This window comes from Mesocricetus auratus, unplaced genomic scaffold (genome assembly GCF_017639785.1).
Source record: "Mesocricetus auratus isolate SY011 unplaced genomic scaffold, BCM_Maur_2.0 Super-Scaffold_100027, whole genome shotgun sequence".
NCBI lineage: Eukaryota > Metazoa > Chordata > Mammalia > Rodentia > Cricetidae > Mesocricetus > Mesocricetus auratus.
This window is the reverse complement of record NW_024429208.1, coordinates 293,972-350,411: the sequence shown is the minus strand read 5'-3', so window position 1 is coordinate 350,411 and position 56,440 is coordinate 293,972. Positions and strand designations below refer to the sequence as shown.

Sequence of the window (56,440 nt, the reverse complement as noted above, 5' to 3'; positions counted from 1 at the left end):
GATCTTCTGGAAGTGATTCAGCCTATCTGGCTATACCCCTAAATGAGAGACCTACAATAAAATTGTTAATTAATGGAAAAGAATTTGAAGGGATAATGGATTCGGGAGCAGACAAAAGCATTATTTCACTCCATTGGTGGCCGAAGTCTTGGCCCACTGTTGTTTCATCTCATTCTCTACAAGGTCTTGGATACCAGTCCTCTCCTGCCATCAGTGCCTCAGCCTTAACCTGGCGGGATGCTGAAGGCAAACAGGGATGTTTTACCCCCTATGTGTTGCCACTCCCTGTAAATTTATGGGGACGAGATGTGTTACAAGCCATGGGCATGACCCTAACTAATGAATACTCCCCCCAGGCATCAGCCATTATGGCAAAGATGGGGTATACAAATGGTAGAGGCTTGGGTAGGCAAGAACAAGGCAGAATAAAACCCATTACGCAACATGGAAATCGGGGTAGAAAAGGACTGGGTTTTATTTAGGGGCCGTTGAGGCTTCACGACCCATACCATGGAAAACAGAGGAGCCGTTATGGGTCTCTCAATGGCCTCTATCCTCTGAAAAATTAGAGGCTGTCACAAGATTAGTGCAAGAACAGGAACGGCTGGGGCATCTAGAGCCTTCTACCTCCCCATGGAATACACCAATTTTTGTTATTAAAAAGAAATCTGGGAAGTGGAGATTACTCCACGACCTGCGGGCCATTAACAATCAGATGCATCTTTTTGGCCCTGTTCAAAGAGGCCTTCCTTTGCTTTCTGCACTTCCTCAAGATTGGAAGCTTATTATTATAGATATTAAGGATTGTTTCTTCTCTATTCCACTTTACCCACGGGATAGACCAAGGTTTGCCTTCACTATCCCTTCTCTTAATCATATGGAACCAGACAAGAGATTTCAGTGGAAGGTACTGCCGCAAGGCATGGCCAATAGCCCAACAATATGTCAGCTATATGTGCAGGAGGCTTTGGAGCCAATTAGGAAGCAATTTACATCTTTAATCGTTATCCATTATATGGACGATATTCTTATTTGTCACAAAGAGTTAGATGTTTTACAAAAGGCTTTTCCCATGCTGGTGGCTGAATTAAAACAGTGGGGATTAGAGATTGCCTCAGAAAAGGTTCAAATTGCAGATACAGGGCTCTTTTTGGGCTCAAAGATTACTCCCAAAAATATAGTTCCTCAGAAAATAGAAATTCGCAAAGACCACTTACAAACATTAAATGATTTTCAGAAACTTCTGGGAGATATAAATTGGTTGAGGCCCTTTTTAAAAATTCCATCTGCTGATCTAAAACCCCTCTTCGATCTCCTGGAGGGTGAGCCTCATATCTCCTCACCCAGAAAATTTACCCCTGCCGCCCACCGAGCCTTACAGATGGTGGAAGAGGCCTTACAGGAAGCACAATTACAACGAATTGAGGAGTCACTACCTTTTAATCTGTGTGTTTTTAAGACAGCTCAATTGCCAACTGCAGTCCTGTGGCAACATGGACCATTACTTTGGATTCATCCAAATGCTTCCCCTGCTAAGATTATTGACTGGTACCCTGATGCTGTTGCACAGCTGCGCTTCGCGGAATAAAAGCAGCTGTTACACATTTTGGCAGGGATCCTGATTCCTTGATTGTGCCTTATACTGCTGCACAAGTTCAGACCTTGGCAGCCACATCTAGTGATTGGGCAGTTTTAGTTACTTCCTTTTCAGGACAAATTGATAATCATTTTCCAAAGCATCCAATTTTACAGTTTGCCCTAAACCAGGCTATAGTGTTTCCACAAGTGACAGCTAAAGACCCACTCCCAGATGGGACTGTGGTGTACACTGATGGATCAAAAACTGGTATGGGAGCTTATGTGGTCAAGGATAGGGTTATATCTAAACAATATAATGAAACTTCACCTCAAGTTGTAGAATGTCTGATAGTACTGGAGGTTCTTGAGGCTTTTCCAGGACCCCTCAATATTGTATCAGATTCCTCTTATGTGGTTAATGCAGTTAATCTCCTTGAGATAGCTGGAATAATAAGATCCTCCAGCAGAGTTGCTAACATCTTTCAGAAGATACAAGCTGCCTTGTTAAATAGGAGATTTCCTGTTTTCATTACCCATGTCCGAGCACATTCTGGACTCCCAGGTCCCATGTCCTTAGGGAATGACTTAGCGGACAAGGCTACAAAGCTGGTGGCCGCTGCCTTGTCTACCCATGCACAAGCAGCAAAAGAATTCCATAAGCGCTTTCATGTGACGGCTGAGACCTTGCGCCGTCGTTTTGCTCTATCCAGGAAAGAGGCTAGGGAAATTGTTACTCAATGCCAGAATTGCTGCGAATTCTTACCTACTCCCCACATGGGAATAAACCCACGTGGCATTAGACCATTGCAGATGTGGCAGATGGATGTTACTCATATTCCCTCTTTTGGAAGGCTTCAATATGTTCATGTTTCTGTTGACACCTGTTCTGGCGTAATGTTTGCCACACCCCTAACAGGGGAAAAGGCCTCATATGTGATTCAACATTGCCTTGAGGCCTGGAGTGCTTGGGGAAAACCCAGAATTTTAAAAACAGACAATGGACCAGCATATACCTCTCAAAAATTCCGACAGTTTTGTCGGCAAATGGATGTTACCCATCTAACTGGCCTACCTTATAACCCTCAAGGACAGGGCATTGTGGAACGTGCCCATCGTACACTCAAATCATATCTGATTAAACAAAAGGGGAGTATTGAGGATGTTCTACCCTCGGTACCAAGAGTTGCTGTATCCATGGCACTTTTTACCCTTAATTTCTTGAACTGTGATGCCCAAGGCCACACTGCGGCTGATCGCCACAGTTTAGAGCCTGATAGGCCAAAAGAAATGGTAAAATGGAAAGATGTCTTGACTGATCTCTGGAAAGGCCCGGATCCTATTCTTATAAGATCCAGGGGAGCTGTGTGTGTTTTTCCACAGGAGGAAGAAAACCCCCTATGGATCCCTGAAAGACTCACTCGAAGAGCTCCTTCACAACTCCAGAATAAGAAGGATGGAGGCCAAGTGGGTGATGAAGACTCTCCTACTCGGGATGATGGTTCCTAGTATGATGGGAGAGTTACGGTGGGCCATCATGTCTACCTTCCCCCTACCGATGCCAGTGATGCAGAATGCCCAGGTGTTCCCTAGATTTTTCACAAATAATAGAGAGTTGGGGCTTGCCTTTTTGCCTTTAGATCCTCAGATACAGAGTTTTCAGGATGAGAGAACCTTGTCATTAGTAGGAAGCTTGTGCTTTACTGTGATTTCTTCATTAAAGGATAATTTTATTCATATGGATCCAGAAAGATCTAATGCTAATCCTTTTGAATTAATGGAAGCTGTACTGATCTTTCTCCTATGATAGTGAGAAGGGACAGATTACTTTTGATTGGAAAGGGGCATTAGGCAACAGTCTGAGTGAGGGACAGAGCTCTGGATCATCTGATTGGTCCTCCTCCAATGTTAAGTATACCCCTTTTAAGAGAACTAATTATTCAGCTGCCCTTTATTTGGGTTGTGAGTAATGATACCTTAGGTAAGAATCAGAAAGAAATAAATTGTTCTGCTTAGAATTGTTTTTATGCATTATGCTGGGATGCTATTAAGCACCCTTTTGCTTTGGTAATGCGCATGCCTCGATTTATTCCAGCTCCTGTTGAGGCGCCAAGTAATTTGAGTTTGTTTAGGGAAAAGCGAGATTTTTGGGATCTCTGCTATTATTGTGGGCCTGATAGCCACCGCCGCGGTTACTGCTTCGGTTACCGCCTCGGCCCTTGCACTTTCTGCCACTGTGCAGACAACTCAAACCATTAATGAACTATAGGCCACTGTGACCATGGTCCTAGATAAACAGGCCACTGCCAATTCTCAGATACAAGGAGGCCTGATGTTGGTAAACCAACAGATTAATTTGGTTCAGGAACAATTGGATATATTGTGGCAGATGGCCAAATTGGGATGTGAACAAAGTTGCCTGGCCTTTGTGTCACTTAGTACAATATGAGAATTTTACAAGAGCAGCTAACCTGTCAAAAGCTCTGTCTCAACATTTATTACAGAATTGGACTTTTGAGTTTGAGCAGACACTCCGTGAGTTGAGAATGGCGATCCTGCAAGTGAATTCGACGCATCTGGATCTTTCTCTGATGGAAGACCTCTCCCCTGGATTTCATCTGCATTTTCTTATTTTAAGGAATGGGTGGGGGTAGGATCATTTAGCCTAGTTCTCTGCTGTGGAATAGTGTTGATGCTTTGGATGGTGTGTACGCTCAGAGCCCAAACAAAAGGAGAAAGTGGTGGTGGCACAAGCACTTGCTGCCTTAGAACACGGAGCATCCCCTGACATTTGGTTAACCATGTTAAAGCAATAGGTCGCTGGCCTCCCAGCTCTTGCACCCCACGAGGCTAGTCTCATTGCACGGGATAGAGTGGGTAGGCTTCAGCAGCCCAAGGAGTTGCAAGGCTAAGCACTGCACAGGAGAGGTCTGCGGTATAACGACTTTCTCCTGGGAGATAAGTCATCTTGCATGAAGGTTCTATGTCATGATCTCCTTCCCCCAGAAAAAAGACATCGGACTGGTCAGGACTTCCTCTGGGGATAAGACCCTGGAGAGGAGCTTTGTACATGTTCCGAATTTGCACATGGGGATTTGACCTCTATCTCCACTCCAAAGTTGTGGGTGTCCTATTGCTTCAAAAATAAATGAATAGGGGGAGATGTGAGGAGCCGCCCTCGCTATCGCTATTGCCGTTAGAAGATGGCGCTGACATCCACTGTCGGTTGGAGTTAACTGTCGCTGTCAGTTAGAGTTAACTGTCGCTGTCAGTTGGAGTTAACCGTTTAAACTGTGCCTCTCCCGTGACGTCATCTGGGGTGATGTGCAAACCACCAATCCCGGCTCTACACATCTCACTCGGAGCTCCTAGGCTTATATAAGGGGCTGGGTTTCTTAGCTTGGGGTCTCCCTCTAAGAAGCTGATCATCTATCTCTCAAGATGCATTAAAGCTTTACTGCAGAAGGATCCGAGTGTTCTGCGTCGTTCTTGCTGGCGAGACGGTAGCGCGGGACAGGTGCATATACAGACAGGCAGGCACACAAAGAAACACATGAAATAAAAATAAACAAGTCTTTTTTTAAAAATGAAAGATAGGCCAGGTATAGTAGTGCAGGCCTGTGATCTCAACATCTGGAGAGCTGAGATGGGCTTGTTATAGTTTGAGGCCAGTGTAGGCGACGTGAGACCTGGCCTCCACACAAACAAAAACCAGAAAACAAAACAGGGACATTTAAAAAGTAAAATCGCCCTTTTTATCCTGTAAATAATTCATGTTGGATAATGCAATTATTAATAATGCCAATTGCAATTGGGTTCCTTGGCCTGGAGTCATACTAACGTGCCCACAGATTAATTCACTGTCAGGAATGGTACAGTAAATATGGCAAATGAATTTTAAAAGCATGAAACTTTCATGATGTCATGGACCCCATGAAAGCATAAAAGTGACTTTGTGGGTTCCACAGAACATGCTTTAAGAACTGCTGTTCTGATCCCGGCAATTGTGGTGCATGCCTTTAGTCCCAGCACTAGGTAGTCAGAGGCAGGTAGATCTCTGTGAGTTCATTCAAGGGCAGCCTGGTCTACAGAGCAAGTTCCAGGACAGCCAAGACTACACAGAGAAACCCTGTTTTGAAAAACAAAACAAAAAAGAAAAAAATAGGGTGAAGAAGTGGAAGCAGAAATCCAGTTGGAAGGGGGAATTTACTACAGGTTCTTTCTTTCCTCTGAATCTTGAGAGAGGTGGCATTGGGCTTCTAAAGGGAAAGGTTTGCCTCCTTCTCAGGAAGGGCTTTGGGTCTGTGGTCAGTCCCAGTCCAGGATCATTAGCATGAGACACCTAGAGCTAGATGAAACTTCCTGTCATGTGTCGTTTTTTTTTTTTTTAAGTACTAAATCCAGATACGTTTCCATAAAGGCAATAAAATAGGAAGCTTGAGGTTTGCTCTAAGGATATGGAAATAAAAACACTGGTGACACATGAAATAAAAGCACTTCCTTTAATGGTGACATTAAACTTACATAACAAAATCCCCTCTAAATAATCACTGGTGAGAGTCAGAGACTCCAAGAGCCTGGGCCTATGAGTGTTCCTGACAATGTGGAGTGGACTGTGATAGTTGGACAATTTCATAGGTTGCTCAGAGAGTCCAGCAGCTTGAAGGGAATCAGAACTGTCAGGTATTCACAATTTCTATGACCCAAGAGTAGAGAAAAGCACACCTATGTCGATAAACCTCCAGTTGTGAATCTTCTGTTTTCAGTTCTCAGATGTAACTAAAGATTATTGACCCGTTGGTGTGTGTGTGTGTGTGTGTGTGTGTGTGTGTGTGTGTGTGTGTGTGTGTGTGGTTTAGTCTTACTGGAGGGAAAAGGGAACCCCTGGAGGGTTTTGATCTTTAGGGAGTGACCCTTTTAATGCCTCCCAAAGCATCAATGCTGTTTCTGTCTGTAAGATTCCATCTATAAGGCAAGACTTGTTTTTTAAACAGCAGAGACTTATAAATTTTAATTAGATTTATTCACTTATTTTATATGTGAATGTTTTGCCTGCATGTATGCATAGGACCCTCTGGACCAGGAGTTACAGATAGTCATGAACCACCATGTGGGTGCTAGGAATTGAACCAGGGTCCTTTGTAAGAGAAGTCAGTGCTCTTAACCTCTGAGCCACCTCTCCAGCACCAAAATTCATTTATTTAACAATCCCTTTCCTGCTGGGAGGTGGTGGTGCATACCTTTAATGCCAGCACGCAGGCAGCAGACGCCGGTGGATCTTTGAATTTGATGCCTGTCTGGTCTACAGACTGAGTTCCAGGACAGCCAGGGTTACAAGAGAAACCCTGTTTTGGAAAACCTAGATAGATAGATAGATAGATAGATAGATAGATAGATAGATAGATAATTCTTTTCCAAGCCAATCATGGCAGTGCACGTCTTTAATCCCATCACTCAGGAGGCAGTGACGGATCTCCAAGAGATAGAGGCCAATCTGGTCTACATAGTGAGCTCAGGACAGCCAGAGCCTGTCTCAACACCCCACCCCCAAATTATTTTCACTTCTTGTTCTCCTACACACTATTTCCAAAGAATTGTGTGCTTACTTTATTAGGTCTCCAAGAAACCCAAGGCAAATCTCACTCAGTACCTGTGGCTCCTCCCAGCACCGCCACCCCACCCAAACTCCTTCACCCTAGGGCTCAGCTTCTCTTTCCTATATAGCTCAGCCATTTTTTCTATATACCCTTGGTTTCCTGGATCACCCTTTGCCTCTTGATGTGTACCTGCTCTCCTGCCTCCTAGACTGGTTCAGTCTATTAGCCCGGTTTAGTCTGAAACCTTCCAGATGCATCTGGCTAAACTCTCCCTCATATCGACAAAGAAAAAAACAAAACAAAACAAAACCCTTCTGTGCAACCATTCCAAGTAGCAGTCGTGTCCTCATTTTCATCCATACTTCTCTGTATTTACAGACGGAACAGTTTGGCCAACTAGGCTTTTCTAGACCTGCTGCTTTATACCAGGAAGTGAATTCCTGACCACAATGGAAATGAGAAAAAATAATTTATACTCAGGTTCCTCAGGGTCTAATACAAACACGTCTGAAGAGCTTGATAAACTTTTAAACAAAATCTGTGAGGTAAACACACAAACCGCAGATTTCTAACACAGGTGTCACAGTTCACATCTGTAATTCTGAAACTGTGGAGATCAGGCCAGAGGTATTGGCACAGGTTCCAGGCTTGGGCTACACAGCAAGACCCTATTCCAAAGCAACAGCACATAGAAGGCACACAGTGGAGCCAGCCCCAAAGGGAGCCCCAAGTGCTGGCGGAAGCAGAAGAGACAAGCTACAGAGGCTGTCGGATGCCACCAGGAGCCCCGTGCACTGGGCACAGAGCAGCAGTAGTTGGTGTTTGCCCTGCTGGGTTTTAGGTAAACCAAAACCCCAACCTTCCCCTGCTGTATTTCCATTCCTCTTTTCTTTTGGAATAGAAACATTTACTTTAGGCTAATGGAGGGGTATCTAAGCCCCCCTCCGTTTTTTTTAAACAGGGATCACAGTCAAAAGTGTGTCTTGAGTGTAGAGGGGATTTTGGATTTAGACCTCTAAGTGATCGAACTGGAGTTACAGACGTTGTGAGCTACCATGTGAGTGCTGGGAATTGAACCCTAGTCCTCTGGTAGGGCAGCCATTGCTCTTAATGACTAAGCCATCTTTCCACTCCCATGATTAATCTTCTTTATCAACCCCTCTGGGCATATCTGTGAGGGAGCTTTTTTTTTCTTTTATCATTTTTTATTTTAATTTTAAATAGCTTGTTTTACATGTCAATCCCAGTTCCCTCTTCTTCCCCTCCTCCCGCACTCCCCTTCCCCCCCAGCCTCCCACCCTATTGCCAATTCCTTCCACATAGGGGATATCTAGAGTCTGTCATTTCACTCTGGGTAGGGTCCAGGCACTCCCCTAAGAGTCCAGGCTGAGAGAGCATCCCTCTTTGTACTATGGGCACACAATGACTGTTTGTATTCCAGGGATAGACACTGATCCACTGCTCAGGGCCCCATAGGTTGCCCAGGCCTTCTCGCTGACACTCACATTTGGGGGGTCCAGATCAGTCCCATGCTGGCCTCCCCGCTGTTGGTCTGGGGTCCAAGAGCTCTCCCCTGTTCAGATCAGCTGTCTCTGCTGGTTTTGCCAGCCCATTCTTTGCCAATTTGCTCATCACTCCTCTCTCTCTGTCACTGGGTTTCTTGGGTTCAGTTCAGTGCTTAATTGTGTGTTTGCCTCTGCTTCCATTAATCACTGGATGAAGGCTCCCGGATGGTTATAGACATCAAGTTCATTATCAGGAAAGGGCATTCGAGGTGGTCTCTCCACTATTGCTTAGCTTGCCAATTGGTGTTATCCCTTTAGATCACTAGAGGTCACTCTGGTGCCTGATCTGTCTTCTAACCTATGATTCCCTCTTCCCCCTGTTCTACCCCCACCCACTCAACTTTCTGTTCCCCCATGACCTACTCTCTTTTCCTCTTCTCCCCATCTCTTCTTCTGTGAGGGAATTTTTAAAGACAGGAACACTCACCCTGAATGTGAATGTCACTATCATCCAGGCTTAATTCTCAGACTGAATGAAAAATAGGAAAAGGAGAAAGCAGCTAAACTCTGCCATTCCTTCTTTCTTTACTTCCTAATCCACCCAGATAGGAACAAGTTCCCACCAGGACCATTGCAAACTGCTGCTGTAGCCATGCCTTCCCTGCCACAATGAACTGTACCCTTCAACCACGAGCCAAAATGAACCTTTCCTCCCTTTTGTCATCTCTCGTAACATATTTGGCCACAGAGATGAGAAAAGGAATTTTATAGTAAGCACTGTTAATAATTATGGGCAACAGAAGGCCTCATCCATTATTTACAGGGATACAAATGGTACCACGACCATGGGAGATATTCAGTACCCAGGGCAAGTCACAGGTGTGTTGTAGAAACCTGACATAGTGCAGGCAACACCTCATCTCTCTGCACTTCTCTCTGCGTGGTCTCAGCCAAACTCAAGTCAAATGACATTCTTCAATTTGCTGGCCCAGTCCTCAAAAGTGTCAAGGTTATTGAAACCAAGGAAAGCCAGAAATGTTCACAGCCAGAGGAGCCTTAAGGATCAGTTGAGACTGAATGCATGGTGCCTTGGACAGCATCCTAGAAAAGACAAAGGACATTATTAGTAATAACCTGAGTGTAAATTAAATAGGTAGAGCTGCATGTGTCAATATAGTTTCATGAGTTATAGACATATGATGATGTGAGATTTATTCTCTCGTGTGTGTGTGTGTGTGTGTGTGTGTGTGTGTGTGTGTGTGAGTATGTGTGTGTGTGTGTTTGCTTGTGTGAGTTCATGGGGAGGACATACTTGCAGTGGCCTGGAGGTCAGAAGGAGATGACCGTGAGCCACCATGTGGGTGTTGTACTGAAACTGGACCCCCTGAAAGAGCAGACAGTGCTTTTAATTATGGATTTGTATCTCCAGCCTTGTAGAATGTTTTAGACAGAGAAACTGGAGGCCCTGTGCCTCACCTTAGAGGTTTCCTTGGAAATCTAAGAGCATTCTAAATTTTATTTTATTTTAAGATGTGTGTGTGTGTGTGTGTGAGTGTAACAGAGGAGCCTGTGGTACAGGTTTATTGCGAGCCATCTGCTGTGAGTGCTAAGAATTGAATTCAGGTCCTTTGCAAGAACTGTAATGCTAAATTTTAAAGGTCATGTTTAGAAAATAGTCTTCAGGGACTGAGAGTGTTGTTCAGTGATGGATTGCTTGCTTAATCTGTGCCCTGGGTTCAATGTGTTGAATCCCCAGTTCTGCACTTATGTGCAGAACCCTAAACCAACCCTTAGGAAGGGAATGGAAAGTGGAAGTAATGTTTATTTACATCAAGGGGTTGGAGAGGGGAATACTAAGAGATATGACAAGATTCTTTCTAACAGCTCTACTGTCTTCCAACTACTGTGTAATCCCCTAAACCCTGTCCCAGCCTTCAGTAGGCCATTTCTGGCTGATTCCTAGACAACCCTGTCCTCTCTCTGCTTGCACAGTATAGCGGGTAGAGCAGAAGCGCCCTCGCGTGGCCATGATATTGAGGACAGACGACCCTAGATCTTTGGAAGATAGAGCAGCAGCGCCCTCGTGTGGCCATGATATTTAGGACAGACGACCCTAGCACTTAACCCTCCTGCGGATTTAACTTCCCCAGTGTCACCAAAGCTTTCAGCAGACAGGGTTCAGTACTCAAAGCTGTGTCAGGTTCAGGGTCTGTGTGCTTCCCAAATCCACGAAAACACAGATGCGTCTTCTCCATTGAGTGCTGGAGGACTCTGACTCACGACAGAAGTCTACAGGTTGACTACACAGCTAGTTCGGAGCTCCCATTGAGCTGGGACTTCCCTTCTTCTGGAAACCAGCCCAGAACTTTGCACAAATAAGATGTAGGAGGAGCCAGAACCACCCGGGGCTTTGTCTTGGGAAGACAGGGAGGCCCCAGATGTCAAAATAGAGGGGTTGAGACCTGGAGAGTGGCCAAAAGGAATGAATGGTGGGTGGAAACTACAGAGAAAAGGACACAGGAAGTCTAGACGGGGACATCAATGCTTCATGGGTGGGTTCAGTTGCAGACAGACTTAGGGGCGTCTAGCTAGAGTGCCACTTTTCACATGGATAGGACCCATTGAAATGTCAGGTTATGAGAGGGGGAGAGAGGGCAAGAGATATCAAAGCATGTTAAATGCAATTTGTTTTCATTGTATTTTGTGTGTATATTTTGCATGGATGTACACTTGGGCACCACTTGCCACGTTTGGTTCTCTTAGGCCGGAGGGCGTCTGATCCCTTGGAACTGGAGTTATGGAAAGCTGTGAGCCTCCACATAAGCGCTAAGAACTGAACCCTGGACCTCCAAGAGCAGTCAGTGAGCCTAAGTGCTAAACCATCTCCCCAGCCCTTGGAATTTTTATATTTTAACAAATATGGAAACTATTAGTATTAGGCTTTTCTTAATATTGCCAGTCTTTGTTTGCTTGGTGGGTGGCGGTGGGTTTTGGTTCTTTGTTTTTTAGACAAGATGTCCCTTTGTAGCCCAAGCCTCAAACTTGAGATCTTACATCTCACAAACTAAGAAAATGTCCCGTCTCTGCGCTGCATCCTCAGGTGTTGACACTCAGGCTGGTCTTTTTTTTTTTAGATGCATATTAACTTGCCTGGACTGCACCCCATTATGTCAGCCTTGGGTGAGCAATGCAGGGGCTGACATTCATGCTCCATTTTCCCTGTACTCAGTTGCTACATTTTAGGATGGGGTATTTAAATACGCTTGTTCTGCATCCATATGAATTAGCGGTCAACAAAGATTTAGTTAGTTTCCATTCAGGCTTTTGTGCCCACCCTTTCTATGGCCATCTGGTTTCTATAATTTCTCCAAAATTTCCAAGCATACAAACAGCTAAGAATTCTGGAGGTCGGTGATTTATGCCACTAAGGGATCTTTGCTTGTTTTGTTTATTTTAAACAGGGTTCTTCTCTATAATCTAGGCTGGTTGCAAGTGTGCTGCAATCCTGTCTCTAGTGCTGAAATTATAACTACTTGATAGCATCTGGCACCTGCACCTGACTGTTCATCAAGACCTTTTCTGCTTCAATGGGTGTTGATTGGCAGGGGAGGGGGGGAGCAAAGGTGCAGATTTGCAAATTCCACCAGGACAGGTTCTGTCTTTTAAGGATAGACCTCCCGCATGGTCCAGTTTTTCTACACTCATGAATACTTACTTAGGCAGCCAGCCTGGAGTTTGGATAGAGTTGGTGTTCAGATTTTTGTTTGTGGTACTGTGGAGGGAACCCAGGGCTTTCTGTACGTTAGGCAGACATTGTACACTGAATGCATCAGCAGTAATATTCAGATTTTGGATCCCAGTCCTTCCGTGCTTGCCTTGTGATCTAAATGCTGTCAACACTAGAGCCGCTTGGGCTGCAGTGATTTGCTTAGGGGGTTGGTAAACACACGTAGGCACTCTCTTAAGTTTCTATTGCTGTGATCAAACACCATGGCCAGAAAGCAAGTTGGGGAAGAAAGGGTTTATTTGGCTTACACTTCCATATCACTGCTCATCACTGAAGAACGTTAAGACAGGAACTCAAACAGGACAGTAACCTGGGGGCAGGAGCTGATGCAGAGGCCATGGAGGGTGCTGCTGACTGATTTGCTCCTCATGTCTTGCTCAGCCTGGTTTCCTATAGAACCCAGGACCACCAGCCCAGGGATGGCACCACCCACTATGGGTTAGGCCCTCCCCCATCAATCACTAATTAAGAAAATGCCTTACTGGGGTTCAGAGGTTGAGAGCACTGGTTGCTCTTCCAAAGGTGCTGAGTTTAATTCCCAGCAACCGTGTGGTGGCTCACAACCATCTATAATGAGATATGTTGTCCTTGTCTGGTGTGCAGCCATACATGCAGGCAGAACACTGTATACATAATAAATACATCTTTAAAAAAGGTGCCTTATGGGTCTGCCTACAACCTGACCTTATGGAGGCATTTGCTTAATTGAGGCCCCCTCCTCTCAGGTGACTCTAGATTGTGTCAAGTTGAAATACTCCAGCCTCAATTATCTGAACCAAACTGTCTCTGGAAAACCTAGTGTAGAGGAACTGAGACTGAAGAGAGAGGCAGACAAATCTGGGGTTGTGTAGAGTGCAGTGTACAAAGATTTATAGACAGACACATCACTTAGATATCAGCAAAAACGGAAGGCTTCTGCTACTCCAAGGCAGGAGACGGGATGTCAAGCTAGGTAAAGGTAGGCTACAGTGGGCTAGAATGTACCTGGGCTTTCTCAAAGGTTCTTAGCGCATCACACATCAGGTAGGAACAGTCGAGGTGCCTGTAGAGTGACCAGCATAAAATGCTGATCTGTTTTAAGGGCTAGAATGTTTTAAGGGTGTTGGAATGTGTCCCAGAGCTACCTGGTGGGGAAGATGGTGTTTCAGTCATATCTGCTAGCTCCCTATCCCCACCTCAAGAACTAAGGACCAGAAGCCAGGTCCAGTGGCACAGGCATAATCACTCAAGTAAGAGGACCTTGAATTCAAGGCCAGCATGGGCTCCTTAGCAAGTTCCTGGACAGCCTGCACTGGGCTGGATAGCAAGACCCTGCCTCAAAATAAAGAAATAGTTGATTTAAAATGGAAGACCAAACTAAATCAGTTAACTATGATGCCCAGTTTTGTATGAAAAGTAATTTGAATCCAGGGTGAGGAACAGTCATTTCTCCATTTTTTGGTGGGAAACATGTTTGTTGACCTCACTGCCTGCCTAGTTCATGTGATCTGAAGAGGGTAGTAATATATACAAGTGCTTCTGCACTTTCCAGTTACCTTCCCCACTCACTCTCATGCTTTGATATAGACGTGGGCTAAGTGTTGTGATTTCAATTGAGCTGATTAAAAGAAAAAACAAGATTACAAAGAGAGACAGAAGCAAGTTTGCTGTGTAAAGGGCTAGGAAGACTTGACCCTGGTGTGATCTCTACGTCTTTTTTTTTTAATTATCATCATTTTTATTCACATTGGTCTCTCTGATTATATGTCACATATGGACAGGTACCAGATGAGAGTGTGGGATCCCCTGGTTATAGGTGATTGTGAGCTGTCTGTGCTGGGACCCGAACTTGGGTATTCCGGACTCTCCCTTAACTACTGAGCCATCTATCCCTCCCAGGATGTGTCTTTTAAGCCTCGTTGTGTAGTTTCTTAGTTTTTACTTTAATCTATGAAGCTGATCCATGACTCATTCTGTTTGGAGCGAAGTGCTCCAGTTTTCCTTTGGTCTCGCCAGGAGAGAGCTAAAGCTTTTAGTAGTTGTGTCTTTTATGTGTTGTTGTTGTTGTTTTAACTGTGTAGTCCAGGCTGGCCTGGAACTCACTTCCATCTGCCTAGTACTGAAATTAACAAAATTGAGTCACGCATCCAGGAGCCCCCTCCCTGTCCCCCCACACCACCACCCCAGAAGTAAATACTTAACTCTGGGAAATGAGATTTCCTAGCTCAGGTGTAACCAGTGGTGATAGACCGTAGGCGGGGCGAGAAGGCATGGGCTTCTTAAGATCTAAATTTCTGACCTTGGCAGGCAGCCACCCCAGGTGGGTTACCTGCAGAGCGGAAGTGGAGGGAGTCAAGGTGTAGTCACTGCATTATGAATTCCCGACTTGGGGCAGAAGCACCTTCCCGAATTCATGCTTCCGTGCTCCCGTCGGGGCCTGAACACTCTGGGTCCTTCAAGGAACTTCGATCCTCGAAGAGGCAGAGAACGGAGTTTCAGGGTTGAGTGTGCACAGTCCAGGGCAACTGCTCGGAGGACGAACGCTTGGGAAAGTTGTATGCCAGCCAAGGGACTGTTAGGGCTGCAGAGCCGCGGGCACCCACTGTGAGAGCTTGAGCGCCCCGAGTGGAGCCATGAGGGGACCGACACCTGGCTGGGAGAACCCTCCCCACCCGGCAACGCACTGGAAAAGCTGAACCCCCTGTCCGGGGGCATCCAGCAAAGCCCACGATGTGGGGGCATGTTTCCTCAAGGTGTGTGTGTGTGTGTGTGTGTGTGTGTGTGTGTGTGTGTGTGTAAGAGGTGTGGGTCTCAGATTTAGACGCCTCGATTTAGAGAAAAGGAGACGGACAGGCAGGGTGTCTTGCACCAAGGCTGCCTGATCTTCCTGCCTTGGCCTTTTGGGAGCAGGCATTACAAATGTGTGCCACTGGGGCTAGATTTGCGAACCCACAAAAGAGGTTTAGTTGGAGGAGTGGACTCGGGATTGAGAGATGCCTGCACGTTCCCTCCAGAAATTTACCCCATGGAAGGATGGGGCCAGGCCAGGGCACAGGAGAATCCACTTGAGACCTCCTGCCAATTAACAGCCAAGTGTATTTTTCAGTCTCTTTCCCCTCTCAAAGCTCCTGGACCAGGAAAGTACAGAAGGAGATCAAAGAGGGAGGAGATGGTTGAAGTGAGCAATACTTGTTAGTCTTCTTAAACTGCCTAAATCTGTATGTACCAAGGACTGCACCCTGCTATCTGTGTGTGTGTGTGTGTGTGTGTGTGTGTGTGTGTGTTTTGAGACTTATTTCACAGTCCAGGCTGTGCCAGAACTCGTGGAGATCCTGTCTCAGTCTTCCTAGTGCTTGGATAATAAGGCTGGGTCACCACACTCACATCTACCTGTCATTGTGAAGACTTGATGATAGCAGGGGTCTTCCTGAAAACTTAAGGGCAGGTCCCTGAAAACACTAGTATAGAGCTGTTTGGAATGTGGATGGCTAAAAAATGGGAGAGTGATGCTCGACCCATACATCTCAAACAACAGGCTCAAATCGTTTTAAAAGAAAGGGAGAGGGCAATAAAAGGTAAGAAGACAGAGAAGGAAGAGCATCAACTCCAGATCCTAGGACTGCAGCTTCTCTGGCAGCTTCTTGGGGGCCCAGTTAGCAACTCCTCAAATGCCTTGTCCCTTGATGTATTTTCAATCACCAAAGAAGTGAGTGGAAAAGAAAGGGCATCATGTTTTTATGCCTTTATGATTTCATTAGCATGTAGAGAGAGGAGAAACAGGTGAGTGGCTGTCCACAGGAAGAGGCCCCCCCTTTTTAAAACCAGAGCATAACATTTTCAGGGTGAACAGGGAACTTAAATGCTGTTGGAATATTACCACTGTACTTTGCAAGGGTCTGTTTGTAGAAGTGATACCTGACTCATGATGCCAAGACTTAAGATGGTTCAAAATGATGGGAAAGTCTTACACTTTATTTAACTGTTCCGAGACTAGCACTATGTGGTACACGTGATACTTTGGTGTTCTCTTCATGTTGGATAGTGGTCACAGTCTGACTGACAGCTACATAGTAGGAGGGGAAACAAAACACTCTCCAGTGTGCTATGTTACTAAGCTATGAGGTTCTGTAGGCTAGTTGCATTATTTGCACGTCTGACCTAATTATATTTTTAGCTTAAGAGGTCATCAGGGGATAGCTCGATGATTATAAATAATGTATCAATATATTAAAAATCTAAGTCATAGAGCTTGGGGTATACATAAGGCTCAGTGGTACAGAACTTGCTTAGCATGCACAAGTCCCTGGGTCTGAGCCCCAGGGTACCACACACATAGTCAGGTCACAAAAAAATCTGTTTTATTCTTTGGTCCTGGAAGAGATATTTGCTTCCATGTTTCCAATGAAATCAAGTCAGGGAGGATGAAGAGACAGACTCAAAGAGGTTGTGACAAATTCAGGTATATGCTTTTCAGTGACACTGAATCTAGATTAAAAGCCTAGCTCTCCCATGGATCAGGTGTCCTTGAGTGAATGACTCAACATCTCTACACTTGAGGTTTGTGAAGATGGAACCATTAACTGTTACTCAAGGGGCACTGCTGAGAAGGTTCCATCACAGTGCAGGAAGCTAGTGTTGATGAAGCACTTGCTTCTTATCCTTTTGCTGACATTATATGTTTTTCCCTCACCTCAGATTTCTGGAAATGGGCACCAACCAATAGTGGCTAGAAGCAGTCTGGAATAGATGTCAAACACCCAGCACCAGCCTGGGATTACCAAACAATGGAAGCTAAGAAACAGGTAACAGGAGCCCTGAACTCTTCTCTACAGCCTGGGCTTTGAGGGAACTAACACTACCAATTGTGAAAGAGGAGAATTTGGACAGCTGAACATTCAAGGAAGACAGTCTTCTAGAGTAGATGCTTTTGATATAGGAGGCTGTATCAAATGCTGGGGCCCTTGTCGGACCTCTCTATTTTCCCAGTTTCTGGGAGATAGTCACAAGGAGTTCCACTACTTTTGGGGGCCAGATCAAAAGTGACTAAAACCAGAAAGAGACATAACTAAAGATACGCTGCTGCATGGAAGTAGTATGCTAGCCACTCTACAGAAGCCCAGAGGAAAGATTATGGTGGAGGAGCTGGGCAGATGGCTCAGTGGGTAAAGTTACTAGTACAAACATGAGGACTCAACTTGAGATCTTCAGTCCCCACATAAAGCAAAACAAAATGATACAAAAAAGTACTAGGTGCCACAGGATAACCCCAGAGGCTTTCTGGCCAGATACTCTTCTTGAATTGTTGAGTTTCAGGTTCAATGAGAGATTTCTCAAAAAAAAAAACTAAGTTAGAGAAAGTCACACATGAGTATAACACAGAGGTTACCAGTGAAATCCAACAGAAGGACAGAGAAGCTCAGGTAGAGAAATGGTAGGCCTTAGACTATCTGAGGTCTTTTCCCCACTCTCCTGCCTGTGGATGTAGTAGAACTTCACATTGTCCCAGGCCAAACAATAGGGGGGAAAATGCATGATTTACTCTATCTCCCATACCACCCTAGTATCCTTCACAGATTTTGTAAGAGTAGCAATTTCTTTTCCTTCACTTCTCTTTTAATCATACGCAGTGATTTCCTTTTTCTGTACCCCCCCTTTCCTTTCTGTAAATCACAGGTCCTGACTCTGTGCCCTTCTTCATAGTTCTTCTTTCCTTTCATGGTATCATCTTTCTCTAGGGTCTGAGTTCTCTAAATCTTGAGAAAGTATTATAGTCCAGGTGGGAATGTTACACACTGCCATGCTTATGAGGCCAAATAAGAGTCCTTCATTTAAACCGGTGACTAGGAACAGGCTAGCACCGTGGAAAAACTGTTGGCAGGGGTCCTGCAGTTACAAAGGCAAAAACCACATTGTCAGGTTTAGGTTAGGGGAACCTGGTAATATTTGCTTTGGTTATACACTTCAGCAGATATTTTGGTTATGCATTTGTGCTGTGGTCAGGGTCATAGAAATCCCTAAATGTGTTGCCAAGGCTGATGTGATTGTTTAGAGGGTCACTAAGCAGACACAAAGTCAGGACAAGATGGTGCTACCTCAGTCACTTCAAGTCTTTGTATTTTAATTGTTAAGTCTGCCCAGTCACTCCAGAGTCAAGTCACTTGTGAGGATACAGCACTGACTTTTCACACAGGAAGAATGGAAATATTTGAGTTGTGAGCAGAAGGCCCTTTACCAGGATGTGCAATCAGAACTCTTTGGGAAATGGGCGTGTGTGAGTAAGTGGCCATGACTCCCTCAGCACTCTTCCTGTCCTATAGCCTTAGAATATATGGAATATATGGTTAGTTTTTTTTTTTTACTCCCATAGATCAAAGTTGGTTCCTAGTTCTATACTGGAAGATCTGAGTCGAAAAGTTCAGGGGTAAAAACAAAAGGATTGGAAGTGGAGGTAGGAATACTAGGTCAAGGTTGATTCTCAGCTACATAGGAACTTTAAGGCCAGCCTGGACTACAAGGGAAAACAATACAAACAATCTACATAGGCCCAGAGAGGTGGCTCAGGGACTGAGAGAGAACTTGTTCTTGCAGAGGAACTGAGTTCAGTCAGTTTCCAACCCCCACACGGTGACACACAAACATTTGTAACTCTAGTTTCAGGGGGTCTTAAACTATTTTTTTGACTTCTGTGGGCACAAGACATACACACAAAACAAAATAAACAAATAAACCTGAAAACAAAAAAACCCTGTAGAAAGACTAAGATAATGTTTTGTGTGTGTTCATGTACGTGTAGGTATATTTATGTGTTCACATGGAAGCCAGGTCAACTTTGGGCCTTGTTCCTCAGGATACCATCCACCCTGTTCTTTTTGTTTTGGGTATATTCTCACTAATCTGGAACTCACTGATTCAGTTAGGATGACTGGTCAGTGAGACCTAAGGATCTCTGCTTCCAGGCACAGGTGTTATATCCATTTATATGCTACTACACCTGGCCTTTTTATGTGTTCTGGGGATCAAACTCAAGAACTCATGATTGCATGGCACACAATTATCTACTGAGCTTCTTCCCCAAGCCCAAGACAATTTTATCACTATCAGCATATTGTGAAAAAAATTGTAATCCCAACATTTCTGGGGCTGATACAGGAGGATTATAAAGTTAAGCCCCACCCTTGGTTATAGAGATTGAGGCCAGTTTGGACTACATAATGAAACTATCTCAAAAAAAAGCACCTGCGTATATATCCAACCAATATTTACTTAGTCTTGTGTGCAATGCATTATACTAGAAGTTGCCTTTTTAAATATTCTTTTTCCCTGCAACCACATGTCTTAGATTAATGCTCCCTAAAAAACAACAAAACCCGGCATTTTGGGGTTTATGTATATGAATGTTTTGCTTCCATGTTTGTATGTACACTATGTGGGTGCCTGGTATGGGCTTATGGACGGTTGTAAGCCACCATGTGGTTACTAGGAACAGAATTCAGATCCTCCACGGACTAACAAGTGCACTAAACTGCTGAGTCAACTCTCCAGGTCTAGACTGACTTTCTGAAAGCAATCACATACGAGGATGCCTGTTGTCTGCATGGTACATAAAGGGCTTAGCATGGAACCAACTTGTTTCATTTCCACACTGCAGATAGTCATGGTAGTGCATCTCACCACTTGGAAGGGTGGAGAGTTCAGAGCCAGCTTGCATTGTATAGTGTGACCTTGTTGCCAAAGTCAACAAATCTATACCTCCCACCCACCCAAAAATATAACTCCACTCACAGCCAAAATATCTTCTGCCTAAACCAAATCAGAATATCATGCCAAAAGGAAAAGGACAGAGGAGATCAGGTTTCCATCTCCCAAAGGCAACAGGTAAGAATGGCAAAGGAAGCTGGCTGTGGTAGCTCACATCTGTAATTCCAACACCTCAGCTTCATAGTGTACTTGAGGCCCCATCATCTCACAAAACCAAGGGCCAGCAAAATAGTTCAGTGGTTAAAATTGCCTGTCACCAAGTCTCACAACTGGAATGTGACATGTACTTGGAAGGAAAGAACCAATCCTACAAGCTGTCCTCCACTTGCCTCCATTAGCATGTTGTAGCATGTATATACATGCACACATGCATACAAAATAACAAAAGTGTAATTTTATAATAGAAAAAATGCAAAGGAGAGAGGAAGGTAAAAGGGCCCGGGACAATTGTAGAATGTTGAGCTATAGTAGAGGATCCAGGCTCAGCATATCATCTCAATATTTTTACACCTTTCCATCCCGATTAGATATGAGACTAGAAGAAACCTTGAGATCAAAGGTTTAAGTCCGGGCTGGAGAGATGGCTCAGCGGTTAAGAGCACTGACTGCTCTTCCAGAGGTCCTGAGTTCAATTCCCAGCAACCATATGGTAATGAGATCTGGTGCCCCCTTCTGGTCTGCAGACATACATGCAGACAGAATGCTGTATACATAATAAATAAAAATCTTCTTTAAAAAAGGTTTAAATCCACTGACTTCATAATGAATAGCCAAGACTTTCAAAACAAGGAATCTAGTTTCTAGGAATTGAGAGATTACATGTGGGTTACTTATGTCCCAGTTACCTTTTGGTTAACAAATTCTTCCCAAGCAGCAATCCAAAGTGGAGAAGGATAAGCTTGTTCCTGAGATAATAAGGAATGGAGAAGAATGCTAATTTAGGTTGATTACACCAGGGTCAGAGACCATGAGAGTTACAGTATGTGACAACTAGTGTTTAGATGTCAACCACCAGAGGAGTGACTCTAATGCAGGTTAATCCTGTCCAGCAAGGCCTGCAGGACCATCAACTCTGGAAACTGCTGCTCACTTTTGCCTGGTGTCTCCCCAATATCTGCATTGTAGTGTGTAATCTCATGTGATGTATATATGTAATCTCATGATTGCATCTCAGTCTTAGGCACATATATCTGTGGATACTCAGGAAGATGACTTTTCATTTAGCAGTATAATTTTGATATATAGAAAACATACTAGGAAATGTTTCATAACTAGAGCTATTTGTTCCATGAGGACTGTAGACACTTAAAAGCCAGCTTTGTTCCCTTTGCTCAGACTAATGGCACACAATTAGCTCACTTTTACCTCAGAGCAAGTTTAGATTAAAGGTTTTTTTGTAAACAGATCATAAATTTAAAACTTTACAGCTACGCACAAGGTCAGAGCTGTAGGTGTCTAACCAAGGTTACTACACAAAACACCCTAAGAAAAGGATGCCAATTCTTTGCTTGCCAAGTCTGCTGGCAATAGGCCTATATCTCAGAGTTTGTCACTGGGCACTGTGCCCCACGCTGTCTGGTCACAGTCTTACTCTTGTAACCTTGGAACCATGTGTTGCCATGGTAAATGGCTCAGTTACTTATCACTTACCCTAGAAATGTGCTTTTGACCAATTCAAGAGGTAATTCTTGTAATTTTTTCATCTCTTTAAGCCTCCTGTCAGAAGACAGTTTTTGGGCTAGAGGAGAAGAAGCTAGGAGGAATTAAAATTAGGACAGGAGAATTAGCATAGAAGCACAAGAATGAAGAGACCTGTTTGGAACAGCACCTTGTGAGAGAGTTCATTAGCCCTTGGGTACCCTAAGTTCCTTTTACTTTCTGTAGCATCCAAACTGAACCCTGAAGAGGGCCTTGGGGCTGGACTCCAAAGGCCCTTGTCACTCCAGGTCAGAGACAGTCATGCTATGCTGCTTCTTCTCCCAGTTCAGTTATTAATAACTAATAACATCACTTTTCACCCCAAGTTTACATGATAGGATATAGTCTTCCCTTGGGTTAGCTCACTGGTAAAGTACTGGCATGCATGGTTTGCCTCCCCAACACTGGGGTGAGTTCTCTATTCAGAAGTGGTTTTGTTTCAGTGATTTTTAAAGCTATGACCACACATAGGTCCAATTTAAGTGTGTTTTTGTTTTGTTTTGTTTTTACAGAGCTGGGGATTGAACCCAAGACTTTATGTATACTAGGCAGACTTTACGTATACTAAGCTACATCCTTAGCCCCTGAGTTCTATTTATTATACTAGACACAGTAATAAATTAAACTAAAACACTAGTGAAAATAGAATAGTTGAGTATATATTAAAAAGTTATGTGAATATGGTCCTATAGTAGGGAATTCTCCCTTTAATAATTTTGGACTATGGCTGACACATGTGAAATCAGGGATGAGGGGAGATTACTCTTCAGTATGTGGTCTTGTCATCTGTGGGAATATGAGCAATATTGAGAATGAGAAGATGGATTCAAAAATGTAAGCTAGCATTTAGATATTTGAGGTCATAGAAGATTACTGTGAAATTTTTATTAGCTTTTATTATTTTTATTTACTGGTTTTTTCCTACTTCTAGCCTATAAGATCCAAGGATGACTGGTTGAGTTTTAAAGGTTGGGAAAATGGAAAAGTGACTTGTACTGAGTGGAAAACCTTGTGTTGGTGATGTTGTCATGTGGAACTGTGTGTTTTCCTGCCTCTACCACAGGAAGCAAGAGGAAATTTCAAGAACCTAGCTCCGACCTGGGAGATGAGGAGAGCGATGATGAGGAGAAGGCCTCTCTTCCTTGCACAGGGATGTTCCAAAGCGGATCATTCTATTTCTGCCTGGCCCGTGTCAACTGTTAGAAAACGTTCATCAACATCTTTCATCACCAGTTTCCTGTGAAGGCCCAGCAGACTACTAGCCACAAAGCCCTGGGCTCCAAGCCCCGGTATTGTAGAGAGAGGTTTTTCACTTGCGAGATCTGTGGTAAGAGTTACTGTGGTAGTTCTGCACTGAGCCGTCACTGACATACTCATTCATGTTTATAGTAGGCCCAGTTCATGCTCAGAGTGTGGAAACCGCTTCTGGGGTCAGACTGAGGTGAAACGCCACAAGAGCGTACACCAAGACAAGAAGCCAATGGCTGGCAACCAGGAGCATAATGTGGAGGTTCCACTCACAGCACCTGGATCCCAAGCTCCCATCTTCAAGTGTGTGAAAGTGATCCAGGTACCAGTGGCCAGAGATAAGGCAAGTCATGGCAGAGCCTCATTCCTGAATGGCAGTTCCAACTCTTTTCCAGTGAAAGGCTCATGAGGAAACACTACTTGCTCCTATTGTTTCAAGCATTTTACCACCAAGACTGGTTTATTTACCCACCTCAAATCCCACATACAAAATCAGCCCAGTTAAGAACCCTCCCAATCATCCATGGTGGCAGGCTACCACCCAAACACTCACACAGAGCACAGCATCTGCTGTTGCCCTGCCTGTGACATCTGCTTTAGGGGAAAGGAAAGCCTGCTGAATCACTTGTGTTGTAAAGATGGGTCACGCAGTCCCGTTAATTACTGGAGAACCCTGGGTCATGTGTTTGACTTTTTTGATCCCTTGAAGTTGAGAAGTGTTTCAAAAGTAAAGGGGTCATCAGGGGAACAAAATATGAAAAAAAAAATGAAAGCCCAGAAGACAAGATGAAACATGCATGATGCAGCGAGAACTACTGAAACATAAATAAAAGACCTGTTGGGGCTGGCGAGACAGCTGAGAGGGCAAAGGAGCTTGACACTCAGCCTGACCTTCTGAGTTTGAACCCTGAGACCCCTGTAACCTCACACATGCCCCGCCACATATCTCCCCACCGCACAAAATAAATATAATTTTTAAAACTACAAGAAGGGGTCATCTCAATCTTTGCGTCTGGATTTTCTGAAGACTGGTCTCAGGCTTCAGGAGGTTTGAGTGGGAGAGATGAGTGGATGATGAAAGACACAACAAGGAAAGCAAAAACAGTGTACACAGAGAAACTTGTATTATTAATTAGCACCTCGCTTGTTCACGTCCGGTAGACCATCAAGTAGTAACTGTTGAATAAAACACTGGGTATTCTGAGGCCAATAAAGATGGGAGAAAATAAGAGGCAGGGATATAAAGGATGCAAAGGGTGGGAAAAGACAGGATATCCAGTTCTCAACCCTTGCTGCCCAAGCAGGATGGTGTTCTGATCAGGGTCCTTTAGACCCCATCTTCAGGTTTGGGTTCAGGCTCCATAGTCACACTATGGCTTGTGCAGATTCCTCAATATCGTGGGCCCTGCTGTCACTGCCCCCCCTACTATCTACATTGCTGTTCTTCCTAGTCAAGGCTGTGGTCTTGGAAGAAACATCTATTTGTACAGTGGATGTTCTGTAGTTTTCATGTAGAGGTGCTGGATATACTGTTTGACAGAGTCACTCCTGTATTACTCTGATACACAGGTATCTTCCGATAGACCGCCCAGCCTTAGCCACGGGGTGCTTCCTGGAGGAAGACTGGGACAGGAGTAAAAAGATGTGGGGGGGCAAAAATTGGGGGAAGGGGAGAGCTGAGGGAAGGAAAACAGTTGAAGGGAAATCAAATTCTGTTTGGAATCCAGAGTGTTTCTGTAGATGTAGATTGGAAAGTGCCTATAGCAAAGAAGCCAATGAGAGACGTCCCCCAACAACCTTTCTCTTGGCCTGTGAGGCTCTCCTCCACGCCAGGAAGTTGCACCATCACTCAAAAGGGGTTTCCTAGAAGAAAGAAAAGTAAGTTGAAAAATCTGCCAGTGGTTTCTTTCATGAAGTCATTGAACCTAGGAGATGGACAATTCCCAGGGATCATGTTATCTCTGCCTCTCCCACCCCCTTGGTTGGTATTGAAGGTGAAGTTCAGGATAACAATCAAAGGAGAATGCAGAAGTGGGATTCTGGCCAAGGGGCACTGGAGGATATTAAGTCACCAGGTAAGAGTGGCTCAGCAGCCTCTCTGGCACTGAAAACTTATTCCCTTTCCAGCTTCCCTCACAGGAGTCTTTCTAGTCCTTCCTGGGATAATGGTCCCTCAGTAACCATCTTCTCTGTGCTGTTTTTTTTTTTTTGGTTGTTGTTGTTCAGTTTAGAAGAAAGGAAAAAGATTGGGTATGGTGGCATAGCCTATGACCCTAGCACTTGGAGACAGAGGCAAGAGGATTGTCATAAGTTCCAGACCAGGCTGGTCTACGCAGTGAGTTCCAGAGGTGCAGACTGAGAGTGGTCTCAAGAATGGAGAGGGGTGCTGGGGAGAACTTACTTAGCTCTTCGAGAAACTGTCCTGCAAACAAAGAGAGATGAGTAGGTGGGTGATCAGCAGAAGATTCCCCTCCCCTACACCTCATATCCTCTCTAGACAACCCTCCCTTTCCACTGTCGGACCCATGCATCTCACTAATTGCTTCTCATTGTTCTAAGGATTCTGATGGTGAGCTTGGGGACACGGGAGGAAGGCAATCCCAGCCCCGAACGTAGAACCTTTGGTTCCACTCTTTCCCTCTCTGGTTTGCCTGAGTTCCCTGCTGCATTAGTGGTGCTCTTTGTGGCCCAGATACTGCACCTGCTAGTCTCCGGTGCAGCCAGTTGTAGCAGATGATCAAGGCAACCAGGGGTCCAAGAACAGGCACAATAACAAACAGTGTTATCTTCCAGCAGGGCACCCTCAGGAAGTGAGGATCTGAATGGTAGAGAAGAACAGAGTGTTTCCCTCTATGCCACGCCCACTCTTCTTAACCTGAAGCCCCCAAACACCAAAGGACTCTTGAGTTCAAACTATAGAGCCCACGAATTTGGACGAGGTACATTGTGCCTTTATTTTCGTTAACTTCTAGTTGAATTTAGCTTTTCCTTTTAAGCTGATTTTATTTGGCACACAAAATAATGGGTTGCATACATTTTCATACATTGTTCAGCTACTCACCAACCCTCCCTCATGCCCTAGCATTTTTGTTTGCTGAGTTTTGTTTTGTTTTTGAGATAGGGTGTCTTGTCATGTATCCCTGGCTGTGTCCTTGAACTTGAGAAGTCCTGCCTCAGTCTCCCAGGTGCTGGGATGACAGGTCACCAACTTGGCTATTCCTGAGATTTCCTTATAGTAAAAATACAAACAACAGACTAGGGATGTGGTTCTGTAGAGTGCTCATCTCACATGTTGAGGCCAGTATGACCGATTATCGAAATTATCACTGGCTGCATTTATGATTTCAGGGTACAAAAATGGTTAAGAATTTAGTCATTCAAATCTTGTAAGTAAAATCCTGGGGGCTGGGAATGCAGCTCAGTTTGTAGAGCTACATTTTTGTAACTTGCCTATCATGCACAGAGCTTTGAGTTCCATACCCAGCACAGCATGTACTAGGCTTGGTGGATCACACCTACAATCCCAGAACATAGGAGGAAGAAGCAGGGTATCAAAACTCAAGGTAATCTTTGGCTACATAGCAAGTTTGGGGCTAGCCTGAAATATATGAGAGTTTGTCTCAAAGCAAATGAATGGGGTCAGTGGGATGGCTTAGTTGGTAAAGACACTTGCTGCTAAGCATGAAGACCTGAGTTTGATTCCCAGAACCAACATGATGGAAGGAAAGAACCAAGTCCCACAGATTGTCCTCAGACCTCCATGTGAGCACCTGCCCACTCACCCATTCGACCCTTACACACACAACACTAAAACATAATTACATTTCTCTTTGGATGTTCAAAGACTACATGTGTGACATTCACACACTAGCCCAGTGTCAGATGCTAGGGTGGGGCCCTGTGTGCCAGGTACCAGGAGAACTAAACAGGGTTGCTCTTAGCCTCAGACAGAAAAGCTGTTTAGAAAGATTGCTCAGAGCATAAATTTTCTGTGCTCTGCTGAATGCTGACTTCTAATTTGTATGGAATTTATTCAGCAAACATTTGGGTATTCTTCTGTTGTTGATGCTGTCCTTAGGGACTGTGCAGTCTGAAGTAAAGAAAATGCAAAGATGATTCTCAAAGGATTAATATTCTAGTCGGTGCATGCATAGTTGCATATGCATTGAACAGCACTTGGAAGGTGAAGGCAGAAGGATCAGAAGCCCAAGATCATCCTTTGTGACATAGTCTGAGGCCAGCCTGAACCATATAAAATGCTTACTCAAAAAAGAAAAGGCACTAGTGCAACTTTACTTTTTCCTCAAGTAGCCTTCTCTGATGAGCCATATGCCTGGGCTGTACTCATGAAAACCAACTCTGCCTTATAAGTGTAGTAGATGACTTTCAAAAAATGTCATTTCCTGGGTGTGGCAGCACACGCCTTTAACCCCAACAGTGGGGAGGCAGAGGCAGGTAGATCTCCGTAAACTCAAGGCTAAGAGGAGCAGCAAATGCTCTTAACCACTGAGTCGTGTCTTTAGCACCAATAGTGGTGTCTTTTTCAAGCATATATTTTTCCCCACTAGGCAACCAAGTTTACATGCAAAGGATCTGTTTGCCTGTCTTTTATAATTCACAAGATGAAAACATGTATATAAGGAGTTTACATTTGTGAAAGTTAGTGTAGTGCCGGACACTAGAATATGGTACATAAGATTTTGCTATATTCCTACAGATCTTAAATGCAAAGAAAGCAGGTGGAGGGACCCTACCAAGAACCACTGGTCCTAGTCCCCCAGGCCACAAGTGAAATCCCACAGTGACTTGGGAGGGCAGGGATGTGTCTGAACTTACCAAAAGTCCGATGGAGATTCTCTGAAAGAGGAACAGATGAAAATGGATTCAGTCGGGCACTGAAAGGGGCTCCTTTCTCTGGATCTATTTAAAACCACTTAGAGCTGGCTCTAGTTCTGACACAAAATAAAGCAAGCTAGAGGATTTCATGTCTACACTATCTGAACTCAAGTGAAACAATAAGATTCCTAATTTTCAGCTGCTTATCGTTTTAAATATGGATGCTTGCAGTTGAAGGGAGCACAGAGCATTGAGGGTGAGGCAGAAATGGTCTGAAGAAAGGGACATTTTGGCTAGGCTAAATGACCAGATAGGAGGAATTGGTGAGGGTGGGTGCCTGGAACTCACCGACTTCTGCTCGAAGTTTTCCTAAAATAGAAAAAGGCAATGTTTTAGTTTCTGATCTGCTACTGTATAAGGACCTTTCTACACCTGAAACCTGGACCTTTGTGTGGGCAGCTTCTTGATAGCTTGGGCACATCTTTGGAGAGTGGGTAGAGCTCTAGATTCAAAACCAAGAATTCAGGCTCTTTCTGCAGGTGTTGTCAAGTAAAGAAAACAAGAGCCTGGGTGTGAGGGCAGCCCAGCTGTGCTGTCTGTCATCCCAATGATGGCCATGGCTGACCATGATGACATGATGGTCCAGTTGGCTAGGTGAGTGCCCCCTTCTCTTCCCTTACAACTCCATATGTGTCCCTCCCAAAACTGCTTGTTTGGCTAGAGAGAATGATCTTGCAAAAGACTGGGTCCTGCTGTTCTTTGGTCAAGGGTATATAAATAGCTGCACTTCACAGCTAGAACCTCCAAAACTGCTTTTAAGGATGCAAAAGTCTTCAGGGCTCTTCCTCAGCAGCCAGCAATGCTCAAACCACATCATGTTTGTTTTTCTTATTTTATTTCTCTCTCTGTCTCTGTCTCTCTGTCTCTATCTCTCTGTGTCTCTGTGTCTGTCTGTGTCTGTGTCTGTGTCTGTCTCTGTCTCTCTGTCTCTCTCTCTCTCTGTCTCTCTGTCTCTGTCTCTCTCTCTCTCTCTCTCTCTCTCTGTGTGTGTGTGTGTGTGTGTTTACAGATGAGTACATGTCCTCCTGGAATCCAGAAAAGGCTGTCAGAGATCCTAAAGTTATGGGTAGCTATGAGCTGCCTGACATAGGTGCTAGGGCTGGAACTTGAGCCCTCTGTAAGAGCAGTACAGGTCTTAGCCCCTGAATTGTCCTTCCAGCCCTATATCATAAGTCTTTATTACTTCTTCTATTACTCCTTGCTCAGTTCACATGGCCAGGTACATCACTACTTGAGGGAAGAACTAGACATTTGGTGAGATACAACTTTATGGTTATATCTGCACTAGGCGCTTTCCATTATATTATCTTCTTGTAAGCTTCCAACAGTTTAAGAGGGAAAATGCTATCCCTACTTGGAGACTTGGAGAACCTAAGAATTTTTCCTCATAGTTTGGTGTCTACAAGAGAGTTGGATCCTAGGCTACCTAGCTCGGCCTTCCTGTTCTATTCAGCCATGATGGCAGTGGGCCTTTTCCTTGCCAAGGAACAAGTAGCCAAACATTTGGGATGATTTTAAAGAGAAAGAAAAGACCTCACTGAGGGGTTGGGGATGTAGTGAGGTTGGGATGTAGTACAGTGTGGAGCATTTTCTATTGTGCACAAGGCAAGACCATTGTTGATCTGATTACCTGACTCCTTCCCATGGCCCAAACCCTCCTTGCTGCCTTACTCTCTTATTAGCAAGAGAAAGTGGGAACACAAGAACTTATGCTATGGTACTGGGAAGGACACAGTCTGAGAACACTCTGACTGGAGGTTATGGGCACGCACACACACACACACACACACACACACACACACACACACACACACACACAAATCCAGCAACAGCTGAACTTGCATCCACGGTTGAATGGAAAAGACAGGAGAAACATTTTTTTAATGCACTGTATCTGGCAAAGACTTTCATTTCTGAATCCCTTATTAAAATGTGACTGGAGACATGGCTCAAGGGCTAAGAATGCTTGTAACTCTTGCAGAGGACCCAGGGTTCAGTTCCTAGTACCCACATAGAGCATCTTGCAACCACATGTAATTCCAGTTCCAGGGTCTCTGACACCTTCTTCTGGCCTCCTATAGCACCTATACATCTGTGTGCACATACAGACAATCAAGCACACACAAATAAAAATAGGCTTGAAGTTTAAAATTTCATTTTATCTTTAATTGTGTGTAGGTGTGTTTGTCTGCATGTAGGTACATGCACATGAGTGCAGATGCCTGAGGAGACCAGAAATGTTAGATCCCATGGAGTTAGAGTTACAGATGGTTGTAAATTCTCTAGAAGAGCAGTTTCTCTTAACAACTGAGCAATCTCTCCAACCCTGAAAAAAATAATGCCTAGTATTTTCTCCCTGGCTGACTTTGAAGAGACTACTCTCCCAGTTTCATGAGGCTGTAACCTGTCATTTGAGCACGTCACTGAATCACCCCTGGACTCAATTTCTTCCTCATGTCAGCCTTATGTCATAGGGAAAAGCACAGTCCTATCTGAGAGTGTTCGGTAAAACTTGTTATGCAGTTCTGAACTCAGAAGCCTGAAAGATGAACTGTTCCTTAAGGACGAGGAAAGGTCCTGGCAGACCCAACCACTGCACATACCTCTCAGTCTGTGTTGCAGAAACAGGAACACAAGGCCCACAGATATCTGCAGGAGGAGTGCAGGCAGAAGTGCGATGAGAACCAGAACCCCGGGGTTGATCCAGTAGAAGGGATCTGAAAGGCAGAAGTAACATCAGTCAGTGTGCTTCTCCAACACCCTGCACAGAGCCTTGCTGCGGTAAACTGGGTTGAATAAGGGAATCAACCCTAAGATTTACAAAATTGCAGGTGAATTTTTCTGTCCCTCTTCCTATCAACTCCAGACATAGAGACTTACCTTTAATTGTCAAAGTTTGGCCAATAGCTTAGGCTTGTTTCTAACTAGCTCTTATAACTTAAATTAACTAATTTCTATTAATTTACTTTCTGCCTATTGGCTTTATTACCCTTACTCTGTGTTGTCCATGCTGCATTCCTGCTTCCTCTATCTCTGGTTGGTGACTCTCCACATCTCTGCCCTTCTTCCAGTGTCCTCTCTGCCCCCAAAATTCACCTTTTTATTAAACCAATCCGAGTGGCAAATCTTCTCAGCGTACAAAAAGCTTATTCCACAACATTTCCCCCATTTTATCTAAATAAAAAGGAAAGGTTTTAACTCTAGCATAGTAAAACTACATACAATAAGAACAATTATCAGGTAAAAATTACATTTAAAATGACCAGTCCATTTGTATTTGGCATATTTGGGTAAAATACTCCATTATTTATTCTATCTTGTTGAGTCCAAATCGCTGATTTAATTCACCTTCTATCATAACTGACTTTAACTCCATCAAAGACTCCAGAAGGATATAATATTGCCTTAGTAAACAGGAAGTGCAGAGCAAGCAACTTCCAAAACTGAAAGAAATGACAGAAACAGCTGGCTGTCTGGGCAGTCACCCAAGGTACCTCTGCTATGTAGAGGTACCCATCTTCATATATTTGATAGACTCTTTTGTGAAACAGAAATTTTTAAAGGACCTTTCTACTTTGTCTTGGCAAAGTTCAGCAGTTGCTTTTCTTGCATTTGGGGAGAGGTTATGCATTTGTTGGATTCCTTCCAGATTAATAGAGATCAGATTTGGCCATGGAAGACTTCCTGAGTATCTTGGCTACAGACATGGGGGAGGAAGCCAAAAAAAAAAAAAAGACTACATGACAGGTGATGTGTAAGCTGATCCTTTGACTTGGGAACAGCTCTCAGATGAGACGAGATATGATAAATCTTGCTGGTTACAGAATCCTCATGACTTATTATTACATACAATCCTTTCCTATGGCATGGATAGAGATTTATATTACAGTTTGATTATATCCAGATGAACTTATGAAGTTGACAGATGCCTTTTACCTGCTCAAACATAAAACAAAAATTCATCTTTAACTGACTTGTGTACAATGCATAGTCCATACTTGTGTCGATGCAGATATATATGCTACCTGTGAAAGCTTATGTGTTTTCAGAGCAAGGGGACCAGACGCCAATGAAAACAGGTAGTCCAGGTGACCCAGTCTCTCAGAGTGCCTCTATTGCGGTTTCCTCAGAGTTCTGCATCTAGAACAGCTTCAAGGCTGCTGACTGAGATGGTCCAGCCTCACTATTATCCTAATTTTCTCAGGATCCCCCAAAGATTTCAGCATCCCCAGACAACAAGAAGCAGTCTAGAGAACACAATACCCACATTCCCAAGAGTTGGAGTGGATGGCTTTTGGTCCTTTGTTGGGTTATAAATGTTTATCATTGCTTAGGGGGTTGGTCACAAGTTGTTATTGGTCCTGGTCATGGAGGATACTAAACAAATTAGATTCAGGGATCTCATTTTTGAAAAGAAAAAGAGGGATATAGAAATGATAGGATAAAAGGGTAGATTATTGAATCTATTTTTAAACTAAAACAGCAAATACTACTCTTAAGTATTTTACATTGCTATGGATTTTTATATATTGATACCATTTGTTGTTGTTGTTTTTTGAGTCTGGGTTTCTCTGTAACTTTAGAACCTGTCCTGTCACGCTGTAGACCAGGCTAGCCTTGAACTCTGCCTGCCTCTGCCTTCCAAGTGCTGGGATTAAAGGTGTGTGCCACCACCACCCGACTATTGATACAAATTTAATGTTATTTTTGTTATACTGTGTATAAATCTCTACTCTTGTTTAAGGCATTTTTGTATATCAACACAAATTTAAGGTTATTTCTATTAGAACATTCTATATGTATATTTCTACTCTTGTTTAAAGTATTGTACCTGTGAAACTCATTTAACAATGTAATGTCAATTTCTAGTTCTTTTTTTGTTTTGTTTTGGTTTGGTTTTTTGTTTTATTTTTGTTTTTGTTTTTTGAGGCAGGGTTTCTCTGTGTAACTTTGTAGACCAGGCTGGCCCCAAACTCACAGAGATCTGCCCACCTCTGCCTGGATAATACTGGGATTAAAGATGTGCTCCATCACTGCCTAGGCATCTTCTAGTTTTTGTAAATTATTATTACAAACTATTAAGGGTAATAAAGAAATGCAGGTTAGTAGTTAGTCACCTATAATAATCAAACTTGTACTCATAGTAGGTATGTTTTCAAGGTTGAACAGAGACACATTTTAGATAAGTAGATGGTCTTCAAGCACTTCCAAGACCTACAGAATATGGCATTTAAAATGTTTTTTTTAACATTGGGATTTTCATGACAATGAGACATGTCTGCTCCTGGCAGCACCAATTTACTTCAGAGAAGATGATGGGCATTGAAGAACTCTATATAGAGTTTGCTTTCAATGTGGCAAAACTAGCCATTTGGGCAAGAAACTGCCCTTGTCTTGACTGCTGACAGGACTCTGTACAAATGGGACAAGCAGGACACAAAGGAAAAGACTTCTGAACTTTGCCAAGATAAAGTTAGACAGTCCTTCAAAACTTCTGTTTCACAGAAAAGTCTGCCAGATATTCTAGGTGTGTAGGCTGAAGATGAATGTCCCAACATTGCAGAGGAATGCTGGGGTGACTATTCAGGTAGCCAGATGTCTCTGCTGTTTCTTAGTTTTGAAAGTGGCTTTCATTACTGCACTTCCTGTTTACTCAGGTAACACTATATCCTTTTGGGATCTTCCATGTAATTGAAGGTTAGATAGTTATTTTCCTTAGTTATGATAGAAAGTAAATTAGGCACAAAACTTTGGACTCATCAAGAAAGGATAGTTAACAGAGTGTTTTCTCTAAATTTACCAAATACAAATGGACTAGATATTATAATGTAATTCTTACTTGATAATTGTTCTTACTGTTTCATTTGTTAAAGTTAATATGTTTCCTTTCTACTTAGACAATACCTGATTGTTCTTATTGTAAACAGCTTTACTGTTAGAGTTAAAACCTTTCCTTTTTAATTTAGACAAAAAGGGGGAAATGTAGAATAGTCTTTTTGTGCACTATGAACATGTGTCTGTTGTAATTTTAAAAAGCACTCTGTGAGAGAAATACACCATGTGACAGAGCTTGGGTGGGGGGTTTTTTAATTGGGAGAAAGTGAATAGGAAAAGGGGAGAGGGGATACTGGCCGCTGGGAACAGGAGTGGCAGAAGAGAGAGACAGAGAGACAGAGAGAGGCAGGGAGAGAAAGAAAGAGAGGCAGATGGGAGGTGGGCTGCGCCCTTTTAAAAGAGAACATAGTGAATATGCACAGGTGGAGCTCTTAGTGGCTGTAGCTGAGGGCGCATCCTGTCAGAACCCCAAGGACAGGTCAGTACAAATGCCTGAATACTAACAGTGCCTCTCTGACTGGCTGAATAAAAAGCTAAATGGTCAATAACTAGGCAGGATTTTGAGGCACAGAGGACACTGGGGAGAAGAAGGGTGGAGTTGTCAGCTATACAGGAGAAGAAGCAGCATGGGTAATACAGAATAAAGGTTATAAAGCCACGAGACAAAACACAGACCGCTAAAAATTGGTTAAATTGCAAGAGCTAGTTAGTAACAAGCCTAAGCTACCAGCTGAGCTTTCATAATTAATAACAATGTCTCTCTGTCACTATTGAGGAGCTGGTGGTCCTGGCAAAAAGGTCCAACTACACAAAATGCTGACACATCCAGCATTACACAAGTCTATAATCCCAGCATTCAGAATCCTGAGGTAGGAGGATTGCTGCAAGTCACAGGCCAGCCTACAAGACCTTTCTCAAAAAAAAAAAAAAAAAAGGATAATAGAATAGAAAAACAAGCTTGACTTTTTTCCTTTCTCTCTCTCTCTCTCTCTTGTAGAGTGGGCTTGTTTCTAGAGAAGGAATAATGTGACCATTGATTTTGTTTTGTTTTTAAAACAGGGCAAGTCTGTTCTTGAAGTCTCCTTGTCCTCTAGCTTCCAGCTCCCAAATGCTGGTATTACAGGCTTGTGTAGTGTTACTACTCCCCAGATTTTATTCAGCCTGTGAATGGCACTCCGACTATTCCTCTCTCTCTCAAACAAGCAAAACAGGAGATGACTGGAGGGATTTGGAATATGGAAATCCCTCAAAGGAAAGCACTCATCCCTGAGGCAAAGTGTGTGGCATGTGTTCTGTTCCCCTCTTCCATCTTTCTTCCCTGCTGGAGATGGCAGCTGACCTGGGAATTTGCTGAGCAAAAGAGGGAAAATCCGTCTGCAGAAGTTCTGACCCTCCACTTCTTTATGAGTAAAAGTTTCCCAGCAAAAGCAAAAACAAAAACAAACAAAAAAAAAAAAACAAAAACCCCAGCTATCTGAAGAACACTCTGTGGCACACAGCTATTCTCATGTTCCTGCGAGCTGTCTCTAGAAATAGCGCTTTGTTACTGGGCACACAATGCATCTTCTGATCTCAGCCTGGCAACAGTCACCCCCACCTCAGATACAGAAATGGTGGATTGTCTGATGTTCTTGCTGCAGGTGGTGAGGAGGAAGGGAAAGCACTCGCAACACTTTCGTTCTTCAACTACATAGCAGTTAACTTCCAAAGCTCCCTCCGTCTATTTTCCTATCCACACTTTAGCCATGCTGAGGCAGGACAAATAATAAATAACTCTAAAAGCAGCTACCACACAAAGCACACTGAAAATGAAAAGTCGTGAGAATGAAGCAATGACGATGAAACTGTGGGTCTCCCCCACCCCTGTGTGTGTGTTCGATTTTATTTATTTATTTATTTATTTATGTGTATATTTGTGTAGGGGTGCCTTTGGAGGCCAGAGGAAGGTATTCGATCTCCCTCCCAGAGCTGGAGTTATGTGGGTACTGGGAACCAAACTCTGGTCCACTGCAAGAGCTTCAAAAACTCTTAAACACGGAGCCATCTCTCCAGCCTCTTTTTTGTTTTGTTTTGTTGGAGACAGTCTCTTATCACCTAGGCTGGTGTCTAACTTCTTTTCCTCCTGACTTTAACTTCTAAGTGCTTCTCAGATTAGTTTATGCAGTTCTGGGGACTGAACCAGTGTCTACTTGCATTCTAGGTGGGCACTCTACTAACTGAATTATCCCTGCCATTTATACTCATTCATGCACGCACACACGTGCGCGCGCACACACACACACACAAATTATATCTCTGCCATGAAACGCACACACATATATGCACACACAACATATACATTGATTATATATGTATATAGGTGTGTATACATATATGTAAATGCACACTCAAACATGGGGGCATGTTTTTGTTCCCTCTATTCTATGACTTGCTTATGTCACTCAACAAGTTCTCATGGAAGGCACTCAAGCTATCTGGTATGGTTCTAAAACAATCATTTTAAACTGAGCATGGTGACTCATGCTTTTAGTTCCAGCACACCAGGGGCTGTGACTGGAGGATTGCCCAAGGATATATATATATATGTATATATATGTGCTAGCTGTGGTGGCAAATGCCTTTAATTGAAGCTCTTAGCACTTAGAAGTCAGAAACAGGAGAACCACTGTGAGTTTGAGGCCAGCCTGATCTATATGACGAGTTCTAGGCCAGCCAGAGCTACACACTGAAAAGCCATCATTTAAGGAAAAAACAACAAAACAAAACAAACAAGCAAAAAAACAAAACAAAACAAAAAACCAAACCAAATCAAAACTGAAGTGCAAAAGCATTTGTCTAGCTTAGATACCATCTTTATTTAATGTCCCTTTCTTATCCATGAACACTGACTTTCATTCCAATTTTCTTTCCCAATTCAAATAACAAAACAGCCAACAGCCACAGCATAGGAATCCCTGGAACTGATCTCAGAAGTGACATCAGCTGAATGACTGAAGGCTGAAGGAGAGGTCAACCACTCCCCAGGTCATACTGGGTATTACCTTGGCAGACTCACCTTCCACCTTCAACTCCATTGCTGCCTCCTCTTGGTAAGAGTGATCTCTGAAGAAGCAGGTGTAGCCTCCTTCGTCCGAGAACCTCACTCTCCGGATCCTGAGGGTAGCCTTTCCCTCGCCGATACTATCCTTCAGAAGCTCCGTGCGTCCCCGGTATTCAGGTGCCTGCTCTGCATCCTGGTCCTTGCCATTTCGGTAGAGATGAACCACCCTAGAAAAGGGAGGACGGTACCACCCCACCTCCATGCCCGAAGCATTCTTCGCGGGAGAGATTCGGCATTGCAGTTCTGCTTCATCCCCAACCAAAGCCCGGATGGGATGCCCAGGTCCTATCACTTTGAACTGTCCTGTCCAAGACGCCAAAAAAAAAAGAAACCAAGGGTCAGATGTGACCAGTTCATCAGAGGAAAGCTACTTCAAAATGAGTAAGAGAGAGGAAATTCAATTTTTAGTTTTTATTTTATTTATTTTAGAGATTGGGTCTTTATGTAGCTGTGGGTGACCTGGAACTCAGAGACCAGGAACTCAGAGACCTGCCTTCCTCTGCCTCCCAAGTGCTGGGAAGCAAAGTTGTAAACCACCACACCCCCAGTGATTTGTTTTACTTGTGTGTGTGTGTGTGTGTGTGTGTGTGTGTGTGTGTGTGTGTGTGTGTGTGTCTACACCAGCACTCATATGAGTGCAGGTGGCCTCAGAGGCCAGAGGCATTTGGTCCCCCCTGAATCTGTAGTTATGGAGTGTCGGGAACCAATACCAGCCTTTTGAAAGAGAAGTACATACTCTTTACTACAGAGTCAAATTTTCAGCCCCTATTTATTAATTTTGATACAGCGTTTGCTCAGGCTGGCCTTGAACTCACAGCAATCCTCCTGTCTCTCTTTCTTTTCTTTTCCTTTCTTTTCTTCTTTTTTTTCTTTTCTTTTCTTTTCTTTTCTTTTTTTTTTTTTTTGAGACAGGGTTTCTCTGTGTAGCTTTGTAGACCAGGCTGGCCTCAAACTCAGGTAGATCCTCCTGCCTCTGCCTTGAGAGTGCTGGGATTAAAGGCATGCACCACCACCGCTGGCTTCTGTCTTAACTTTTCAAGTGCCGGAATTATGGGTATGTGCTACCATGTTTGGCTTAGGGCAATCATCTTTTTCTTTTAAAGATTTTGTGTCTGTGCCAGTGTGGGTGAATGTATGTTACCTTTGTGTGACTACCCTTGGAATCCAGAAGAAGGTCCTCTGGAGCTGGGGTTACAGGTAGCTATGAGCTTCCTCATGGATATTGGTGCTGAGGACCCAACCTTAGGTCCTCTGCAGATGCAGCAAGCATGCTTAACTTCTGAGCCATCTCCTCGGTGCCTCCTCCCCATTCTTCAAGACACACCTTGCTCCCTGAGGTCACTGTGAAGTCGTGCACTCTGGAGACAGCCGCCTCGCTCTTCTTTATCATCTGTAACCTTCAGCCTCACTCTAGCTCTGGACTGTTCTCTGAACTTCTTCCCAGCGAGGTTCAGCTCCTGGCAAGCAAGCTGGGTTCTTCCTTACACCAGGATGTCCTTAAGCAGTACATGCACTAGGCCTCCATCAATCACACAACTGTCTGAGGTAGGACTCTGTCTTCTGTTTTTTTTTTTTTAAATTTCTCCTCCCAATTGGGGAACGGGCTTCTGTATAAAAACTTACTGCTGTCTGATTCTACAGAGCAAGGTCTCAAATGTAATGAGATGCTATAACTCAGTTATTTAAAAACATTTAATTTAATTTTATTTTATCATTGAGATCATCGGGCTTAGAGGCAAGGACTTTTACCCACTGAGCCATCTCACTAACCCTCAACAAACATTTATTGAGATTTGCTACAAACAGGTATTGCAGTAATGTGCAAAAGACTTTCTCATTTAAAACTCTGGCAGCAGGCAGGGCAGTGGTAGCGCATGCCTTTAATCCCAGTACTCAGAAGGCAGAGACAGGTGGATTTCTGTGAGTCAGAAGCTAGCTTGGTCTACAGAGCAAGTTCTGGGACAGGCTCCAAAGCTACAGTGAAAAAAACAAAACCAACCAAATAAACAACAACAAACAAACCCCTCTGACAGCAACTCCAAGAATTTGTTTCTCTCTCTCTTTTGAAAGGTGAAAAACCAAAACTAGGGCTGGGGATAGAGCTCAGTAGTAAAGCATGAACTTAGCTTGCACAAGGCCCTGAGTTTGATTCCCAGCACCATATGAATGGGGGAAAGTTTGAATTCAATTCCACAAGAAATCAGGAAGGTGTCTAAGGAGGGAAACCATGCCAGCAGACCTAAGTGTAGGTCTGTTCTTAGGTCTATGTAGGGCTAGAATTATCATGCTTACCCGCATAGCTGGATGACAGTTGGAGGAGCAGGAGCAGGGAGAGGAGGCAGCTGGACAGAGAAAAGCTCCACGAACTGTCCATCTTCATGGTTACTTCAGACAGAGTCCCTGGCAGCAGGGTCAGGCCACGCTGAGGCCCTCAGGCTGCATGTCTCTCACTCCAAGAAGCCTGAAGGGAGAATCTGGGAGGGCACTACTGCCCAGGCCCTACCTCCATCCAGGCATTACCACAGCTGTGCCCAGAGGAATGGCCCCACGTCACCCCTGCCAGGCATTTGCACAAAAGGACTACAGAGCCATTGATGTCAGGGTTTGCTTCTACACCCCCTCACAGCATTGGAGCAGTGGCTGACTGGTACTGGGCCTTTTCCCCTCCCCAGATCCAGTCTTGGGAAGGGCATGTAGTGCTGCTCAGGGGTCATCAGAGGGACCTGTTTGTGGAGTCTGTAAGGCTTGCTTAATTCCTCTTGCTACCAAAAACTGTCTGTCGGAGAGTGATTACTGAAGTCTTTTAATAATAAAAACGTTAACCCTTGACTTGCTATGTCTATTGTCTCTCTGTGTGTGGCAGTATCATATATACCAGCCTGGTCACAAACCAATATAGCACAGGATGACCTTTAAGTACCCATCCTCCTGTCTTTGAATCCTGACTGCTGAGATGATAAGGCCTGTAACTACCACAGCTTGCTTAGTTTCCTTTTCCTTCTCCACAACCCCCACTCTGAGACAAGGTCTCCCTGTGGTTGGCTGCCCTGGAACTTGACATGTAGAGCAGGCTGGCCTTGAACTCACTGAGACCCACCTGCCTTTGTGTCTTAAGTACTGGGATTAAAGGCGTGTGCCACCATGCCCAGCCTCTTCTTTTTTGCAGATATTTGTAAGTGTGGTATGAATGTGTCTGTTATTGTTTGTTCAAATGTGTGTGCATATACACGTGGAGCTAGAGGTTGACATCAGATGTTTTCCTCAACCACTCTTCATTTTATTCACTGAGATATGTCTCTCACTGAATTCACCTCCTGAGCCGGGATTACAGGTGGGACCTCATACCTGTTCTTATTCTTGCACGGCCAATGCTTTCTCCACTGAGTCATATTCCTAGCGCCAGTCCCTCCTCTATGTAAAACATGTTCTCTCCTATAGTAGATCCAGACTCCTGTCTTTGTGCTTGGATATGAACAGTTTACTTGAGTTTAGTCAGCTTCTTACCAGCAAAGGATGAATGTGATTTTTTTGTTGTTGCAAATTTTTTGTTGTTGTTGTTTGTTTCATTTTGAGAAAGGGTCTTACTCTATAGCACAGGCTTTGTTGTTGTTTGTTTCATTTTGAGATAGGGTCTTACTTTATAGCACAGGCTCACCTGGAACTCACTATGTAGCCCAGGCTAGCCTCAAATTTGCAGGGATCTTCCTGTCTCTGCTTGTATAGTGCTAGGATTGTAGGTGTGAGCCATTGTGCCCAGCTCTCAAAGATTATATCTGAGAAAGTCACAAGGTGAACATTAAGAGCCGATAGTCATCCGTGCCCAGAGAGTCAGCACTGATGAGAAAGAGAATCTGTCAGTCAACATGGGCTTCAGGAACAGGTCCAGCATGCAGACACATGTCCAGCTTTGGCATTGTTCACAGCTGAAAATGACATCTGTAATGAAGACATGAGCTTCTTGTTTTATCATTTTGAAACAGGGTCTTACCTGCCTTGTTACCCATGATCCTACTGTCTTAGTCTTCGAGTGATAGGTTTATAGGCCTATGCCATCATGGCCTATTTTCTTTTTCAAACATAGAATTAGGTTGAGTTGTTATCATTATCACTATTATTATTATTATTTGTGTGTGTGTGCATGCCTCTTTCTTATATCCTAGACAGTATTTGTTGCTATTTTTGTTCCACAATGTTTAGGTTGCTTCCATTAAAGAATAATTTACTAGACTAAGACAAAAATGTATTTAGTTAATTTAAACTAGTAACCATTTAACAGTATGGTATATGGTGGGCTTAATGGATAAAATGTAATAATCTTATAAGGTTTAGGGCTCCTAGAAGCAGGGTAAGAAAGCTGTCCATTAATGACTCCCTGGGCTGTTTAGGATGCTCAGTCTCCTCTCAGGGACAGAAATAGCTCAGGTACTATTCCTCTGACCAGTAATCAGAATCCTCAAGTTCTCAGTCATTGGCTTTGTAAGATGTTTATTATGAAGGAGGAGTTCAGTTCTAATGTCTTCAATCTGCTCCAGCTATCTAACAATGCGACCCTGAACAACTGCCCTGACAACATGTCTACAAAGCCAACTTTGCTTTTGTCTTAGTGGTGTGCTTGAATCTGAAGAGTGAGTGTGCTTGAATCTGAGACCCAGTGACTGATAGACTGTCAGAGGTCCAAGCTATCTCCATTTAGCCAGAAGCCTCATAAGTCTGCTGGAGAAATAATACCCTGATGTGAACCAGTTTGATGCAATTTCCTATCAAACAAGTGCTTGAGAAACAGATACTTAGAAGCTGCATACGGTGGGAAGCAGCGACCCCCTCAATTGTCCCCTTCTACCAGATTGTCACTGTTTTGCTATGTCCAGGCTGGCCTGAAACTCGCTCCGTAGCTGAGGATAACCTTGATCTCCTGAGCCTACTGCCTCTGCCTCCCAAATGCTGACACTACAGAAATGTACCATCATGCCTGGCAGGTCTGAGTGTCACCTTTTTCCACTTAACACTTAATAAGAATGGAGAGTCTGGAATTGAAGCTGACCTCCAAATAAAAGACACAGGCTCTTCACTTATCAAATGGAATGGAATTATGTATAAAACAACCCTGCTATTACCCCCCCCAAAACTGACTTTTTGTTTTTCAAATTGAGGGACATGACCAAGGCATCTCTTATAAAAGAAAGCATTTTTTGTTTTTTTTATTCTTCCATCTATTGTTTATTACACAACAAAAGCTCTTGAGTTTAATGATATTACCCATTAAAGCCTACATACTAAACATGTTTCACACAACTATCCACTTTGTGCACATCATTGTTTCACAGAATCCTTTCTTTTATTTCTTTCTTTTATACTTCTTTAGCATGACTTCTATGTTTTTATTGAAAAAGAAAGCATTTAATTGGGACTGACTTAATAGGTTCAGAGGTTCTGTCCGTATCCGCATGGCAGGTAACATGGCAGCACACAGGCAGACACTTGAAACCCCAAAGCCCACCCCCAGTGACATACTTTGTCCAATAAGACCACACCCCCTAATCCTTATCAATTAGTGCCATTTCCTAGCATTCAAATCTATGAGCCTCTGGGAGCCATTCTTATTCAAACCACCACACTTACTAACAATTAAAATGTATTAAAATGTTTCGTTTCAAGTATTCTCAGCAGGGCAGGCAAGGTGGTGCATGCTATAATGTCAGCACGTGGTGGTGAAGTCAGGCTGATACTTGGCTACAAAGTGAAATCAAGGACATCTGGACCTAAGCAACACAGAAACCTCAAATAAAACAAAACAAATTAAAACAAAAAAGTAACTTCTTATGCGTCTTCTGTTATTGCGATAATAATTATTATCATGAAAAGTTATCACATTTTTATTTAAAGAGAAAATTGTGTAGTTTAGTCAGTCAGGGGGATACGCTTGCTTTTCACTCTAAATAGGGGTTGGGGTGGGGGAAGTGCTAGTTTTAGGCAATACCAAGGGCTGTCCTGTGGAAGAAGTAATTGGCTGTTGGGTAGATGGGAGTGGGGTACATCTGGAATATCCAGGACAGCTGAGTATAAGAATTCAAAGGCACTTTTTATTATGTCTTCCTCACAGTGTAAAGAATTTCTTCAGCCCGCTCTACAAAGTGAGTTCCAGGACAGCCAGGGATACACAGAAAAACCCTGTCTCAAAACAAGACAGACAAACAACGAAAAACAAACAAAAAAGGAATTTCTTTATTGGAGCTGCAGCCACCGTGGGAAAAGACTGCCAGAAGAAACTTCCTGTTCTGGGTCGGAAAACCAGCAGAGAACTTTTTCCTTCCGCGTCTTTTCCCTGTCCTCTCCATGCCAGCATTTCCGAGATAGCTTTAACATCGGGTCCTTGCTGTGAGGGGGCAGAAGAGGCTTCTAATCTGCCCAGCAACAGCTGATGCCCTGGCCTGACCACCAGAATTGGTTGCTAGGAGGGGCCAGTAGCGTCTGCCAGCGTCAGTGTGACACCGAGTCCCCTCAGGCAAGACCTCGTTTGCCCTTGCGTTTTTGCTTCAGACTCACCGCTTCTGGTCACCTGCTTTTTCTCCACTGTCCTCTTTGTTTCTGTTTCTGTGCAGTGTGGACCCGGCTGGGGAGGCCGGCCTCGCGGTGAGCTGTCAGTCACCACCATGGCTCTGACGCCAGCGCCTTGTGTGCGAGGGCGGTTTCCAAGCTGAGCAGCTGTCACGTTGCAGACCATCTTGGAACCTTGCAGGCTTTCCCTGTTATTTTCTTTTCTAGGGATCGACCCGGATCTAAAAGACTAAGCAGGCACCCTACCTCTTGATTATAGCCCATCCCAGTCCATTTTCCTAATAGAGAAAACCATAAAACGGGTAATTATGTGGCCTGGAATTTCTAGAGCTCTTTGAATTCTTATTTTAATAGGATGGATGCAGATTCTGTGTCTACACCTTCCTAGCTGACTGAGGAACATCTGAAACTAGCTAAGGGGTCTTGCTCATGGGTTAAAGAAATGTTACTTTCTGTATTTATAAAATGGAAACTATTGAAGAACAAGCCTGTCTCCATCCTAGGCTTAAAAGCTATTATACTGTAAAGACAAGAGAGATTCATTTCTGTTTATGACTAAACCTCTGTTTTTTCAAGGATTGGGCTATGCCCCACCCGTAACCTTAACAACAAAAGGGTTCTGTACTGCCTGATCTAGGAATGGCAATCATGGCTTAGTTTCAAAAAGATGTTTATAATCATCTTGCAACCCTACCTTTGTTTCAAAAGGTCATACGACCACTTATGACTTACTATGTTATGACTACCTGTAATTGGTAGTTTTTTACTCTTTAATCTTCAGGGGCTTGCCACCCAACTCCCAAATAAATCACACCTGGGGGTTTATTATTAGTTATGAATGTCCAGGTTTAACTTATTTCTAGCCAACTTTTCTTAACTTAAATTATCCCATCTACTTTTTGCCCCTGGGTTTTTATCTTTCTCTATTCTATATACCTTTGTTTATTTCTTATTCTGTGGCTTCCTGTGTAGCAGGGTGACTGGCCCCTGGAATCCTCTCTCCTTTTCTTGCTCTTTTATTTCTCTCTTCTCAGATTTCTCCAACTCTTTTCATTCTCTCTGCCTGCCACCCCTGCCTATCATTTCTCCTGTCTTGCTATTGGCCATTCAGCTTTTTATTAGACTAATCAGGTGTTTTAGACAGGCAAAGTAACACAGTTTCACAGAGTTAAACAAATGCAACATAAAAAAGTAACACATCTTTGCATCATTAAACAAATGTTCCATAGCATAAACAAATATAACACATTTTAAAATAGTATTTTACAACAACTACCTGTTGCTTTGTTTTGGTCACCTGTTATGTTCTGCTCCGGTAACCTGGCCTATTTCTCCCTGGTTATAAGTCCTCTACCCCCGAGCTATTAAAGCCTTGTCTTCCTAACAATCAATGCTGACTTTTTGAGCCCTGCATTAGAGTGTACACAAATAAAAAACAAAAGCTCACTTTAATTAATTGCTTGGTTTAATTAATTTAGCCACAATGATTTGGGTGGTCTTTCTCCTTCATCTTTGGAGTTAATACTATACTACACACTTCATGAGACAGAGGGTACTATGAGATGAGGTACATACATAAAGTGCCAAGTTTTGGGGCTGGCTTTCAGAGAAACAAAGATACACTACTATTCAGAACCTGTACACAGAATGTTAGCCTATAAGGGAAAGATTTTGTCTTATTTTCCCCTGGACTCTAACCCCACCCCATTCTCTCCTTCTTCCTGGAATGTAATAGTGAGAGACATGTAACAGAATAGGTTTTTTTAAAAGAATGAACCACAACCACCCCACCCTTTCTTTACGCACTCAACCTCAATATACTTGTAAAAAGAGTAAGTGAGGGGTATAGAAGGTGGATCTGGGAGGAGTTAGGTTGTGAACACGATCAAAATACATGGTATGTATGTATGAAATTCTCAATGAATTAATAAAAATATTATATTAAAAAGATGTAGTTGGGGCTCAGAGGTTAGGAGCACTGACTGCTCTTCCAGAGGTCATGAGTTCAATTCCCAGCAACCACATGGTAACTCACAACCATCCACAATGAGATCTGGTGCCCTCTTCTGGAGTGCAGACATACATGGAGGCAGGATGTTGTATTCATAATAAGTAAATAAATCTTTAAAAAAAAAAGATGTAGTTCATTGAGGTCTGGAATGTATAATAGCTGACTTGGTAGCTTGCAGAAAGTCCTAGTTCTGCTTAGCAATGCAAGGACAGCCTCAGAGGGTTGAGACCAGCCTGGGCTAAGTAAGTGTATTTCTCAAGTAGATAAACAGACAAGCCAAGAGCAAAATTCCTACCATCTCATCTCTAACATTCACATTCAATTCTTTTCAGTCAGTGATGTAACAGTCACGAACACAGTTATTGGCAGATGTTCAGGGTGGAGGAGATGATAGCATGTACCAGCGAAAATTTCATCAGTAACTGTGAAGGTTCAGATTTAGGAACACTGCCCTGTGCATATGCTTGACATACACCCATGTCACTGAAGATGTGCAAGGAGTCATCTATTCCCCACATGGTCTTCTTACTTGGCATCTGACCATCAGGCTGGATTCCATGTTCTAGGCAGTAGAGATCCTAGCAGGCATTGCCAATCTGGACACCAGCCTGGTTAATTCGGGCAGAGATGCACTCATCCATGGTAGCTACAGGTTAGGAGGTTGAGGGTGACAGAAGCAAATACAGTCCCAGTTAATGTCCCCAACTAGTTAAGACTCCAGATAAGTAAAATTCTTAGTATACCTCATGACACTGTTGACTTAGTTATGGACTTATACCACAAAAGTTAAGCCAGCATAGTCTGCTGAATGAAGGAAGCAGGGGGAAGATAGAGTCTGGAACCTTAACTCCAGTTGGTAGAGCCGAATGATAATATAGTAGGAGATAGGGTTGATGTGGCCACAGCGATTTCGAGTTAATTACTGTTTACCTTGCTAGTAATGTTCTGAACAAAATAGGCATTTCAAATATCCCAGTATAACCCCCACTACCACTTCTCTCTGTAGGGTCTAATGTAGCCTAGGTGACCTTAAACTAGGTATAGAGCTGAAGGTAACTATAAACTCTGATCTTTCTGCTTTTACTTCTCATATACTGGGATTACATGTGTTTGTCGTCATGCCCAACTTTCAGAGCTCTGCTAAAATGGGTTTAGCTAGGAGTTTATACCTATATACTACTTTATTTAAATCAGAGACAGAAGCTGTCTTGAAGCTTACTAGAAATGAGAGGTTTTTTTATATTTCATTTAATGTTTCTGATATATTTTCACAGTGAACATATGGACTTTATAATAATGATTTTTGAAAAAATGTTATACAACAAACAAAACGGGAAAAGCACTTGCTCTTTAGACTCATCTCATTTAGAGTTGCCTTATACCTAATGCCATCTAATGGGCTAATTAAGTAATTGAGTTGTGCACGGAGGGCACACACTTGTAATTCCAGCATTCTGGTGGCTGAAGCAGAAGGGTTGCCTACAGTTTGCAACTATTTTCATCTATATAGTAAGACCTCATCTTAAAGACACACACACACACACACACACACACACACACACACACACGTTCGCACGAGCTTTCAGTGATACAAGAGCATAGCAAAGATGCATGGATTCTGAAAACTTCAAAGGAGAAGGTTAACCATGACACAAAAACACTCACTAAAGTTGCACAGAGTCCACACTTAATGAGATATTAGGCCATCGGATAATGGTAAACCATACCAACATCTGCATGCCACTCAACAGAGGAAATACTAATCACTAATATGTGTCAGACAGATTTTTACAGCCTTAGACCATTTTTCTATTTTTCTCAACAGTATATATAATAAGAGATAAGTTGTATTTATTTTAATTTCACAGATGATAAAATAGAGGCCATAGGGATTGGGAGAGACTGTAAGTCAGATGATCCTTGTCCTTATAAGATCTAGGGCCCTTGACCTTAGGTCACTAGACTAGCATTCTTCTCAAAGTGTTTCTCTACAGAAACATCCCTTCCATATTCACTGTGAGTACTTGAGCTGAGACCCAGGAAAGGGGACTTAAAATGTTCTCTGTCACATAATGTGACATTCTTTCCCCAAAATGGTTTTACTTATATATACTCGTGTTAACTATGTTTGAGGATTCAGTTTATCACACTATTGTCAATGCTTGATTTAAAATAATCTTTAAAATTTATATGTCTAATCACCAAGTAAAACCTGAAGTGCCAGAGATGACTTACATCTTTTTTGGTTATTGGCCAAAGGAGTTTTAAATACCACCCCAAAGCATCACAGACTATTGTCCCTTGCTATTTTGACTGTTCTCCACAATCTAATGGTAGGACCCTGTTGCTGAAGAAACAATTTACTTATGTTGTCAAACATGGAGGAATACTACTGGTTCCCAACTATTTTTACCCCTACTGACTAGCATTCATGGTGCTAGAAGGGACTCTGTTTGCTGTCAGAGGAGAAAGGTAATCATCATTATCACCCAGCTATAAACCTCATGACATACAACAGTAACATGTCTGTAAAACAGACTAGTGCAACAGTGGCATAAATGTTATTGGACTAACTGTTGGTTGGATGAGAATGATCCTCATAGGATCATATATTTGAATGTTTAGTCATCAGTTAGAGGAAATGTTTGGGAAGTATCAGGACGTGTGGCCTTGTTGGAGTAGTTGTGACCTTGTTGGAGAAGGTGTGTCATTGGGGTGGACTTTGAGGTTTCAAAAGCCCACCCTAAGACCTATCTTGCTCCTTCTCTGCCTGCTGCTTGCAAATCAGGTTGTAAAGCACTCAGCTACTATTCCAGTGTCATACTTACCTCCTTCCTGCCATGATGATTATACTGGTTGGTTTTGTGTATCAAGCTGACACAAGCTAGAGTCATCAGAGAGGAAGGAGCCTCCACTGAGGAAATGTCTCTATGAGATCCAGCTGGAAGGCATTTTCTCAATTAGTGATCAATGGGGGAGGGCCCAGCCCGTGGTGGGTGGTGCCATCCCTGGGCTGGTGTTCTTGGGTTCTATAAGAAAGCAGGGTGCGGAAGCCAGGGGGAGCAAGTCAGTAAGCAGCACCCTCCAAGGCCTCTCTGCATCAGCTCCTGCCTCCAGGTTCTAGACCTGCTTGAGTTCCTGTTCTGACTTCCTCCAATGATGGACTATGAGCTGGAAGTATAAGTCAAATAAACCCTTTCCTCCCCCAACTAGTGTCTTGGTTCATGGTGTTTGTCGAAACAATAGAAACCATAAAACAATGATCCTGAACTAAATCTAAAACTGTATGTAAGCCCCTAGTGTCTCTTTATAGCAATAGAATAGTAACTAAGACAGTAATTAGCCACTTTTTTCTTGGGATTAAGGTTCCCACCATAAGATGGAACCCATACCTGACAAAAAAGTGGCCCAGAACCTGAAATACATGGGTCACAGGTCCTAGGGGAAAATCTACAATTATTAATTCTTCTAAAAGAGCAGAGCAGTAAAATGACTCCTGATGACATTTCTTACTCCCACCAGAGAAGCTTCTTGTTCTTGTAGATGGGAATGAACACAGAGACAAAAAACAACAAACAACAAACAAACAAAAACTGGAGAATGTGTGAAGAACGAGAGACTTTGGAGCACTTAGCCCTAAGTAAGTTCTCATTATCAAAACCCTCTCCTTAAGGATAAGGTGTTTATGCAGAAGAGGAAGCAGGAAAACTGTAAGCTACAGGGGTGGATGACTCCAAGGAAAGAGCGTCTTCTAGATACAACAGGACTGATACACACAGAGACTGTGATAGTACACACAGACCTTCTCAGGTGCAGACCAGACAAAACCCCAACATTAAGAAGGGGACATGGACACAAGTCCCAAACCTAACACAGAAAGCTATTTGCACCTGATGTCTGCTGAGAAAGGGAAAGCCATTTTTCTCCAATGGAGCGGCTTTGGGTATATCAACCATGCTCCAGGGCAGTCTCGTTGCCCAGAAATAGTTGGCAAACAACAAAACAGACTGTGGGGTTTTGTGTGTGTGTGTGTGTGTGTGTGTGTGTTTGTGAATGCACTTTTTGTTTTGTTTTGTTATTTTTATCTGCTTGTTTTGATTTTTTTATTTAGAGAGAATGACTGAGACAGAGAGAGAAGAAATAAAATGAAATTCTCTGAGTAGTGAGGTGGAAGGGACCTGAGAAGAATTGGAGGAGGGGAAACAGTATGACCAAAATATATTGTATGAAAAAATAATTAAAGGGTTTATATGTAAGGAAAGAAATTATGTATATGTGTACGGGGTTTGTGCGCTTGTATGTAACTCTAGAAGAGCACATTGGATCCCGTAGAGCTGGAATTCCAAGGGGAGTGTGAGCTGCCCACGTAACTTCTGGGAAACAAACTCTGGTCCTCCATAAGAGCAGTACGTCTAGCTCATCTTCTCATCTCTCACACATTACCCAGTACTGACTCTGTGTGGTTGACTCATAGACTTCTAGAGTTAGGGACAACAGCACCCCTAACTTCTTTAGGAAAATGGCAAAATGATGATTCAGGGACAGTTGTGTAGTACATGCCTCCTGCCATTTTGTCAGGCAGCCTTTCTAAGGTCCATCAGCCAAGGCCTTCCTCTTTTCCAGCAATGTCTTATCCCCTGGCCATACTTATCTGCAGAGAATGAAAGTTGGACCTCGGCACAGGTGAAAATTCACCACCCATGTTCCTGATTTTTGGAGCAGGAGCTTGGGATAAGCTCAAGGACTATGACTTTTGATGGGCATTTCCAGAGAGCAAGCAGAGTGATAATAACCAGACACGGTAGTGGACACCTATAATCCTGGCACACAGGAGGCTGAAGAAGGAGGAACTATAGTTGGAGGCCATCCTGGGCCACATTAGGCCCTCAAAATAAACAAACAAAAAAGTGGAGGGGGAGGAGAGAACAGGAAGAGGAAGTGGGAGTAGGAAAAACAGGACCAAGAACAGGAGGAGGATTGATTAGGCTCTTCTTGCTAAGAGATGTCTCACTGGACTAGTAATCTGACTTGGGCCACGATTAGCAGAGATGTGTGGAGTAGAGCTTGTGTATGTACCATAGATCATACCATATGGTCAGGGGACACATGGGTGATTCTGGACACAGAGATTCTGCCACTTCCAATGTTGGTGAGAAGCTTCAGTTTCCTAAAAGCAAGAGCTGCAGGGCAGGAAGTCAGGTATCTGGCATGAAGGCACCCTGGATAAAATCTATAAATGAGGCAAATAAGCAAAGAGGTTGATAAAAAATGACACACATGTAAACAGGAGAGGAATCTGCTGGAGAAGGACTCTGCCTATAGCCCAGATACACTGCTGGCAGCTCTACAGAAAGATGCATCTACTCCCAGAAGAACTGTTATCCAGGTAACCATGACCCCAGTGGATTTATCTACAGGAGCACTGCAGGTACACAGAGATGTCTCAGGAAGACAGAGGAGGAGCCTTGTCAATGTTTCCTATGGCTGCACCTCAGGTCAAGTAGGGTCTTTGGAGCCGTGTTTTCATCTCCTCACATTACATGAGCTTGAGTTTGAGTTTCTTATTGACAGAAATAGTAGTATCTATGTCAGAAAGTTGTTGTTTTTTCCTGTGTCAGGTATGGGGCGAAGCTTACATTGGAGTAGTTCCCACAATCACTGTCTGCAGCCAATCTCTCTAGTATATTTAGTTAATCGCTCACTTATTCATTTTCACTTATTTATGTGTGTTGTGTGTGTGTGTGTGTGTGTGTGTGTATTTGAGCACAAGAATGTGGAGGTCAGAAGAAAACTTGCTGGTGTTGCTTCTCTACTTTGAACAAGTGCATCGTCGATATCAGATCTTCAGGCCTGGTGACAGGTGGCTTTACCTGCTAAGCTATCTCACAGGCCCTATTTGAAATTTCTGAGCTCCAGATTTCTCATCTGACATATGGAGATATTATTACAAAGAAACAAAAGAACGAAATAGAAGGGGTTGGGGAATGTGGCTCATTGCCAGAGTGCTTGGCTATAACTACAAAGCCCTGGGTTCTGTTTTCAGCAAAACACACACACACACACACACACACACACACGAGAGAGAGAGAGAGAGACAGAGAGACAGAGACAGAGACAGACAGAGAGACAGAGAGAAAGAGACAGAGAGAGAGACAGAGACAGAGACTAACAATGAATTACAAGAAAACATAATGTGAATTATGCACCATTAAGGTATTCTGTTTCTGCACAGATTCAAGTGTAACAAATACTGAGAGCATCTGAAGGTATGAGTCATACTGTTGTTCCAGAGTGACAGTTTGGAAAGACAGGCAAGGAAGAGTAAACCTAACAGGTGTTTGTTTACTCTCAATCGCTAAAGCAGAACTAGTGGCACACCTGTTCCTGGCTTTCTCTGCTGCTTGGATCCCGATGGCTTATGTGGTTCTTTGGATCTGGGTAGGACCTGTCTGCTTTCCTGTGATAGGCTGGCTCGTCGGTGTGGACTTGCTGGAAGTTTTATGCTGTTTCCATGAATAGAATTTTTAGTCTCTTGCCTCAGCTTTCTTCATTTGACTCCTAAAATATCCATTTTCAAATAACTTCTTGTATTTATAAACTTAGTTTCACAAGTAGTTCTCTGCATTTCCAAACTTGCCAATATCCTAAAAACTGAAGTTTTATTTCTCACTCATTTGGGGTCAAAATCAGGTATGAAGCTGTTTACTGACTCTATTCTACCTGAAGTGAAGAGTCTTATTTAATGCAGAAATATAACTGTGCATGCTATGGGCTTCAGATTTGGACATACATGTTTGTTTAGTTATTGTTTTTTGTTTTTAGATACTGTTTCACTATGTAGGCTTGGTTGGCCTGGCACTAACTATGTAGACCAGGCTGGCTTTGAACTCACAGAGATAAGCCTACCTCTGCTTAAGGAGTGCTGCGATTAGAGGTGTTTGCCACCATGTCTGGCTATTTTAATTTTAATTATGTACATGAGTGTAGGTCTGTGTATAGTTACATGCACTGGAATGCAGGTGTCCTTGAAGGCTAGGAAAGTGCCTCAGATCCCCTGGAACTGGAGTTACAGGGAGTGGTGAGCTGTCTGCCTAACATGGGTTCTGGAAACCAAACTCAGTTCCTCTGCAAATGCTCTTAACCATTGAGCCTCTCCTCCTAGCCTCCTTAAAAAAGGATTCCTCCACCACCATTCTGTAAGTTTCTAATAGAATATTCTAGTATGGGGTAGATAAAGCACTTATTTCTCCATGTGAGAGCACACTTCATATTGTAGTACAAACTTTTAATCTTGGAAGGTTACCTAAGGACAATGCAAGGTTCAGTGGCTCTGAGAGTATGAAGACTGCACTACACAGAGTGACAGGATAATGACGGGATAGTGTATGAATTTCAGAGACAGGCCAACCACCTGACCATAGGGACCAGACTAAATTTTGGGATGATTGACTTGTCTTTGCTCCCATTGTCTATCAAGTCCGCTGGCTGGAAAGGAGTTCTAAGACAGTACTTTAACGTGTCAGTCTTCAGTTTTCCCATACCACCTGCTCTCTGGAGAGAGCTCGACTTAACGATTCAGTAGTACCTGTCTCTGTCCACTGGTGTTGGTGGTGACATGCAACAGGAACTTCAGTATTTCGGTTATAGACTGAGGTTGACAATGGTCTCTCCAGCCAGGTACCTTCTCAGAGCCATATGAGAGTGCACTGCTGTACAGTGGATTTTTTGAACAATTTCTAGCCTCATCCTTTGAGACCCTCGTCACTCTGTAATACTCTGTATACCTTCCACACTTAGAAAAAAAGAAATAGGGAAACAGTAGAGTACTTCTTTCTTTTTTAACTCTTACTCTGAGTGCTGTATTATTAGTCTGGTGCGGTTTTTATTTACATTTTAATTATATATTTATTCTCTCTCTCTCGTGTGTGTGTGTGTGTGTGTGCGCGCGCGCGCGCGTGCGCGCGCACTCGCACGTGTGTGAGCACACAACCTTGCCTGCCTGCCACAGCACGTGTATAGAGCTCAAAGAACAACTTTTGAGATTCATTTCTCTCCTACTATACAGAATTAGGGAATTGAACTCAGGTTGTCAGGTTTGGCAGCAAGTACCATTCCTCATGGAACTATCTTCTGGTTATAACTATATCCATATCTATACCTATATATATATATTTCTTGGTTTATTTTGAAATAAAAAAAAACTGATAATTTCACAGTTCTGGGAGTATAAATGCTCCCTAAATTTGGATTGCTAAAAACTGAGCCGGGTCTAGGCCAGTTATCTTACACTCGTCTATACTGTAAAGATAAGCTCCACAGGTTTATTATTGCTTTGGTTACTCTAACATTTAATTACATTGCACGCATTCACCTATTACATAAGAGCTTACTTGTGGAGATGTTATTTATAGAGGCAATCCATACTGCCAGCTTGGTAACCTGGTTATTGGCTCCAAGTGTCCCTGAGACAGGGAGATGTGAGCTAGAGAAAGGGTTTCATGGTGTGGTTTTCTTATCTCATTGAGGTTTTGTGAATTCTGGACTAGGCTCACTTGTGTCTGGCTGTGAAGTCACAACAGCAGTACAAAGAAGCAAATGCCAGAAGTGTCAAGAACACACACTTGCCGTGGTCTAGATGTTTGTGTCCTCTGCTTTCTCAGTTTACATGTTGAGACCCAATGCACACGGTGTGATAGTATTCACAGGTGGACCATTTGGTAAAGTGTTTTTATAGAGAAAGGCCACTTGGGCTGGGGATTTGGCTCAGAGGGAGAATGACTGCCCCAGCACACGCAAGGCCTGGACTGGATTACTCATCATGGGGGGGTGTAGGGGAGGAGCTTGTGTGTCCCTTTCACAAGCACACTGTAGGGATATAACTTGAAAGGTGTCATCTGTAAGGAAGCAGTGGAATCTCAAATTTAAGCTTTCAAGCAATACATTTCTGGAATTTATTTTGAGGGGTAGAGTGGGGTAGGGGTGAGAGACAGTGTTTCACAATGAAGTCCAGAAGCCTGGCCTAGACTCACTATGTAGCCCACGCTGGCCTCATACTCATACTGTCTCTCTGGCCTCAAGCCTCCCAAGTCCTGAGATATAGGCACTACTCACCACAAACCTCTCTGCAAGTGTTCAGTTTAACACACACATCTGGGGAAGCAGTGATGCCCAGAGTGTAAATAAGACCAATGTCTTAATTTTGAAGTCTTATTCTATACACATTTCTAAACAGCACAAGTTGTATGGGACAAAAAACTCCCTGAAGACATTTCCTTCACCTTATAGATGTGGTCATCTTGCCCTTTGTATGATTCTACTCTTCATCAGGCAAGAAAACAGAACAGAAGCAACTGTATTTTAGCCTTGAAGAATGCTGTGGCAGTGAGCTTTGGGGGACGGGAGTACACCAAGACCAAACTCGGGCATCAGGGTCAATGGCACATGCCTACAATTCCAGCACTCAGGATGTGGAGACAGGAAGATTAGGAGATTAAGGCTACCCTTGGCTCCCTAGCAAATCTGAGAGTTTGAGACCAGCCTGGGCTACATACTTAAGACCTTCTCTGTAAAACAAAAACAAAAAAATTACTCCAAACAGAGCAGTAACAACACAACCATGCAAACAAAGACTCAACTCTAACCTATTTTTTTAAGGCCAGCTTGACCTCAAACTCTATTGGAGAGATTGGCTTTGAGCTAGTAGTAATCCTCCAGACTCAGCCTCCCAAGTGCTAGGCATATTGGCATGTACTATGATGCTTGGCAAAACTAAAACTTTGAAATGCAACAAGAAGAATATAAAGTCTAGGCACATAGTACATGAATGTAACCCCAGCACTGAATCAGTAGAGGCTGAAGGATCACGACAACTCAAAGACTACCCCGTTCCATACAACAAGTTCCAAGTCAGCCAAGACTACATGGTGAGACTGTCTAAAAAAAATTAATTTGGATGTGGAGTAATGAGCTAGAGTCAGTTCTGATGACTTCTAGCTGTGGTACTCTTGCTTTTTACTTCTCCAAGCAGTTCACTAGGAGTGCATAAACATCTATCTGCTTTGTGTGGTGGTGTGAGGACTAGATGACATCTACCTGTGGGGCGCAGCACTTTATAGGTCATCCAAATCAGGCTACTTTGGTTATTGTGTTTTCAGGGCTTCTGATACGCTTAAGCTTTATGCTCTCTCGGGTGGGCAGGAGAAAAGGAATAATGGATAAAAGGGATTGGAAGGGAAATATGGGAAATAAAATGAACATGAAGATTGGCCATTCTCAGGGAATCAAAGCAGAAACTCCCCTGTTTCCATGGAAAAGGATGAAGAACTGCAAAAGGAGAGAGCATTGCAAAGACGTATCTTGTGTAGAAGAGATTGTGTCCAAGGACCATTCCAGAAGAGAGAAGCCTTTGTATTTGTTGAAGAAGGAAACAGGAAGTGGAGGGCTAGAGGTATAACGGAGCACTTAGCATGTGTGCAGCTTTAAGTTCATTCCCAACACGGTGTCTCCCACTAAATACGTTATGTGTGAGAAGAATAGGGCTAACACACTGTGATTTGGGGGAAGGATCTAAACAGATGTCCTGAGGAATATGTGCAAGGAATTATGGAAATCATACTGGAGGATGAAAAGGTTTGAAAGGAAAATGGCAGCTTGAGTGTTCTAGAGGTGAGCATTATCAGAGTGCTCATACAAGGGTTTTGAGAGTAGTTTGTGCTGCTAGCATGCTTGCTCAAATGTTCCATTTTATCAGGGTCCTGCTGGGTCTGAGGAGGGGTCTTATGGGTTCAGTTTTGCCAGGATCACATGGTAACACTCAAGATAGGTATATGGTCAGACAGATGGACTAGCCTTCAGTTCTGACACTGAGTCAGGTATCTCTTCTTTCTGATAGTCTGA

The 56,440-nt window shown here is 43.3% G+C and overlaps 1 protein-coding gene and 1 non-coding gene across 2 annotated transcripts; one reads left to right on the top strand and one right to left on the bottom strand.

Annotated features, from left to right (window-relative positions):
* The first annotated feature begins 14,784 nt into the window (after window positions 1-14,784).
* Window positions 14,785-24,131, top strand: LOC106022646. The gene is made up of 3 exons (XR_002381594.1): window positions 14,785-15,196; window positions 17,139-17,245; window positions 22,963-24,131. It is a non-coding gene; the product is annotated as an uncharacterized LOC106022646 (transcript).
* Window positions 24,132-24,254: 123 nt separating this feature from the next.
* Window positions 24,255-39,548, bottom strand: Mog (myelin oligodendrocyte glycoprotein). The gene is made up of 8 exons (XM_005087198.4): window positions 39,271-39,548; window positions 36,934-37,281; window positions 30,647-30,760; window positions 28,332-28,352; window positions 27,984-28,004; window positions 25,849-25,965; window positions 25,549-25,569; window positions 24,255-25,010 (listed from the first exon to the last, which is right to left on the bottom strand). Exons 1-8 carry the CDS (start codon window positions 39,356-39,358, stop codon window positions 24,997-24,999), a joined length of 744 nt encoding a protein of 247 aa, XP_005087255.2. The 5' UTR covers window positions 39,359-39,548; the 3' UTR covers window positions 24,255-24,996.
* Window positions 39,549-56,440: the final 16,892 nt, after the last annotated feature.

What these genes read in the sequence shown, in the direction of transcription:
- Mog (XM_005087198.4), bottom strand. Translation starts at nt 39,358, where the DNA reads ATGAAGATGGACAGTTCGTGGAGCTTTTCTCTGTCCAGCTGCCTCCTC. An exon ending in ACTGTCATCCAGCTATGCGG is followed by an intron (nt 37,282 to 39,270) that starts GTAAGCATGATA and finishes CGTCTTGGACAG; the next exon opens with GACAGTTCAAAGTGATAGGA. An exon ending in TCTGCAACACAGACTGAGAG is followed by an intron (nt 28,353 to 30,646) that starts GTATGTGCAGTG and finishes TTTCTATTTTAG; the next exon opens with GAAAACTTCGAGCAGAAGTC.